The 72,089-nt window shown below is 41.6% G+C and overlaps 2 protein-coding genes across 2 annotated transcripts; both read right to left on the reverse strand.

Annotated features, from left to right (window-relative positions):
- Positions 1 to 22,983: 22,983 nt before the first annotated feature.
- LOC115458190 (olfactory receptor-like protein OLF1) lies at positions 22,984 to 23,904 on the reverse strand. Its single transcript, XM_030188051.1, has one exon. The coding sequence runs from the start codon at positions 23,902 to 23,904 to the stop codon at positions 22,984 to 22,986; it is 921 nt and encodes a 306-aa protein (XP_030043911.1).
- A 22,171-nt stretch (positions 23,905 to 46,075) lies between these two features.
- Positions 46,076 to 46,996, reverse strand: LOC115458191 (olfactory receptor 146-like). The gene has a single exon (XM_030188052.1). It carries the CDS (start codon positions 46,994 to 46,996, stop codon positions 46,076 to 46,078), a length of 921 nt encoding a protein of 306 aa, XP_030043912.1.
- Positions 46,997 to 72,089: the final 25,093 nt, after the last annotated feature.

Consider the following 72,089-nt stretch of genomic DNA (forward strand, 5'->3'; position numbering starts at 1 on the left):
GCTGCACTAGCGGTCCCCTGTGCGGCAATGCTGACGTAGGAACAGTGTTTGCATTGCTGCGCAGGGGACCGCTAGCATGGCTTGATAAAGGAGGCCCTTAAGCACTAAACTTAGGAACCTCTAAAAAAAAATGTTGCTTTAATTTTTGTGCCTGCTGTAGACACAGTTCTAATTTTATTTGTGTTTGACTCTGAGCCTCTGTCTTAATTCAAACAACTTAGTGCTGTTGTCCAACTAACCATATCTAAATCTAGGGGCCTCGTAAAGCTAAACAACAAAATTTAGAAACTCAATAGGCGAAGATATTTTTTTTAGGAAGTTTAGGCTAGTGAAGGTTAATCCCATAAAGAAACTCCTTTTTGTAGGTGTCAAGAATATACATATTTGGAGCCCATTGTATAAATAAAAATTAGCTCCTAATTTTCTTTATATAATTCTAGTGTAAAAGATTAAATAATGTGCCTATATTTTATATATACAATCAATTCAACCAGCTATAGAGGTAGTATAAATGTTTATACATATATTGTTAAAGACCAAAGGCTCTGTTTACTAAGCCGCGTTATAGGCGCGCTAGCATTTTTAATGTGCGTTAACCATGTACACGCATTAACAGTGTACGCGCCTACAATATCCTTATAGGCGCCTACACAGTTCAGGCGCTAATTGTAGGCACATTTAAAACGTTAACACGCCTTAGTACACAGGAACCCATATGTGCTTTGTCATACTTTATTAACTACTCATGTAAATGTGTGCCCTGTCAATGTTCTGTCAAAACTCATACCCTACTACTACTACTACTGCTTAACATGTCTAAAGCGCTACTAGGGTTACGCAGGGCTGTACAATTTAACATAGAAGGACAATCCCTGCTCAAAGAGCTTCCAATCTAAAGGACACGTGAACAGTCATACCCATGTCAATGCCCACCTGAAACGTTTGCACAATCGAAAATTGGTGGATACTTCTAGAATAGATCATAGCCAGAAAATAGTTATGCGGATGCCTCTATGCCTGATCTTCAAAGCCCTTAAAGGAAATAGGCCAGAATTTTTTTGTTTTTGTTTTGCCAAGCTTAATTTCTTTTATTGGTGTTCAGTACAGAAATACAAAAGAGCTCACAACATGGCAACAGACAGCAATGAGAAGCAAAACCAGAGCTCAGCCTAATAAGTAACAAGGTTAACGCTCAGTTATGAGAAGAGAGAAAGAAAAGAGGGAAGGGGGGGGGCTGGGGGATATACATCAGCGTTTGCACATGAGGTACACCAAATTTGCACATATCACTGCAGAGCACTAAAATGAGATGCAAATGGTAGCCATTTTTCTCTATGAGCAGCAAAGCGGGGAGGTTTCTTAGCCAGGTGCAACTCGTATTTATACATTTGAAGCAACAGAATTTTTAAAGAACAGCATCTCTCTCTAAACACTTCCAAGGTCACTAAGGTCCTTCTATAGATTATCCCAAACCAAACCTTCTCTCAAGGATATCAGGCAATGATGCTACCAGCGAGCCAGAGTTGCTCCCATACTCTAGAATGCACTTAACACAAAACCCTCTACTTCAGGAAGTAGGTGGAATCTTTGCTCTTCTCCCAATCCTTTAATGGAAGAAGGAATGAACTTATTGGTCGCATACACACAATGTATAACACCAGCTGCACATATCATAGCAGCACTTGCTGATCCACTTATTAAATTCATATACCATTGTGATTTCACTTGCAATTTTCATTGTTAGTCTCCTTATTTTCTAACCCGTTACTCTATCTTATCTATATGTTCTACTTTTGCTTATACCCTATGCAGTATATTAATATGGTTTATTGCATACTGTATTGACAATTTAAGTAGTATAAATTGCCATATTATGTACTGTTGTTTGAATGTTTTACTACTGTAATTGTCTGTTGCCTATATTCAACATATTCTTGCTATACACGTCCTTGGATGAATATTTTTCAAAAAGGCAGCGAATAAATCCTAATAATAATGTCTACGTACACACACACATGATTGTAATATCAACATTTAAATATATTATTGCTGCCTAAAGTCAGATTGTTATGAAATCCATCCCTTAGCTGTAAATTGTAGACACCTGGATCCAGATTTAGATAGGAAATCTTTAGATTAATCACTGCGTATCTAGCTTTCAGCAGAAACATTTTCTAAGGGCATTTTTTACATCCTTGTTTTTCAGGCTGTAAATTAGAGGGTTAAACATTGGAATTAAAGTATTATGCATTATAAAGATAACTTTATTTATATCCATTGATTGCATAGATGATGGTCTAAGATACACACACATTAAAATTAAATAGAACAGACATACAACTGTGAGGTGGGAGGAGCAAGTGGAAAAAGCTTTACGTCTCCCCTCTGTGGAGCGGATCCTCAGGATGTTGGAGATGATGTAGACGTAAGATGCAATGGTTGAAACAAAGCAGGGAAATGCTACAAGTACCCCTAAAATATAAACTACACATTGAATAGTTGAGGTGCTGGTGCAGGAAAGTTTTAGTATTGCTGAGAAATCACAGAAGAAATGATTAATCTCATTGGAGCCACAAAAAGAGAACTGAGGGATAAAAATAAGATAAGACGCAGGTATGAGAAACCCTAAGATCCATGTCCCTGTGCTCATCAGGATACAGACTTTCTGATTCATAATCAAATGGTAAGACAGCGGTTGGCATACTGCAGCATAGCGGTCATAGGCCATGACTGAAAGAATTAAAGTTTCTATGCAGACTACAGACAGAAAGAAATACATTTGTGTAAAACACTCATTCTTAGAAACATGATGAGTCTTTCTTAGAAGGATATCCAGCAGCTTAGGAAGAGTGACTGAGGTGCCACAGACATCAAGAAAGGACAAGTTACTGAGGAAAAAGTACATGGGGGTGTGCAGATGAGAGTCCAGGCACACAATGAGGATAATAGTGAGATTCCCCATTAGGACGATCAGGTAAATCAATAAAATCAGATAGAATAGAGGTACCTGTAGATCTGGAAATTCAGGGAAGCCCAAAATGATAAATTCTGTAACTGTGGTAAAATTGTCCTTTTCCATTGGATTCTGAGTTTAAAACACCAATAAACATTTATTAGAGATTCATCTTGTTTTATGAGCGAGGAGACCTGAATGAAAGTTATCAAGGTCTTTGGATTTTGAATGGGTTTTAATTTGCTCATTAATATCAAACATGCTTAATTTCTTACCTTTCTCTAAACAGGAGAGTTTGTATCATCTGAGATCCACATACAGAACTGAATATTTATTCTCACTCTAGGTGCATTTGAGAATTGATCCCAGAGGTTGAATATGTGTAATAAAGGAACAAATACCTAACTGTGCTGTGTGAGCTTTGTTACCTAATGACATTGTAAATGATGGTAGACAAAGACCAAATGGCCCATGCAATCTCTACACTTGAGATTCATGTAGTTACTACTACCACTACTACTACTTATCAATTCTATAGTGATACTAGACGTACACAGCGCTGCTAAACGGAACTTACAATCTAATCAGGACAGATAAACAGGACAAATAAGGGATAAGGGAATTACGGTGGGAATGATAAAACAGACATAGTACTGAAGAAGTAACTGGGGGTAAAGAGTTAAAATCAGCATAAAAAAGGTGGGCTTTTAGCCTAGATTTGAAGATGGCCAGAGATGGAGCTTGACATACCGGCTCAGGAAGTCTATTCCAGGCATATGGTGCAGCAAGATAAAAGGAATGAGGTCTGGAGTTGGCAGTGGAGGATAAGGGTACAGATAAGACAGATTTACTCAATGAACGGAGTTCCTGGGGAGAAATGTAGGGAGAGATAAGAGTGGAGAGGTACTGAGGAAATGCAGAGTGAATGCACTTGTAAGTCTGTAAGAAGAGTTTGAACTGTATGCGGTAACGGATAGGGAGTCAACAAAGTGATTTGAGGAGAAGGCTAATATGAACATAGCAACACTGGTGAAATATAAGTTGTGGAGCAGAATTTTGAACAGATTGAAGGGGAGAAAGATGACTGTGAGAAGTAAGTTGCAATAGTCTAAGAGAGGTGATACGAGTGTGGATAAGGGTTTTGGTAGTGTGCTTAGACAGGAAAGGACAAATTTTGGTTATATTATAGAGAAAGAAACAACAGATTTTAGCAGTCTGTTGGATATGTGCAGAGAAAGAGAGAGAGGAGTCAAAGATGACCCCAAGGTTATGAACTGATGAGACAGGGAGGATATCCACAGAGACAGAGAATGAGGAAAGAGAGATGGGTTTAGTGGGGGGGGGGGGGGGGGGGGAAGCTCAGTCTTGGTCATGTTTAGTTTCAGATGGTGGTGATACATCCAGGCAGCAATGTCAGATGGGCAGGCTGGTACTTGGGCCTGGATTAGTGTGGAGAGGTAGATCTTGGAGTCATCAGCATAAAGGTAATGCTGAAAAACTTAGGATGAGATCAAAGCACCAAGGGAAGAAGTACAGATGGAAAAAAAGAAGAGTTTATAATCAATATAAAGATAGAAATTCCCATTAGCAACCCAGCACCTACTCCCCTTTTCCAACTTATTTTTAATATGACCTTGATAGTGCCCTCCATATACGTTTGACTTATGCTCACAATTTGTGTTACAATGATTACATCTACTGTTCTGCTATGGATTTTTACAGCCTGCTTCACTGACACAGACTACTCAATAATTACTGTGGATTATTTTGGATTAGTATTAGGTAAATGAGACCTTTATTAGAGGTTCTAAAATCTACAATCATTAAAATATATACAATGAGGCGGAGTTAAGATGGCGACCTGAGTCGGAGTGCAGGCGAGAGCATTTGTGAGGACTGGAGCCTTCGTTTTGCAACTTAACTGTTTTACCTTAAGAAACTTAATGCCGCATTCTAAAAGAAAGGCCGTGGTGAAGGCCGTGCTGCTGCCGGCAAGAACCTCGTCGCCAATCCAACAGACGATTCTTCGCTATGCTTCCGACCCCCGGACTAACACCGGAGCGTTGAGTGCCACTGTTCAGGCTGCCGGAGGAGCGACAGCCTTGCTTGGGAATGAGATTTCACTCTCTCCGCCCGAATCCGCTACACCTCCCTGCCCTGCGTCTTCTCGAGATGAGATACAACGGCTAACAACACCGGAAGTCGGTAGCGGTTTAGCCTTGATTGGCAGCTCCTCACCTCAGAACACAGGCGATACAATCATGGAAGCAAACGTCGAAGCTCCCAGGGAGGTAACTTTGCAGTCTATTTGGACCATATTACAAAATTTAACGGCTACAGTCACAAAAGTATCACAGGAAACTACTACACTGGTAAACAAAGTAGACTCTCTAACCTTAGCCCTTGAAGATGTAAAGCAAGACATGTTGACTTGAGTAACACAAATTCAAGCTGAACATCAAACTTTAAAATCTACTACGGAGATGTTGATTAAAGACAAAATTATGACTGCTCGCAAAGTAGAACAATTTGAAAACTTCAATAGGAGACTGAATTTAAGAATGTAAAATTTTCCGTTGGCCAGAGGGATATCGGATCTTGACCTTTTCAAAAAATACCTGGTTGAAATACTTAAATATCCACAAGCTGCAATCCCACCGGTCAATAAATTGTACTATCTTCCTGTTTCAAAAATAACTGATAATAGAGTTTCTCAAGAAATTGATACTTTGAATATTTCAGAGCTTCTAGAAGATTCATTATCGGAGGTTAAGGATCGACGGACTTTGCTCATCTCTTTTGTCTTCGAACAGGATTTAAACTCTTTGATGAAAGTATACTTTAAAAATTCTTCAAAAACTTTTTGTGGACAAAAGATTTGGGTATTCCCAGATGTTGTAAAGACTACTCAAAAACGACGTAAAGCCTTTTTGGCTTTTAGAGAGGAGGTTAGGGCGATGGGAGCCTCATTTCTACTGGCATATCCCTGTAAATGTTGTGTGAAATACCAGGATAACAAATATGTTTTCCTTGACCCAAGCCATTTGAAATCATTTATAGAAGCTAAGAAAATTATTAAATAGACTGCATATTAAAGATGGAGTTTAAAATAGTCAGTTTAAGGTCAGGCCATTTGCTAAGTTTTGGTTTATGTTTTCTAATATACTCCTACTAAGTGTTCTTCGCCCTCCTGTAACGTATTGTGGTCTGAGAAGGCTTAAGAAAGCTAGGGTGCCCAGTTGGTGTCCTGGCATATCAGGGGGGCCAGTGTATTACGAATCCTGGCCCCTCCCACGACCAAATGGCTCGGATTAGGACGTTTTTGAGCTGGGCGTTTTTAGATTCCATTATCGCTAAAAAAAACAAATGCCCATTTTTTTGAAAATACGATTCGGCCCGCCCCTTCACGGACCCATTCTCGGAGATAAACGCCCATGGAGATAGGCGTTTGCGTTCGATTATGCCCCTCCACGTGATACCTAAAAATATGTGTATGAGAATATAAAACTTAGGTAGTGGGTGTGACCAGGCTGCTGGCATCGGCATTTAAAAACGAGATAGAGCAGCTTTTAAACTAGAAACTGGGGGAAGGCTGACAGTCGCTCAAAAGTGCATGGCTCGGGATAAGGTATCTTTCAAAGATATCACCAAAACAGGGAAGATAGGGTATCCCAATAGTGAGGTTGCAAAAGAGACCATAGTAGATCAGGTGTCCTTAAATAAAAATAAAAATCAGGCAAAAGATTGCAAATTAATACTGTTTACTAAGCATGATGTAAATAGGAACAACAAATATAGTTTGAAATGTCTATATGCAAATGCCAGAAGCCTAACAAATAAGATAGGAGAGTTAGAATATATTGCACTAAATGAAAAATTAGATACAAGTCCAGAGACGACCTCACCTTATCAGCTTGGAAGCTCTCCCTCCGCTCCTACAAATATGCTATCAAACATGCCAAAAGATCCTTCTTCCAGAAAAGAATTTGATCGGTCATGTTGGATGCACGGAAGCTTTATCGACAATTGAATTCCTTACTAGATACCACCCCTGTTACCTCTCCAAGCGCGGGCATGCCTTCGGCGATCAAGCTGGCCGAACATTTCAGGGACAAAATCCTTCTTCTTCGGAGCTCACTTCCTCAAAGCTACTCTACTGCTGCTGACTTCCTACAAGGCCTTGCACCCACACAAGGCCCCTGCCCAGCTGACCATATTGGTCCACCTTCGAGCCAGTCTCTAAGGCTCTTCGCAAATTTTCCCGAATGCACTGCAAACTGGATACCTGCCCCAACTACCTGCTGCAATCAGTGCCAGACCATTTTTGTTGCTGACTTTGCATCATACCTTAACTTCATGCTCCAGCATGGTCGCTTCCCCATTGAGCACAGCCATATACTCCTGACACCAATCCCGAAGGGCCCGAAGTGTGAGCCTAGTGTTATTAGCAACTATCGCCCTGTTGCTACAATCCCCTTGCTTGTGAAGACTATGGATAGCTTGGTGAATTCACAGCTATCTGATTTCCTGGACAAATTCTCGATTCTTCATGCCTCTCAATCTGGATTCCGGCTGCAACATAGAACCGAGACAGTTCTGGTTACCCTCTTGTCCAACTTTAGGAAAGAACTGTCTTTCGGAAAGAACATCTTGCTTCTTCAATTTGACATGTCAAGCGCATTCGACATGGTTGACCACAATCTCCTCCTTATGTTACTAGCGGAAAATGGTGTTGGAGGCCCTGTATTGGATTGGTTTCGGGAATTCCTGTCATACCGATCCTATTGGGTCAAAGTCCAGTCCTCTATCTCACCGTTTTGGAAGTCTCACTGTGGGGTCCCTCAAGGCTGTCCCCTTTCGCCTTCCTTGTTCAACATCATGATGTCCCCTCTCGCAACGGCCCTCCACAACAAAGGCCTGAATGCCTACATCTATGCTGACGATGTGACCATCTACATCCCCTTTCGCTCTTCCATAGCCAAAATCACAGCTAAGATTCAGACCAGCCTCGCCATCATGACCAACTGGGCTTGTACATTTTAAACTCAACCAGGAAAAAATGCAGTGCCTCATCCTCTCCTCCCAGTTTAACAAGTCCTCGTTTACTGCACAGAACATCTCCATTCCTGTCGCTGCCAGTTTGAGACTCCTTGGGATCATTCTGGACCCCCACCTGACCCTTGAGCTCCAAGTCTTGTCCGTCACGAGGCGCATGTTCCTTTCCATGAGGTCCCTTAAGTGTATTAAGCAATACCTTCCTTTCGACCTGTTCAGGACGCTAATCCACTCACTCGTCTTAAGCCACTTTGACTATTGCAATGGAATTTATACTGGTTGCAAGGAGCACGTCCTTAAAAAAGTTCAGACTGCACAGAACACAGCGACACGACTCTTATTTTGCAAATCGCGGTTTGAGGCAGCGAAGCCCCTCCGTGAAAAGCTCCACTGGCTCCCAATCAAGGAAAGAATTGAATTCAAAGTCTGTGTTCTCGTCCACAAAATTGTCTACGGGGAGGCACCAACCTATATGTTTAGCCTTATTGACCTCCCGCCCAGGAATTCCGTGAAGTCCTCCCACACCTATTTGACTCTCCACTTTCCTAACTGCAGGAACTTGAGATGCTTATATCTCTTTGCCTTGTCGTTCAGCTAATGCCCCCGTTTCTGGAATGCTCTACCATCACCGTTAAAGGAGACAGCCGAACACAGCCTATTCAAGAAATCTCTAAAGACTTACCTGTGTAATCGTTCTTACTCCGCTCCTGCTTGATCCCCTGCATTCCCTTATTCTTCTCCCCTGTTGACCCCCTCTCTTCCCCTCCTCTGCTCTTTACTTCATCTTGCATATGACTTATTGTATTGTACTCTTCCTTCAACATTGCAAGCCACATAGAGCCTGCCTTGGTGGAATTATGTGGGATATAAATGTTCATAATTTATTTATTTATTTATTTATTGCATTTTTATCTCACCTTATCCCACCTATTTGCAGACTCAAAGTGGCTTATATAGTGTTGTTAACATACTTATCAACACTATGTAAATAGGTATCTCTGAGACCTGGTAGAAGGAGGGATAACCAGTGGGACACTGTCATACCAGGGTACAAATTATATCATAGTAATAGGTTGGATCAAATTTGTGGAGGGGTAGCATTGTATGTTAAGGAGAGCCTTGAATCAAATAGATTGAAAATTCTGCAGGAAACAAATCACATCTTGAAATCCCTATGGATTGAAATTCCATGTGTAAGGGGGAAAAGGATAGTGAGAGGAGTGTACAGATGGATGTAGAAATGTTAAAGGAAATTAGGGATGCAAACAAACTGGAGAACACAATAATAAGAAGATACTTTATTCGATGTGGAAACTAAAACGTATAAGACCCTATTTTCCAAGGGATATATTCCGCAACTTGATGTAATCATTGGCATTAAGCCATATAGACTATTGCAATAGATTATATGCAGGTTGTAAAGTTCAGTTTCTGAAAAAAAACTCCTGACAGCCCAGAACACTGCTGCCAGATTGATATTCAATAAAATGAAATATTATAGCGTTACGTCTCTTCGTCGGATACTACACTGGCTCCCAATTATGGACCGTATTACCTTCAAAGTTTGTACTCTGGTACACAAAATAATCTATGGTGAAACCCCGGGTTATATGATTGATTTACTTGATCTTTCAGCGAGGAACAGAATCAGATTATCTCGTAATTATATGAATCTTCATTATCCCAGTTGCATTGGTCTTAAATACAAAACCACCTACGCGTCTAATTTCTCCTACTTAGGAACGCAGATGTGGAATGCATCACTGAACTATGTGAAAATGCTGCATGATCATCAAGACTTTAGGCACTGTTTAAAGACCTATCTGTTTTGTAAGGCCTACCCTACTGATGCTACTCAATAGACTCTACATTATATTGCCTAAAAGGACCATTTTATTCTTTATTATTTTGTACCTTATTTTACACATGTATCCCTCTCTTGCCTGACCCTATTTCTTATTGTCTTGTAAGCCACATTGAGCCTGCTTGTGTGTGGGAAAATGTGGGATACAAATGCTGCAAATAAATAAATAAATAAATAAATAATGTGTGATTTCAATTACCCGATATTGACTGAGTAAATGTAATATCGGGGCATGCTAGGTAGGTAAATTTCCTTGACAAAATCAAAGACTGCTTTATGGAGCAGCTGGTACAGGAGCCAACGAGAGAAGGAAAACTTCTAGACCTAGTCCTTAATGGAGCACATGATCTGGTACGGGAGATAATGTTGCTGGGGCCGCTTGGTAACAGTGATCATAATACGATCAGATTTGATATTATCAGATACGTTAGCATTTAACTTTCAAATAGGAGACCATCATTGTTTCCTTGTTATTGTATACTTGGAAATTAATAAAATATTTTGACAATAAAAAAAAGAAAAAAGAAATAAAATGAGAAGAATGGCGAAAAAAAAAAGAAATTTAGAGGAGAAGCTGCAAGGTTTAAAAATTTACATCAGGCATGGATGTAAATCAAAACACCATCCTGGAAGTCCAGGCCAAATATATTCCACGTATTAAAAAAGGAGGATGGAAGACCAAACGACAGCCAGCATGTTTAAAAAGTGAGGTGAAGGTAGCTATTAGAGCTAAAAAGAATATCCTTCACAAAATAGAAGAAGGAACCGACTGAAAATAATAAGAAACAACATAAGGAGTGTCAAGTCAAATGCAAAGTGCTGATAAGGAAGGCAAAGAGGGACTTCAAAAAAAAGATTGCGTTGGAGGCAAAAACACATACTAAACTTTTTTTTTAGGTATATTAAAAGCAGGGAGCTGGCAAAAGTATCGGTTGGATAGCTAGATGACCGAGGGGCAAAAGGGGTAATCAGGGAAGACAAATGCTCTGTGATTGGCTCAGAGACTTCCTGGTCTCTCAGCTGAGTGAAGCACGGCCAAAAAGGACATTTTTATTATTTGGGTGTGAATAATGGCCAAAATGGAAGGCTATTTTTGTGATGGACGCTTTCAACTGCACTCTCCAATATCAGCTGATTTAAAAACGGCCAAAATGGAAGGCTTTTCTGCAGCGGAGCAATTTTTTTGTTGTTAATTTTATACAGTGCTCTTTTTTGTTGAAAAAAAGGTGCCGGTACTCATTGTGGGCGGGGTCACCACACATGGCACCGCCCCTATTATAGCCACAGCTACATTAGCCACACCCCTTATAGCAGCCCTGGCGCATATAAACAGACATCATTGAAAATATTATACTAGTATAGGAGAAAAAATAATGTGATTTTTTTTCATTATAAATAATTTTTGTAAGCTGTTACAGCTCCAGTATACCCAGTGCAAAATAAGACAAATTCCAAACACTAAAATGAAAATAAAATGATTTTTTCTAACTTTGTTGCCTGGTGACTTTGTTTTTCTATCCATATTGGCCTCAGTCTCTGATTCTGCTGCTCTCTATCTGTTCTCTTAACTCCATTTCCAGGGCTTCCTTTCCATTTATTTCTTTACTTTCCTCCTTTCTTCTTCTTTTATTGCCCTGCATCCATAAGTAAAAGCTGGGTCCTCCTCCATGGAATTGACTGGAGGAGGTATAACATGGATCCAGCTATTGCCTATTTTCTCCATCCATGTGCAGTTTTTCTCCTCTTCCCTTTCCCTCATCTCCATCCATGTGCATCTTCTTTTTTCTTTCCTCCCCTCCATTCATGTCCAGCACTTCTCCTCTCTCCTTCCCTCCATCCATGTCCAACATTTCTCATCTCTCTCCCCTCCTCTGTATCCATATAAAGCAATAATTCTCTCTCCCCTCTCCTCCATCCAAGTCAGCATTTCTCCTCTCTCCTAGCCAACTCCTCCATCCATCCATGTCCAGCAATTCTCCTCTATCTCATGCTCTCCTCTCCATCCATTTCTAGCATTTCTCCTCTCTCCACTCTCATCCATGTCCAGCAATTCTCTCTTCCCTGTCCTCCCCTCCCCATCCAGCAATTCTCCTCTCTCCCCTCCATGTCCAGCAATTCTCTCTTCCCTGCCCTCCCCTCCATGTCCAGCAATTCTCTCTTCCCTGTCCTCCCCTCCCCGTCCAGTGATTCTCCTCTCTCCCTTCCATGTCCAGCAATTCTCTCTTCCCTGCCCTCCCCTCCATGTCCAGCAATTCCCTCATCCCTGTCCTCCCCTCCCCATCCAGCGATTCTCCTCTCCCCTCCATGTCCAGCAATTATCTCATCCCTGCCCTCCTATCAATGTCCAACAATTCTCTCTCCCTTGCCCTTCCCTCCCATCCCATGTCCAGCAATTCTCTCTCCCCTGCCCTTCCCTCCCATTATTTCCAGCGATTCGCCACCTCTCCCCTGCCCTCCCATCGATGTGCAGCGATTCTCCGTCCCTCCCCTGCCCTCACCTCTCCCTTATCCAGCGATTCTTCATCCCCCAGCATCCTCCTTCACTGCCTGCCAGCCAGCGTCGGACTCAGAGGCGAACGGTGCAGGCAGCAATTGGCTGGCAGCGTCGTAGCTTCCCTCTGCAAGTCCCGCCTACAACTTCCTGTTTACTCATAGGCAGGACTTGCAGAGGGAAGCTACAACGCTGCCAGCCAATCGCTGCCTGTACCGTTCGCTTCTGAGTCCGACTGGCTGGCAGGCAGTGAAGGAGGATGCTGGGGGACGAAGAATCGCTGGATATGGGAGAGGTGAGTGCAGGGGAGGGACGGAAAATCGCTGCACATCGATGGGAGGGCAGGGGAGAGGCGGAGAATCGCTGGAAATAATGGGAGGGGAGGACAGGAGGAGAAAAAGGTGCCGGTACGCTGTACTGTTGTGTACCGGCACAAAAAAAGCACTGATTTTATAGCAGTTTTTCAATCCAGCGTATCCCCAACGAGAGGTAAGACCTCTCGTTAGATTTTCCAGCTTTTTCCACCGTTAAGGCAATCGGAAAAGGTTAGTGCATCTCATTACAATAGGGTTTCTGCACAATTTGCTCATCTGCATTCCGTTTTCATTAGCTGCTACCATCGTAGGAAAAAAGTCTTTAGTGCATGCCAGGGTTTACTACTTGCTCAATAATGGCTCGTTAAGGGCTCGTTATGTTTAGTGCATCTGGCCCTGAGTCTTTACATACATATCTCTCTGTAAAAAGCTCTTCTGACAGTTTTATAAAATCTTTGTTCAAGCTGTAAGTTACAGGATTAAAAATAGGAAAGTGTTATGTAACGTGGAGGGGCATAATCCAACGGGGCACCCAAGTTTTCCTGAGGGCGTCCTCGCAGGATGTCCCCATGAAGGGGCGGGGAAACCCATATTATCAAAACAAGATGGGCGTCCATCTTTCGTTTCGATAATATGGTCGGGGACACCCAAATCTCAACATTTAGGTCAACCTTAGAGATGGTCGACCTTAGAGATGGTCGTCCCTGGTTTTCGGCCATAATGGAAACCGAGGACACGCATCTCAAAAATGACCAAATCTAACTCATTTGGTCATGGGAGGAGACAGCATTCATAGTGCACTGGTCCCCCTGACATGCCAGGACACCAACCGGGCACCCTAGGGGGCACTGCAGTGGACTAACTGATGCACTAACTGAACGGAAAAAGTCCTTCCCTTACCGATCACTTAGCGATTCGGAAAGGAACGGATATGCATGAAGGAAATCGCATGCAAATGAGCTGCTAGCTGTTAGCTCATGTGCACATGATTTCCTTCCTAAGAAGGGAAAGCCAGTGCAGAGCAGCCAAGCATTATGCGTGGTTGCTCTGCGCATACCAAAGATGGCTTCATAGACAAGCTGCGTGTATAATAGCCATCTACAAACTTAAATAAATTGCCACCTACAACCAGGTGAAAGCATCCAAGTGCTCATCAGGTATGTCTTTTTTTTTTAGTATGGGTAAAGGATGTCCAAGTGTTGGGTGCCTTCGTTATGCCTCCTTCCCTGTGACGGCAGTTGAGGACGTCCAAAATGTGGATGTTTCTGTGAGAAGGATGTCCATGCCTTTACTATGCCTCTGACACCTCCTTTATTTATTTATTTGGAATTTGGATCACAAGTAGCAGCAGAGGGATTTGAACCAGCCATACTGCTGTGATGGACCTGAGTATGATATTTGAGGCTAGCAAAAAAAGTTTTTAAAGTTGTTTTTTCAGGGTGGGAGGGGATTAGTCACCACTGGGGAAGTCAAGGGAGGTCATCCCTGATTCCCTCTGGTGGTCATCTGGTCAGTTCAGGCACCTTTTTGAGGCTTGGTTGTAAGAAAAAATGGACCAAGTAAAGTCGTCCAAGTGCTCATCAGGGACGCCCTTCTTTTTTCCATTATCGCTCGAGGACGTCCATCTGTTAGGCACGCCCCAGTCCCGCCTTCGCTATGCCTCTGACACACCCCCGGGAACCTTGGTCATCCCCGCGACAGGAAGCAGTTGGGGACGCCCAAAATCAGCTTTCGATTATGCCGATTTGGGCAACTCTGAGAGAAGGACGCCCATCTCACGATTTGTGTCGAAAGATGGGCGCCCTTCTCTTTCGAAAATAAGTGTGTTAGTAATAATATTTTTATCCATTGATTGGATGGATAATGGTATCATATACAAACAAAATACATGTAAATAGAACATACGTACAAACATGATGTGGGAGGAGCAAGTGGAGAAGGCTTTAAGTCTTCCCTCTGTGGAACAGATCCTCAGGATGTTGGCGATCATATAGATATATGTACCCCAATTTTTTAGGTGCCATATATAGAATCTCCTCCATCATATGACAGTTGAGATAAAGCAAAGAAAGCCTATATATACCCCCACAATATAAAGAACATATTGAATAGTCAAGGTGCTGGTACACAAAAAAATTAGCAGTCCTGAAATATCGTATGAAAAATGATTAATCTCATTAGAGCCACAAAAAGAGACCTGAGAGAGAATAACAAAAAATAAAGGTTTCAGAAACACTAATATCCATGTTCCGGTGATCATAAGGATATAAACTTTCTGATTTATAATCAAATGGCAAGACAGAGGATGACATACTGTAACATAGTGGTCATAAACTATGACTGAAAGTATTAAGAATCCCATGGCGACCAAAGAAAGATAGAAATATATTTGTGTAAAACAATAATTCTCAGAAATACGATAGTTATTTCTTAGAAGGATATCCAGCAGCCTGGAGAGAGTGACTGAGGGAAAAAGTAACATCAAAGAAAGACAAATTATTCAGGGGCCCATTTACAAAAGAGCAGGAGGGCTAATGTGCGGGTACCACACACCAAACTTGTACTACTACTGGGCTAGTGTATGTTTCTGCTGGTAATTCTGAATCCCATGGTAGAAAATAATTTTTCATTTTCTACTGGGGGTGGGGTGGGGGCATTCCTGGCAGAAATCAGCAGTTGGCACACGCGGCACGGTTACCACGTGGGTAGCGCTTGAGCCCTTACCACTAGGTCAATGGGTGGTGGTAAAGGCTCACCGTAAATAGGCACACACTCATTTTACTTCTGGTGCACATCAATTTCCAGGCCCATTAAAAAAAAATCTTTTTCCAGACGAGGTAAACAAATGACCCAGCGTGCATCCAAAATACACGTCCACGCTACCGCAGGACACTTTTTACCATGCCTTTGTAAAAGGCCCTCTGAGTAAAAGGTACATGGGAGTGTGCAGGTATGAGTCTAGGTACATAGTGATGATAATACTACTACTATTTCTATTTAGCATTTTTATAGCGCTACAAGACGTACGCAGCGCTGCACAAACATAGAAGAAAGACAGTCCCTGCTCAAAGAGCTTACAATCTAATAGACAAAAAATAAATAAAGTAAGCAAATCAAATCAATTAATGTGAATGGGAAGGAAGAGAGGAGGGTAGGTGGAGGCGAGTGGTTACAAGTGGTTACGAGTCAAAAGCAATGTTAAAGAGGTGGGCTTTCAGTCTAGATTTAAAGGTGGCCAAGGATGGGGCAAGACGTAGGGGCTCAGGAAGTTTATTCCAGGCGTAGGGTGCAGCGAGACAGAAGGCGCGAAGTCTGGAGTTGGCAGTAGTGGAGAAGGGAACAGAAGAAGGATTTATCCATGGAACGGAGTGCACGGGAAGGGGTGTAGGGAAGGACAAGTGTGGAGAGATACTGGGGAGCAGCAGAGTGAGTACATTTATAGGTTAGTAGAAGAAGTTTGAACAGGATGCGAAAACGGATAGGGAGCCAGTGAAGGGTCTTGAGGAGAGGGGTAGTATGAGTAAAGCGACCCTGGTGGAAGATGAGACGGGCAGCAGAGTGAGGTTCCCCATGAGAATGATCAGATAAATCAATAAAAGCAGAAAGATCAGGCAAATCAATGAAAGCAGAAAGAAGAGAGGTATCTGCAGCTCTGGAAATTCAGGAAACCCCACAGAAAAGACAGTAGAAAGTAGACCCTGCAACCAAAGAAGCCAGGACAAAAATCTTGAGTCTCGTGTAGATTTTATTGATCAGAAACTCGACACTGTTTCAGCCACAGTCCTGCTTCAGGAGTTTAAAAATAATATGTATCAAAAATTAAAACATGAAAATAATCACAAATAAAAAACTGAAATATAAACATATATATATATATATATATATATATAGTCATTCATCAGGAACATAAACAGATGTAAGACCATGTAAAATTCTATTGTTACATTGAAACTGTTAAAATGAAATGATCAAAAACCATAATATGATGATTAAAATGGTTAAAAAAACATGATATATGATTTAAAAACTACTGTAAAAAACAGATGGTTAATAATAGTGAAACTATAAGACCACCAAAAAGATAAAAACATAAAAGTTGTAGTATAAAGAAAACAACATTGATGTGAAATAATAAGCATACAAAAATATAGCAATAATGTAAGATAAATAGCAATATCAATAGTCATTTTATATCAATAGTAATATAAAATCTCCTATGTTGGAGAACCAAATTGCACTAATATTTGTACATATGTATTCACAAAAGTCTAAGGGCCCTGTTTACTAAGCCACGCTGTAGGCACGTTAACTTTTTAGTACACATTAAAATTAGCGCACGCTAATGCTATAGTAGAGGAGTGGAGAAGTAGCCTAGTGGTTAGTGCAGTGGACCTTGGTCCTGGGAAACTGAGTTCAATTCCCACTACAGCTCCTTGTGACTCTGGGCAAGTCACTTAACCCTCTGTTGCCCCTGGTACAAAATAAGTACCTGAATATACTATGTAAACCGCTTTGAATGTAGTTGCAAAACCCACAGAAAGGCGGTATATCAAGTCCCATTTCCCTTTTCCTTATGACATCACAATATCAGAAGTGAGCCAAGTATCGGGCAATCAAGCCATTGTGACATCACTGATGAGGTTGGCTCCTATTGGTGGAATGAGTGGAGGAGTAGCCTAGTGGTTAGTGCAGCGGACTCTGATTCTGGGGAACTGGGTTCGATTCCCACTGCAGCTCCTTGTGACTCTGGGCAAGTCACTTAACCCTCCATTGCCCCTGGTACAAATAAGTACCTGAATGTACTATGTAAACCACTTTGAATGTAGTTGCAAAAACCACAGAAAGGCAGTATATCAAGTCCACTTTCCCTTTCCCTATAGACAACCACAGGAATATATGGGTGTCTCTAGCATTAGTGCATGTTAACCTTTAGCTCACGCTAAAAAGTTAGAGCACCTACAGCATGGCTTATTAAAGAGGGCTCTAAATTTACAGTAAAGATTTCCCAAAATGAGTGCGAAGATATACTAACATTTGAACTGATCTGAAAGTCTTTCAACTTCAAATGTACTTTGAATATTAATGCTGCGCATCATGGTTGTGTAAGAATTTTAGTTTTTTAATGTTTTTTTTGTCTAATAGTTTTGCTGTGATTAGACATCTGGTATTTACAGTTTTAATCATTATATCATGTTTTTAAAATCATTTTAATCATATTATAGATTTTTATCATTTCATTATAACAGTTTCGATATAAACACATTTTGTTTCTATTCTGCTTTTAATGTGCAATAGAATTTTATATGCTCTTACATCTGTTTATGTTCCTGATCAATGACGTATGTATGTTTATGTTTCAGTTTTTATTCATGATTATTTTTATTTTTTAATTTTTGATACATGCTATTTTTAGAAACCTGAAGCAGGCGTGTGGTCAAAACACAGTACTTTATCGAATCTGTGATCAATATAATCTGCACAAGATTCAAATCTTTTGTCCTGTCTTCTTTGGGTGCATGGTCTACTTCCCAATGTCTATTCTGTTGTGTACTTTGTGTGGGATTTCAGTGTTCTTCTGCCTAGAGGAATTTTCATTGAACTTTTAATTCCGGAAACCCCAACATGATGAATTTTGATACTGTTGTAAAATTTGCCTTTTCCATTGGTTCTAAAATGCAAACACAAATAAGTAGTTGACATTCATCCAGTTTCATTAGTGTAGATATTTTGATTGAATGGAGGTTTAAAGGTTTTTGTGTTAACTACATGAAACTCGGTAAATCACTGCAGAAATTCTACCACCTCAAAATTATATTGCAATATATAATGTTTTTTTTTATTTTCTGAATTTTTCAACTTATGCATCCTATATCCTATTTTAATTTGGTATGAAACCTTGTAGACAATGAATTTATTTTAATTAATCTAATCATACTACTATAATTAGTGGTGTGCTTATTTTCTTACCTTTCCAATAACAAATGGTTATCAATTATCTATGATCTGATCATTCTCAGCAGAACCTATGCATTTATATGTTCCTCACGTTCATTTGGGAACTGATCCCAAAGGCTGAAAAATTGAAATGAAGAACAGGGAGCAAGACAGGAAAAAAAACAGTGCTTTGTATGATGTATAACCTATTTATATTGTAAATGATTGTAGATAAATTCCAAAATGGCTCTTCCCATTTATATCCCCTTCTAAAACACGTGTGAGATAGACATCCATTTGTGATATACTAACTTGGATGTTTGTATTCTGAGTTGGAAATCCTTTCTAAAATTCCCTTCCATATTAACAAGCCCCAAAGTCTTCATTTAGCTACTTTGAAAGTAAACACTTAATATTATAATTCATAGGGAGGGGCAATTTTGATATGATGTCCAAGTCTGACTTTGGACGTTTTGCAAAATCTGAATAGGAAAGAAGGTCGTTTTCAAAAAAGAAAAACATTTCGCAAAACACACAAAATCAAGCCATTGGGATGTAGGAGGAGCCAGCATTTTAAGTAGACTGGTCCCCAGACATCCCAGGAAAGCAATAGGGCACCAATAGGGGGCACTGCTGTGGACTTCATAAAACACTCCCAGGTGCACATCTCACCATTGCTCCCTTATCTTGTCTGGTAAGCTCTCCAAAACCCACCTAAAGCGTACTACCCCCAACTGTACACCACTACCATTGCCCTTACTGGTGAAAGGACACCTATATGTGGGCACAGTGGATTTGGTGAGTTTTGGAGGGCTCACCGTTTCTTCCACAAGTATAACAGGTAGGGGGAGGTATGGGCCTGGGTCCACTTTTCCACAGTGCACTGCATCCACCACTAGACTACTGGCATACTACTACTATTACTTAACATTTCTAGAGCGCTACTAGGGTTACGCAGCACTGTACAATCCAACAAAGAGAGACAGTCCCTGCTCAAAGAGCTTACAATCTAATAGACAAGTGAACGGTCGGTCCGATAGGGGCAGTCAAATTGGGCATAGAGGCTGGCGAGTAATGTTTTAAATCACATTTTGGGGAGGGGTTAGTGACCACTAGGGGAGTAAAGAGAGGCTATCCCTCATTCCCTCCAGTGGTCATCTGGTCATTTAGGGTACCTTTTATGTCTTATTTGTTATAAAAACAGGTCTAAATCAAAATGTCTTAGTTTTAGTCCTGGACAGTTTTGTTTTGTTCCATTATGGCAGCAAAACATCCAAGCATTAGGAACGCCCAGATCCTGCCCTTAGCATGCCCCTGACATGTCCCCTTGTGATTTGAATGCACTTCTGATGGACTTCATAGAAAAGCATCTAAAAATTGTTTTTGAAAATATTATTTTGGATGTTTTTGTGAGAAAAACATCCAAATGCAGATTTATGCCACTTTTTGGATGTTTTTCTTTTATGAAAATGACCTCCAGAATACTGGTCATATATTTTATTTCTTTGTATTTATGTATTTACATTTTTTTGTATTTCACAAATCCAAGTACAAGTTTTCACAGTAAAACATAATAAAACATGCAGGATATCATGAAAATAATACACTTGAAATTTGATAATTAACACTACAAAAAACAATCATAATACATAATGGAATCAAAAGTATGGCCAAAAGGTTGGTCTTCGCATTCAGTGGGAAACATGAATACGCTTGTACAACCCAAATGTCCACACCTAACAAATTTCACAATCTATGAGTAAGAACCAAAAAATTGCAATCGCACAGACACAAAAACGGTTCATTGAGCCTCTATGACTAGCTAAATGACAAGTAGGCCTGTACATAAGAACACAGTGTACAAAAAATGTGATACTTCCTTTCACAAGCATATAAGATTAAAAAGAATCACCTTTATCTTTATTAACCAGATTACAGGAAGCCAATGCAGCACATTCAAAGAAGGCAGAACAAATCCATATATGTTGTAAATAGTAAATGATTTAGCAGAATTGACATGAGCAACAACAAATCCTTTGGCGCTCTTAAATAGAGGTACATGACAATCATCTATCCATGTTCCTACCATGATTGCAGTGGTCCATCAGTATTATAGTTTCAGTCAAGAAAGAAAGATCTCCTGGGAATCTAATAGATCTTGTCTGCTCCTCCAATTGAAACTATAATAATGTATCAATGTATCACTCTCCTTTAGTAAGAACATGGGTAAAGGAGTCCCTAGCACTTTAGAGGGAGAATTGATCAAATAAGAGACTCAATTACAGGTCTAACATGTAGAATATATTTTCTCACCTGATCATGTTAATTTTGTAAAATAAAATCCCTGATATAGCTATAATTTGACTGTTTAAAGTCAGGTTAGAGTTCTTGAGGTTTTCAAGGCCTCAGCAAGGAAATGAACAGTGTGGTCTCCAGGTGACATCTTAACAATGAATAATGAAACTTGATATTCACCCACCTATAAGTCTTTGGTTTTCCACACACTAAAGGGCAACCTATTCAACATACCCTATTTGTAACCTTCTTTTGATGTCCACAGACAGATGTCCTAAGCACACATGATCAAACCAAACACCTACCACATTCTCACGCTGCAGAATTTTAGAAAGCACTTCCAACTCACATTATAGCTGTTCAAGTCATTATGTCAGAAATGGACATTCATATCTCATGTATTTTAGAACAGGCTCTATTAACATACAGCCTGTTATAAAGTGCATGAGAAAAGGATGCTCAAGATAAACCCAGTATGTAGTGGAGGAGTAGTCTAGTGGTTAAAGCACCAGTCTTGATAGTCAGAAGTCACTGGTTCAAGTCCTACTGCTGCTCCTTGTGATCTTGGCAAGCCACTTAATTCTCTATTGCCTCAGATGCAAAATTAGATTGTGAACCCCTCTAGTGACAGAGAAATGCCCAGTGTACCTCAATGTAGTTCACCTTGAACTACTACTGGAAAAAGGTGTGAGCAAAATCTAAATAAAATAAATAGTTTTTACAAACTGAAACACCCAAACTATGAACTGGGGAAAGCAAGAGACATGAATGTTAGTATGGCAATAGAGGAGTGTCCATATTATACAAAATGGCCAGTATGACAATAATTTGAAGGAGTTGGAGTGTGCTAAAAACTAGGGTAGAAAAACAGAGCTTGTCAGTTCATGACCCATTGTAGCTTTTTGTAAATTTTTTCTTTCTTTTTTTTTTATTTACATGCAAATGTGTCTACATACACGTGTACATGACTGTAACACCGACATTAAATGTTTCTTGACACCTACATCTAGGCAGCTCTTAAATGTAGACACCTAGTTCTATTGAATATCAAGTTAATATATTTGAATATAAAATCTCTGGGATTATTAGATACATACTGCGTTATATTTAGTCCATGGTGGTATGCAGAGTCTGAGCTACTCATAATCACTGGCAATATTCAGACTGGTGACCAGTTAACTTCAGCATATACTACTACTACTACTTATCATTTCTAAAGCGCTACTAGACGTATGCAGCGCTGTACACTTGAACATGAAGAGACAGTCCCTGCTCGGCAGAGTTTACAATCTAATTATGACAGACAAACGGGACAAACAAGAGATAAGGGGATATTAAAGTGAGGATAATAAAATATAAGTCATGACAGCCTTTTTGCTGTATTAACTTAATGTGGTTACTTAGCCAGTTAGCAGACTAAACATTGTTCCTGTCTAAGTAGATTTTCCACCCATGGTTTGTCCCTGTCCTATTCTTAAATTTATCCTGTTAGGGGATGGCCAGTTAGTAGTGATATTCAGTGTCACCAGCCAGTCAATTGCCTTTGAATATCATGTGCTAGGTCAATTGGCAGAGTTTAACCAGACAAGTGCCTTTCCTGATCAGTTAAGCTCTTTTGACTATCAGACAGATACCCCAGGTTTCTATATATGGTATGTGGAGGCACGTGTATAGATTTGTGCATGCACCTAATCTACGCACACATCTCAATTGTTTAACAAGCCACTTAGTCATTAGAATTGTCCGATAACAACCAATTATCAAAACTAATTAGCCATAATTAGAATTTACATGTATGCTTTGCTAAGCGTATGCTGTAAAGCAGCACATGTAAATTCCAATGCATGCAGCCAAAAAGGGGCACGGTCATGGGTGGAGTGTAGGAATGCTAAGCCTATCAATCAAATTTACGTTCATGGTTATAGAATGTGCACCTAAATCAATGCACATTTATCCAACCTAAGCATATCCTATAAACCACATCTGAATTTAGGTGCATCTTATAGAATATGCTAAGTCACTTCTATTGAATGTGCCTAGATTTTAGGCTCCATATATAGAATTGGGTCCATAGTGTTCAATGGAAAATGTTTCCAAGGGCATTTTTTACATCCTTGTTTTTCAAGCTGTAAATTACAGGGTTAAACATCGGAATCAGAGTATTATGCAATAAAGTAATAACTTTGTTTTGATTTATCAGTTGCATGGATGGTGGTCTAATGTATACACTTATTAAAGTCAAATAGTAAAGAATTACAACCGTGAGATGGGAAGAGCATGTGGAGAAAGCTTTATGTCTCCCCTCTGTGGAACGGATCCTCAAGATGTTAGAGATGATGTAGACATAAGAGGTGATTGTTGAGGTAAAACAGGGAACCCCCATTAACACCCCCAAAGTATAGACTACATATTGAATAGCTGAGGTGCTGGTGCAAGAAAGCTTTAGTAGTGCTGAGAAATCGCAAAAGAAATGATTAATCTCATTGGAACCACAAAAAGACAATTGAAGAAGAAAAATAAAATAAAATACAGGCATCAGAAGACCTATGATCCATGTGCCTACACTTAACAGGATGCAAACTTTCTGATTCATAATCAAATGGTAACACAGGGGTTGACATATGGCAACATAACGGTCATAGGCCATGACTGAAAGAATTAAAAACTCATTGGCGTTCAGAGACAGATAAAAATACAGCTGTACAAAACATCTGCTCATAGAAACATGATGGTTCTTCCTTAGCAAAATATCCAATAGCTTGGGGAGAGTGACTGACGTGCAAGAGATGTCAAGAAAGGACAAGTTGCTGAGGAAAAAGTACATGGGTGTGTGCAAGTGAGAGTCCAGGCACATAATAGTGATCATAGTGAGGTTCCCCAAAAGGACGATCAGGTAAATCAATAAAAATAGAAAGAAGAGAGGTATTTGCAGTTCTGGGAATTCAGGAAACCCCAAGATGATAAATTCTGTCACCGTGGTAAAATTTACCTTTTCCATTGGATTCTGTGATGCAAAGACAATCAAGTATTTATTACTTGTTCATCCATTTTCATGAGTGAGGAGGCTTCTTTGAAAGACATCCAGGTCTATGATGTTTTACGGTCTTTGAATTCCTCACTTTGGGTTAACTGCATGCAATTCAAGAAATTACTGATGAAATAACTATGCCCATCGTCTCTGAATTCTCATTAAATATATTTATTTTTGTATTTTTTGGAATTCTATAAGTTTTATATTCTATATTCATATTGTGTAAAGCATTACAGACCCTGAGTTTTTGTATTTATCGTATTGCATAACTAATACTAATAGTGCACTTCACTTTTATTAGCGTGTAGGCAGTATATATATAAAAAAATTAATTAACTAACAAATAAATGCATTTTCTTACCTTTAAAATAACAGAAGGCTTTCCATTATCTCTGATCTGATCACCCTCAGCTGTACCTGAATACTTATACTCTTTGTAGGTCCATCTGGGAATTGAACACAGAAGCTGAAAATGAAATGAAAGTGTAAATAACAAGGCTGAAAAACAAATGGAGTGGAGGAGTGGCCTAGTGGTTAGGGTGGTGGAGTCTGGTCCTAGGGAACTGAGTTTGATTCCCACTTCAGGCACAGGCAGCTCCTTGTGACTCTGGGCAAGTCACTTAACCCTCCATTGCCCCAAATAGATACTATTGGAGATTCTACGTGGAATGTTGCTATTCCACTAGCAACATTCCATGTAGAAGGCTGCGCAGGCTTCTGTTTCTGTGAGTCTGACGTCCTGCACGTATGTGCAGGACGTCAGACTTACAGAAGCAGAAGCCTGCGCGGCCAAATTGGTGATCTCCAAGGGCCGACTTCTAGTGGAATAGCAACATTCCATGTAGAATCTCAAATAGTAGCAACAGTGGAGGAGTGGCCTAGTGGTTAGGGTGGTGGACTTTGGTCCTGAGGAACTGAGGAACTGAATTTGATTCCCACTTCAGGCACAGGCAGCTCCTTGTGACTCTGGGCAAGTCACTTAACCCTCCATTGCCCCATGTAAGCCACATTGAGCCTGCTGTGAGTGGGAAAAGTGCAGGGTACAAATAAAAAAAATTGAAGGCAGTTCTATAACTGGGAGCTTTCAGCTGTTTGCACCTTGTATGCGTGAGTGAACAGAAAAGTGATACACTCAAAAGTGCACCATGAACTATTCTCTAAAGACCACTTAAGTACTTTGGGGGTCCTTTTAGTACAGTGCACTAAAATCTGGGCTCAGCTTGCTGCAAAGCAAAATTTTTCTATGTGCAAAGTCCAGATCTAAGGTGACATGTAGCAGTGGCATTTTGTGCATGTGGCAATTTTGCCATAAAGGAGTGGAGGAGTGGCCTAGTGTTTAAGGTGGTGGACTTTGGTCCTGGGGAACTGAGGAACTGAGTTCAATTCCCAGCACAGGCAGCTCCTTGTGACTCTGGGCAAGTCACTTAACCCTCCATTGCCTGCTGCATTGAGCCTGCCATGAGTGGGAAAGCGCAGGGTACAAATGTAACAAAAAAATAAAATAAATAAATATGCAGCACCAACATACTGTAAATGCAGATACACTTGTCACCTCCTATTTAGGAAGCAATAAGTGCTTCTGCATTAATAGCATGTTATTTGTTTAGCATATGGTAGATCCAGTGTATTGAACTCCCTGATTCTATAAAGGTCACCAAACATTGTGCAGAAATTCAGGTACAGCCCCTGTTTGAATGCACAATTTAATAATATAAAGAATCAATTACTGACAATAATTGGCTTTTTACAAGCAATTATTTGGCACTAATTAGATTTAATTTGTACTAATGTGCTTAATTTTAGGCTTGGGCATTTCATGGCAGATCAAGGCTGTGGTTTTAAGTTATGGATATAATTACGCAATATGGATACTCTATGCGCAAATTTAGGTGTGGGCATTTGCTCTCTGTTTTTATTGCTGCAAAAGGTGGTGCCTAAATTTACACATGACCCATCTGCTTAAGCATTAGTTCTATAACTCTCGCCGAACTTTAGGAGCGGCTGCTGACCTTCAAAACTTTCTTGATAAAGACTCTGACTAGTATGTGATATTTGGATCACTTCAATGTGCTGATGTTCCAATGGATATATACGTATTGTTGCTATATACAGTATCATATTTTCGTATGCTGGCTTAAACTCCTTTTTTTGTCTATACTGGGCGCATGTGCCCCACAAGCGATTTTTGTCTCTTTTCTATAAGGAACTTATGTTTCATTCTTGTTAAGATTATTATTTTCTTTTTGCTCCATTCATTGCTTTTATTTTTTGAGGTTTTTCCACCTAATAAATATCTAAAATCTCTCTTCATGCATGTACGTGTTACTTTGATCAGCTGGATGCAAATCTTTAATATTACCAATGACGAAGCTATGTATATTATCCCTTAACATTAAAGGGATCTCTAATCCCATTAAATGGAAAAAAAAACTCCTTCTTTATCTGAGAGAGAAAAATTCGGACATTTGCTTTCTTCAAGAAGCTCATTTAGATGCCCTGGAAGAACTCAAACTTCTAAACAATTGGTTTGATCAATGTTTTATAAGCCCTGCAAATGCTCGAAAAAATGGTGTTACTACTCTCATAAGAAAATCTTTGCCTTTTCAACTAATCTCCCATATCCATGATAATGAAGGCAGATGGTCTCGGCTACAAGGTTCTTTAGAAGACAAGCCTCTGACATTAATTAATGTCTATGCTCCGAATATAGATGATCCTCATTTCTTTCATAAAATCAACATATCCGGGTCAACTGCTCTTAATCATCACACTATAATTGGAGGAGACTTTAACTTCCCCATTGATCCTTATTTAGATCGTTCTTCAAATTGCAGGCCTGCCAAACTCAAAGCTTGTAACTCACTAACCAGCTTATAATCGAAAGTGATCGCCGGCCATCTTCCGACACAAATCGGGAGATGGCCGGCGATTTCTTAAAAGCGGTGAAATCGGTATAATCAAAAGCGGCATTTTTGACAGCATCGCCGCTTTCCCGTCGCTTCGCCGGCGAAAGTTCAAGGGGGTGTGTTGGTAGATTAGCAAAGGCGGGACATGGGCGGGCATGGGCGTGGCTACCAGATGGCCGGCTTTCGCCGATAATGGAAAAAAAAGCGGCGTTAAGCAGTATTTTGCTGGCTTTACTTGGTCCTTTTATTTTCATGACCAAGCCTCAAAAAGGTGCCCCAACTGACCAGATGACCACTGGAGGGAATGGGGGATGACCTCCCCATACTCCCCCAGTGGTCACCAATCCCCTTCCAAACTAAAAAAATAAAACTAAAAACCTTTTCTACCATCCTGTATGCCAGCCTCAAATGCCGTGCCCACCTGCATGACAGCAGAATGTGTTGTATCCTCCGACAGCCTTTCCCTGGTTGCAATGTGGCTCTCGGGTGAGTGTGACACCTTTTCTGTTAGGTGCCCTGCAGAGTCACATTTGCAATGCATTGTGGTGGGTGTAGGGTACTGGGCTCTACTCCCATGGTGCTTTTCCCCCCTGCTAACTGGGTCAGAGTGTGCCCTGTTTTGTTTCCTGTTGTAGTCCATGCGGTAGTGGCCATTTTTGTAAGCCAGTTTTAGTTTCCTTTCCTGTGTTACCCAAGTTAGAGAACATAGTTCTTACGTTGAGTGGTGCTGAAAGAGGGCATTATACACCATTGTGCCAGCTCTGACCTACTGCTAATCTTAGTACCAGGGGACTCTTTGCCAGTGGGGCACAACCTCTGATCTGCAGTTAACTGTGAGTAAACATGGTTATTTCAAGAAAGGACTTTTTCAGAGAGATTAGTCTTCAGGTGTGAACTGATGTGCCAAAGTTATACAGCAGCAATAAGTCCTAGAGGCTGTATTCAGGTCCCTGGAGCAATTTTAGTGGGTGCAGTACATTTGTGGGTAGTGGGTTTGGGGGGGGGGGGTTGGGGGGCTCAGCTCCCAAAGTAAGGGAGCTATGCACGTGGGAGCTTTACTGAAGTCCACCGCAGTGACCCCTAGGGTGGCTGGTTGGTGTCCTGGCATGTCAGGGGGGCCAGTGCACTAAAAATGCTGGCTCCTCTCACGGCCAAATGCCAGCCATCTTTTTCGATAATAGGGTTCCAGCCAGCTGTAGCGCCGCCGCCAACATAGATCGTCGGTGATCTATTTGGCCGGCGACGTTCGATTATGCCCCTCCACATGTCATAAGTACATAAGTATTGCCATACTGGGAAAGACCAAAGGTCCATCAAGCCCAGCATCTTGTTTCCAACAGTGGCCAATCCAGATCACAAATACCTGGCAAGATCCCCAAAAAGTACAAAACATTTTATACTGCTTATCCAGGAAATAGTGGATTTTCCCCAAGTCCATTTAATAACAGTCTATGGCCTTTTCCTTTAGGAAGCCGTCCAAACCTTTTTTAAACTTCGCTAAGCTAACAGCCTTTACCACATTCTCTACTCTCATCTTATCTTAAAGGTAAAAGAATAAAGCAAAGTATAACTGTTATAAAATCGCCAATAGGTGCTACTTTGACTTCTTCGCCTCAAATAGTTGAAGCTTTTGAAACATTCTATACGTCACTGTACTCTTCAGAATACATTGCTCATGATACTGAAATATCTAAATTTCTTACATCTTTAAATCTTCCTTGCCTCTCTGAACACCAGTCACGTCAGCTTAATCAACCCATTTACCATGATGAGATCGTCTCTACAATCAAAAAACTATCTTCTGCAAAAGCACCAGGTCCGGATGGTCTTCCAGTAGAATTTTATAAATCATTCTCCACTTCAATTTCAACTCACTTGCTGACCTACTATCAAACTTTATTGGACTCCTCATCTCCAGGATGCAAATATTGTAGTACTGCCAAAACCTAATAGAGACAGTACTCTTGTACAAAATTACAGGCCAATCTTGTTACTAAATACTGATTATAAAAATCTATGCAAAGTTATTATGCTGTAGAATGGAAAACATTATTCAATCACTTATACACAGAGATCAAGCTGGTTTTCTAAAGTTCAGATATGGTGCTGATAACACTAGATTACTTTCCAGCTTATAATCGAACGAGAAAAACGCCCAAGTTCCGACCTAAATCGGGAGATGGGCGTTTTTCTCACAAAAACAAATAAAGCGGTATAATGGAAAGCCGAACTTTGGACGCTTTCAACTGCACTCCGTCGCGGATGCGGACAAAGTTGACGGGGGCGTGTCGGAGGCGTGGTGAAGGCGGAACTGGGGCGTGGTTATCACCCGAACAGAGATGGGCGCCTTTCGCCGATAATGGATGCGTTTGTAGGTAGAATTTAGGGCACTTTTCCTGGACCCTGTTTTTTCACGAATAAGGCCCCAAAAAGTGCCCTAAATGACCAGATGACCCCCAGAGGGAGTCGGGGATGACCTCCCCTGACTCCCCCAGTGGTCACTAACCCCCTCCCACCACAAAAAAATGATGTTTCACAACTTTTTACTTTCACCCTCAAATGTCATACCCTCCTCCCAAGCAGCAGTATGCAGGTCCCTGGAGCAGTTGTTAGGGGGTGCAGTGGACATCAGGCAGGTGGACCCAGGCCCATCCCCCCCCTACCTGTTACAATTGTGCTGCTTAATGCTACTAGTCGTCCAACCCCCCCAAACCCACTGTACCCACATGTAGGTGCCCCCCTTCACCTCTTAGGGCTATAGTAATGGTGTAGACTTGTGGGCAGTGGGTTTTGAGGGGGATTTGGGGGGCTCAACACCCAAGGGAAGGGTGCTATGCACCTGGGAGCTCTTTTACCTTTTTTTTTTTTTTTTTGTAAAAGTGCCCCCTAGGGTGCCCGGTTGGTGTCCTGGCATGTGAGGGGGACCAGTACACTATGAATCCTGGCCCCTCCCACGAACAAATGCCTTGCATTTATTCGTTTTTGAGCTGGGCGATTTCATTTTCCATTATCGGTGAAAAGCAAAAACGCCCAGCTCACACCTTGGCGAATAAAACATGGGCGTCTATTGTTTTTTGAACATACGGTTCACTCCGCCCCTTCACGGACCCGTTCTCGGAGATAAACGCCCATGGAGATAGGCGTTTCTGTTCCATTATGCCCCTCTTTGTCATCTCATCCATTTTGCTCAGTCTAAAGACTGTCCTATACTATCTGTCTCCCTTGATGCTGAAAAAGCCTTTGACCGAGTGGAATGGAAGTATTTGTTTAATGTACTTAGACATTTTGGTTTTCCTGACAATTTCATACATATGTTGCATTTACTGTATTCACTACCATATGCTCGAATTGCAGCTAATGGTGAACTCTCTGCTCCATTCTTATTGTAAAGAGGAACCAGACAAGGTTGCCCTATATCTCCTATATTGTTTAATCTGGCTTTAGAACCCCTTTTGGCAGTCATTTGAAGCTCAAATGATATTACTGGAATCAGTGGCGTAGCCACAGGTGGGATTGGGTGGGCCAGGGCCCACCCATTTATGGCTCAGGCCCACCCAACAGTAGCACATGTTCAGTGGTAACTGGTGGGAATCCCAAGCTCCGCCAGCTGAAGATTTCCCCCTGATGGTAACAAAAATGCTACTCTCCACAACACCGGCACCTGCGCACGCTCAGTTTTCAGTGCATGCCTGCTGCCAAGGTGGAAAGAAGCATTTTCCCACCAGCTGAGATTTTTTTTGGAGGGGGGGAGAACATTTGGTGCCCACCCAATTCTTGCCTAGTCCCACCCAAAATCTGTTGTCTGGCTACGCCCCTGACTGGAATCCATATGGGTCAGGATGAGGTTAAGCTTTCAGCATATGCTGATGATATAATGCTATACCTCACTAATCCACAGGCATCTATGGAGGCACTTATTCAGCTAATTTCCCAATTTTCAAGGCTGCCAGGATATAAAATCAACTGGGATAAAACTGAGCTAATGCCTCTAAATGATGCCTGTACTCCTTTTATCATTTCTGGTTACCCCCTTAAATGGGTAGTCTCTTCTATCAAATATCTAGGTGTTTTCTTTGATAGGGACCTCCCAACTCTGATAAAATTATAGCTAAAGTTGAAAGTTCCCTCTCATCTTGGTCTCCACTCAATTTATCATGGTGGGGTAGGCTTGACACTATTAAGATGATGATAGTACCTAAAATTACATATATTTTAAGCATGATTCCTCTCATGTTTCCTAGCTCTTTTTATAAAAAGTTAGAAAAACTGCTCTCTAATCTTTTATGGGATCTTAGGACACCCAGAATTTCCTTAGGTAAACTAAAGCTTCCTAAATTGCAGGGTGGGGTAAGGTTTCCTGATCTCTTAACATACCATAAAGCCTTCATTATTCATCAGGGCTTCGAGTGGATCTCTCCTCTCACTACTACCTCTTTACCTAGGTGGTTAATTTGTGAACAATTTATTGTAGATCCGTTGGTACACTCTCATTTAATCAACATGCACCTTCCTAAAAGCATTGCCTTGAATCCCATCATTAACAGTACTCATAAATTAATATGCTCTTTTGATAGGCAGATGCTTGTATCCTGGGACAGCACCACATGTATACCTATATGGAATAATCCCAAATTTGTAATTAATAAAAAGCAAATCTTTTGGTCACAATGGCAATGCTTAGGTATATGGGATCTCAATGATTTAACTGATGTAAATGATCACACTTGGAAATCATTCTCAGTTAGGAAAGCTGAATTCTCTTTGTTAGATACTCACTTTTATCAATGGTTACAGCTTAATACAAAGTTGAAGAAGAGTAAATTACAAATACAAAAGCTGTCCCAAGCAATTTCCAAGCAATTTCAAGTCTCTGGACATGTTGCATCTCATATATACAAATTCATCTTAAATAACTTTCCTACTAAATGTGTGGGTTTACGCAAATGCTGGGAAGAGGATATTCAGCAATCTATCACTGACAAATCTTGGGAGCAAGTATGGAATTCTTTATTTAAATGCTCCAGATCCTCCTCAATAATACAATCTCTATATTTCTTCACTCATAGATCCTTATGGACACCTCTAAAGTCATATATGATTAACCCGTCTATTTCCAACTTATGTTGGTCTTGTCAATCCCAACAAGGTACTCTTAAGCGTATTAAATTTGATTGTACATGTATTCAAACATTTTGGAAGGACATATGGTCCGATCTAGTAGATATATTCCATCTTTCTGGTCCAATAGTATATGTGATACTTAAAGATCAATGTTTTAGACCCATTTTAAAGACCAATGAATGTTTGCTTGTTAATACCATGTTGACTCTAGCTTTGAAAGTAGTCTTTACACACTGGAAAGCTTTGCAAAAAGCTACTTATCAAGAATGGTGGAATTTAATGTTTCAAACCTATAAATATGAAACCTATTTTGCCCAAAAAAATCTCAATATGTTCTGTATAAAAAAAATGGGCTCCATTGATATCCTATTTTGATGATGTGAAGTGAGAGGTGTATATTGTACTTTTTCTTTCTTTCTTCATGTATATTATTGCTAGTCATTATCATCTGTGTCACATGCAGAATTTTATACTGCTTACATACTTTAAGGTGTCTTTTTTAACTCAATTTAAATATCATATTGTAGTACAACTGTTGTTACTAATGCTTCTCTTTATTACAAAATCAATAAAAATATTAAGACTAAAAAAACAAACAAAATAAAGAGAGGTATATGGCAGTCATCCATCCATGTTCTTATCATGATTGGGGTGGTCCATTAGTACTATAGCTTCAGTCAAGAGGGACAGATCTCCTGGAAATCTAATAGATCTTAACCTACCCCTCACAATTAAAATTATAATGGTATTGTATCACCTTCCTATAGTAAGAACATGGGTAGATGACTCCTAAACTCCCTTTAGAGGGAAAATTGATCAAATGAGAGACTCAATTACAGATCGAACAAGTAGAATATATTTTGTCGCCTGACCAATGTTAATTTGTAAAAAGACATCCAAGAGCATTTTTTAAATCCTTGTTCTTCGTGCTGTAAATTTATAGGGTTAAACATTAGAATTATAGTATTTGGCAATAAGGAATTACAAATTTGTATTGCTCTGGTATTGCAGCCTGCTCACTTTAATCACCACAAATGGCTCAGAAAATAAAATACTACAGATTCTTTTAGATTTGTATTGGGTAAATAAAACTCTTTATTTGCACTTTAACTGCAGAGTGTATAAGTCATTATTGTTCCAACTACACAATGATTAAGAAATTCACACACCTGAATTTATATGTTTTCGGTACCTAGATTATAGCTTTGCCCTTAATGAAACCAAGAGTAAGCAGCATATAGATGTCTGTTAGTAAACGACAATGCTGTAGCACTTTCTCAAAACAGTGGCAGTCACACATCCTATCACCTCTCAAACAACCCAACATCCATCCCATTAATGGACAGACTCCATACACTTGTCAAATTTAATGTTGGGTAAACAATGACCACAGTTTTATTAACAATACATAACAACAATTAACATATCCAACCTTATCAATTTCTCTCCCCCCCCAACCTGCCAGCAATCCGGTGCCAAACTAGCTGGCCCACTTTACTAATCATCAATTTCCCATTAACTCCCCCAGGCCTGACCCACAGTGCCACAAGGTCTGGCTCCATCCGTGGCAGTGCCGCACACGAGACTCAACGTACATAGACCTCTATTTTCTCCCCCCACTTATCACTACCTATTCCAGCAACTTCCTCATCAACCATTCCTGTTACCTCCCACCTAGCTGGAAATGCTCCACCCCAAAACCCCCATACCCCCACACCTTCACTAGGCATTGCCAGAACTGCCTATCTCAGTCTCCAAACCTTATCATGTCACCGCACCATACCAACACTACAGGGTGGGTTGGGAGGGAAACCTCGAACTAATGCACCATCTCCCTCTGCCAACCTTTTCCCACACAATCCTCTTCCCATCAACTACCTAAAAAGGACCTACCGAACCGTGCTAGTGATTCTAGGTGCAGCAATGTTGACAAAGTCCATTCAATTTGAATGATCTTTGTCAGCATTGATGCATGGGAATCACTAGCACGGTCTGGTAAATGAGTCCCTCAATTCTGTATCCCATCCAGACCCCACCCTCTAACAGCATCTTCCAATCCCTTCTTTCCCCTCCCCTCCCCTTCAAATCACTGAGTTTCTCTACCCTTTTCCTGTTTGCCTAAGACACTTTCCCCCCTTTTCTCTATCTCCTTCCCCCAAGTCCTTTCCTAACATCACCAACCAGATCCAGGCAGTTCCCCCACTGTTATCTGCCCCCCAGGGCCTGTTCGGCTATGGTGGTGGTGATGGGGCGGTTTCCGTAAAGTCCACCAGGAACAATCTGCTCATCCTCTTTCTAGAATGTAGATGTGTGTGAGTGCAGAGTAAGGCTGTTGAGCTTTGAAATCCTCCAAGCAGAATCTGTTCATCTTTCCTCTAGGCATTTCTCCAGTAATAGAAGTTACAGCTATGGTGCTTGATTATTCTGTCCTGATTTTAGAGATTAAACTAGGTTTTTATCAACTTCATTATTTCACAGAATAAGTGGAATGGGATGTTGTTGGATTCTTCTGTTTCTGTGACAATCAGCAGCCAGTGCAGTGTTGTATGGTGATTATTCTATGGCAAAAAAATTGTCATTATGTTCTCAGCTTTAAGTCTCATATGTTAAGTCTTTCCTCTCATTCTGAATTTATTGGGAAAAAAAATTCTAGAACCATGCCCTTAAAATCCAGCAATCTGCCATGACAAAGTGCACAAAAAAAGTTGCTTTTAACATGAAACAGCAGGATAACATTTTGCATCAGAATTCACTTGTATAAACATAAAGTTCTATATTTTTATTTTTTGTGCGAAGAGTAATATGTTATAGTAAATCAGTTTAAAACTTCTGAGCAGAAAATCTGTTCTGTCCTTTCAAAGAAAGTAACACATTGACACATTTTGAGCAAATCTAATGTGAGTAGAAGCCTAGTGTAGTGGACTTTAATCCTGGGGAACAGGGTATGATTCTCACTGCAGCTCCTTGTCACCTTGGGCAAGTCACTTAGGGGGTCTTTTACTAAAGGTTAGCTCAAGTTATCTGCAGCAGAGTCCGTAGCAATAGAATGAGACCTGCTGCAAATAACTCGAGCTAACCCCTTAGTCATCAGTTGCCCCAGGTACATACACTTAGATTCTGAGCCCACTAGGGATATAATGTGCAAAGTGCTGCATATGTCTAGCTGAAATTATATCCATGAACTCTTATGACTTCACATGTAATTCTCATTAAGGGGAACTTTTACGAAGCAGAGCCCAACTACTGGGTTAGCATGGGAGCCCTTACTGTCACCTCAATGGGTGGCAGTACATGTTCACCGCCCCCCCCCCCCCCCCACCACCACCAAAATGGTCATGCGGCAAGTGATTTATTTATTTATTTATTTATTTATTTGTTACATTTGTACCCCACATTTTCCCACCTATTTGCAGGCTCAATGTGGCTTACATAGTGCCGTGAGGCGATAGCCACCTACGGTGAAGAAACAAATATAGACTGAAGTTATTGACAATGAAATAGATATAAACAGACACATCAAGGGAACATAAAGAGGGAAGTTATATAACGAATATAAAGTTCAATACAAGTTTGGATTTCTTTGAATTGTTGGATTTAGGTAATTAAGTTGGGTCAGTAGGATATGCTCTTCCGAACAGGTAAGTCTTTAGTAATTTCCGGACGTTGAGGTGGTCGTACGTAGTCCTCAGGGGTTTTGTGAGTACATTGTTGCATGGTCATTTCTTGAAAAAAACAAATATCTGCTTTTTACCTGCTGTGGTGAAAGGGGGCCTCAGCGTGCATCAAAAACATGCCCCAATGCCAGTGCAGGCCCCCTTTTGCCGCAGCTTTGTAAAAGGACCTCTAAATTAGTCCTCTTAATTTCTAATCACTGTTACTCTCTTTCCTAAGTGTTCCACATTTGCTTAACCTCTATGTTGTTGAATAAAATGTTTTATTGCATATTATATTAACAATTTAAATAGCATAATATACCATTATTTGAACTATTATTTGAATATTTTACTGCTATAATTACCTGTTGCCTATATTCAACCTATTCTTGCTGTATAATGCCTTGGGTGAATATTTTTCAAAAAGGAAGTAAATAAATCCTAATTATTAAAATATACAGTGGGGGAAATAAGTATTTGATCCCTTGCTGATTTTGTAAGTTTGCCCACTGACAAAGACATGAGCAGCCCATAATTGAAGGGTAGGTTATTGGTAACAGTGAGAGATAGCACATCACAAATTAAATCCGGAAAATCACATTGTGGAAAGTATATGAATTTATTTGCATTCTGCAGAGGGAAATAAGTATTTAATCCCTCTGGCAAACAAGACCTAATACTTGGTGGCAAAACCCTTGTTGGCAAGCACAGCGGTCAGACGTCTTCTGTAGTTGATGATGAGGTTTGCACACATGTCAGGAGGAATTTTGGTCCACTCCTCTTTGCAGATCATCTCTAAATCATTAAGAGTTCTGGGCTGTCGCTTGGCAACTCGCAGCTTCAGCTCCCTCCATAAGTTTTCAATGGGATTAAGGTCTGGTGACTGGCTAGGCCACTCCATGACCCTAATGTGCTTCTTCCTGAGCCACTCCTTTGTTGCCTTGGCTGTATGTTTTGGGTCATTGTCGTGCTGGAAGACCCAGCCACGACCCATTTTTAAGGCCCTGGCGGAGGGAAGGAGGTTGTCACTCAGAATTGTACGGTACATGGCCCCATCCATTCTCCCATTGATGCGGTGAAGTAGTCCTGTGCCCTTAGCAGAGAAACACCCCCAAAACATAACATTTCCACCTCCATGCTTGACAGTGGGGACGGTGTTCTTTGGGTCATAGGCAGCATTTCTCTTCCTCCAAACACGGCGAGTTGAGTTCATGCCAAAGAGCTCAATTTTTGTCTCATCTGACCACAGCACCTTCTCCCAATCACTCTCGGCATCATCCAGGTGTTCACTGGCAAACTTCAGACGGGCCGTCACATGTGCCTTCCGGAGCAGGGGGACCTTGCGGGCACTGCAGGATTGCAATCCGTTATGTCGTAATGTGTTACCAATGGTTTTCGTGGTGACAGTGGTCCCAGCTGCCTTGAGATCATTGACAAGTTCCCCCCTTGTAGTTGTAGGCTGATTTCTAACCTTCCTCATGATCAAGGATACCCCACGAGGTGAGATTTTGCGTGGAGCCCCAGATCTTTGTCGATTGACAGTCATTTTGTACTTCTTCCATTTTCTTACTATGGCACCAACAGTTGTCTCCTTCTCGCCCAGCGTCTTACTGATGGTTTTGTAGCCCATTCCAGCCTTGTGCAGGTGTATGATCTTGTCCCTGACATCCTTAGACAGCTCCTTGCTCTTGGCCATTTTGTAGAGGTTAGAGTCTGACTGATTCACTGAGTCTGTGGACAGGTGTCTTTCATACAGGTGACCATTGCCGACAGCTGTCTGTCATGCAGGTAACGAGTTGATTTGGAGCATCTACCTGGTCTGTAGGGGCCAGATCTCTTACTGGTTGGTGGGGGATCAAATACTTATTTCCCTCTGCAGAATGCAAATAAATTCATATACTTTCCACAATGTGATTTTCCGGATTTAATTTGTGATGTGCTATCTCTCACTGTTACCAATAACCTACCCTTCAATTATGGGCTGCTCATGTCTTTGTCAGTGGGCAAACTTACAAAATCAGCAAGGGATCAAATACTTATTTCCCCCACTGTACATATACACACACATGATTGTAATTTCACCATTTAAATGCATCATTGCTGCCTATTATGCAGCTTCTTATGGAATCAACCCCTTAACTCTTAAATTTAGATACCTGATCAAGATTTAGATAGGAAACCTTTTGAATCAGTGGGTATCTAGGTTTCACCAGAAATATTTTCTAATTGCATTTTTTACATCCTTGTTTTTCAGGCTGTAAATAAGTGGGTTAAACATAGGAATTAAAGTATTTTGCAATATAGAAATAACTTTGTTTATATCCATTGATTGCACGGATGGTGGTCTAATATACAAACATATCAAGGTCAAATAGAACAGACATACAACTGTGAGGTGGGAGGAGCAAGTGGAAAAGGCTTTACGCCTCCCCTCTGTGGAACGGATCCTCAGGATGTTGGAGATGATGTAGACATACGATGTGAGGGTTGAGATAAAGCAGGGAAACCCTACAAGTGACCCGAAAATATAAACTACACTTTGAATAGTTGAGGTGCTGGTGCAAGAAAGTTTTAGCAATGCTGAGAAATCACAGATGAAATGATTAATCTCATTGGAGCCACAAAAAGAGAACTGAGGAATAAAAAAAAGATAAGACGCAGGTAACAGAAACCCTGTTGTCCATGCCCCTGTGCTCATCAGGATACAGACTTTCTGATTCATAATCAAATGGTAACACAGCGGTTGGCATACTGCAGCATAGCGATCATAGGCCATGACTGAAAGAATTAAAGTTTCTGTGCTGGCTAGAGATAGAAAGAAATACATTTGTGTAAAACACTCATTCTTAGAAACATGATGAGTCTTTCTTAGAAGGATATCTAGCAGCTTGGGAAGAGATACTGAGGTGTAAGAGATATCAAGAAATGACAAGTTACCGAGGAAAAAATACATGGGTGTATGCAGGTGAGCGTCCAGGCACACAATGGCGATAATAATGAGGTTCCCCATTAGGATGATCAGGTAAATCAATAAAAATAGAAAGAAGAGAGGTATCTGCAGCTCTGGAATTTCAGGAAACCCCAAAATGATAAATCCTGTCACTGTGGTAAAATTTTCCTTTTCCATTGGATTCTGAGTTTAAAACACCAATAAACATTATTAGACTTTCATGCAGTTTCACGTGTGAGTAGAATTGTTTTGAAAGTCATCAAGGTCTTTGGATTTTCATTGGGTTTTAATTTAATTTTCTCATTACTAACAATCTGCGTAATTTCTTACCTTTCATTAAACAGGAAAGTTTACATCATCTGAGATCTGGTAACCCACATGAACACCAGAATATTTATTCTCACTGCAAGACCATTTGGGACTTGATCCCAGAGGTTGAATATGTGTAATGAAGGAGCAAATACCTAACTGCGCTTTGTGTACTTTGTTACCTAGTGATATTGCAAATGATGGTAGACAATGACCAAATGGCCCATCCTATCTGTACACATTGAGATTCATGTAGTTTTGTGCAATGAGTGGATGGAAGTTTCCATTAAAAACACAGCACCTACTCCCCTTCCCCATCTTTTTTTCATTTTGCTATTGCCCTCTATATACTTCTGTATTATGCTTACAATTTGAGTTACAATGATCACGTCTACTGTTCTTGAAAATAAGTCACTTCTAACCTTTACAATAACTTTGCTGCTTTCAACAACCACTACTTAACAGTGGCGTCGACACGGGTGGGCCTGGGTGGGCCGAGGCCCACCCACTTATGGCTCAGGCCCACCCAACAGTAGCACATGTTTAGAGGTAACTGCTGGGGATCCCAAGTTCCGCCAGCTGAAGACTTCCCCCTGATGGTAATGCAAATGCTACTCTGTACGATACTGGAGCCTGCACATGCTCAATTTTCAGTGCATGCCTGTTGCAGACTGCCAAGGTGGAAAGAAGAGTTTTCCCACCTGCTGAGATTTTTTTTTGGTGGTGAAGGAGGGGGAGAATACTCGGTGCCCACCCACTTCTTGCTTAGGCCCACCTAAAATCTGTTGTCTAGCTACGCCCCTGCTACTTAAGATAAAAGTTTGAAAAGAGGATAATTCTGTAAATCTTTTTTGGGTTTCAATGGGGTATTTAAAGAACAGATTTAAGATATTAACCGCCTCATAATCGAAAGTTAAAGAAGCCCATATTTTGACCCAAATCGGGAGATGGGCGTCCGTTTCCCGTGGGCGCCCAAATCGGTATAATCGAAACCCGATTTTGGGCGTCCTCAACTGCAGTCCGTCACGGAGATGAACAAAGATTTCGGGGGGGGGGGGGGGGGGTGTCAGAGGCGTGGCAAAGGCGGGTGATTGGCCGAGGAGAGATGGATGTCTTTAGCTGATAATCGAAACAAGAAGGGCGGTTTTGACGAGAATTTGGTCCGCTTTATTTGGACCCTTTTTTTCAGGTCCAAGTCCCAAAAAAGTGCCCCAACTGACCAGATGACCACCGGAGGGAATCGGGGATGACCTCCCCTGACTCCCCCAGTGGTCACTAACCCCCTCCCACCAAAAAAAACCCCACTTTACAAACTTTTTTGCCAGCCTGTATGCCAGCCTCAAGTGCCGTACCCACCTCCATGACAGCAGAATTTGTTCTATCCTCTGACAGCCTTTCCCTGGTTCTGATGTGGGTCTCGGGTGAATGTGACACCTTTTCTGTTAAGGGCACTGCAGAGTCACATCAGCAATGCATTGTGGTGGGTGTAGGGTATTGGGCTCCGTGATTCCACTAGCTTGTGTTAAATGCTCACGATGTTGGTAGTTGGTAGGTTCTACTCCCATGGTGCTTTTCCCTCTGCTTACTGGGTCAGAGTGTGCCCTGTTTTGTTTCCGGTAGTCCCTGAGGTAGTGGCCATTTGTGTAAGACACTTTTAGATCCCTTTCATGTGTTAGCCACATTACAGCACTTAGTTCTTACCTTGAATGTTGCTGAAAGAGGGCATTGTACACCATTCTGCCAGCTCGGACCTACTGCTCATCTCAGTACCAGCGAGACTCGTTGCCAGTAGGGCACAACCTCTGATCTGCAGTTAACTGTGAGTAAAGGTGCTTATTCAAATAAAGGACGTTTTCAGCGAGATTAGTCATCAGGTGTGAACTGCTGTGCCAAGGTTATACACCTGCAACAAGTCCTGTCCCTGGAGCACTTTTAGTGGGTACTGCACTGCACTTCAGACAGGCAGACCCAGGCCCCCCCACCCTTAACATTTGTGGTGGTAAATGGGAGGCCTCTAAAACCCACTGTACCCACAACTAGTTGCCCCCTTCACCCCTAAGAGCTATGATAGCGTTGTACATTTGTCCCTCCCACGACCAAATGGCTTGGATTGGGACGTTTCTGAGCTAGGCGTTTTTAGTTTCCATTATCGCAAAAAAAAAAACGCCCATCTCAGAAGGGACCAAATCCATGGCATTTGGTCCATCCAAACCGTATTTTCGAAAAGAAAGATGGACGCCCATCTTTTTCGATAATACGGTCTGTCCCGCCTCTTCACATACCCGTTTTCGGACATAGACGCCCAAGGAGTTGGGCGTTCACGTTCGATTATGCCCCTCCACATGGACTCTATGAAGTTAGGTCATGCCAAAAATTATGTGTGTTATGAGCTGACTTGTAGTTGTACAGTAGGCATGCTCAGGAGGAAGTGCTTGGCTGGAGCATGAGTCACACTTTAAACGTATACTTTATGAATTTAAGGGCTCTTTTACCCAGCAGCAGCAAACACTATTGTGTGCTTACTGCTACTTAAAATCTGCTCATGCACCATGTGCTGACTTTAGCTTCAGTGCATGTTTTATTCGACAATAAATGGACTGCCACCACTCCCAACATCTTGTTCTGAGCAGCATGCTGGAACTTCTCTCACATGCTGGAGAAGTCCCAGCCTGCTGCTCAGAGCTGGAAACAAGGAGTGGGAAGCAGCAGCAGTCTATTTACTTGGCTGGTAGGGCTCAGCATCCCCACCAGCAAAGTAAAAGAGAATTCAGCAGGAGGCCCAAGCCCACATTTTGGGAGCCAGTTGTTAAAGTAGCCATGGAGGGCCCTACTTTAACAACTGGCTCCCAAAATTCTTAAAAACTTAACAACTGGATCTTGCGAGCCTGTGAGAGCCTGCTCCAGCACACCACTGGTTATAAAATACACTGGCGGCTTGACCCCTAAGGCATTCTGTAATTAGATGCCAAGATGAAATGCTGTATATTTTGTATTTGGATGTTCACGTGAGCTATAGCTGGTATAAATGTCTATGCTTCTAAGGTAGGCATGCGTAAGGTGTCATATTGATATTCTATCAAGAAAAGTAGGCACAGATGTTCAAAAAGGTGCTTTTATAGAGCCGAACTCTACATGTTTCTTACAGAATTACTCTCCATGTTTCTGCTTTGTGCAGTAGAGAGAGCAGAGATACTGAGCATACAGAAAACATTTTCCACATAAGCTTTGCACATACCAGACACTATTTGTTTCAACCTAATGCTCTGTAATTGCAGAAAATGACATTTTAGAAAAAAGAACACAAAACCTTTCTTTGGGACCCTGTTACTAAGCAGTGGTAAAAAAGTGGCCTGTGCTAGCCCCAGCATGGGTATTTCCTGTGCAAAATGGCAACTTTTTAATGGGATATTTTTTTTCTATTTTTATAATAATGGCCACATGCTAATTTTCTCCTGAGCACATGGCCATAAGCATGTGAACACTTACTGACACCCAGTGGCGATCCTAGCCGGCATGACACCCGGGGCGGATCGCCGATGCGCCCCCCCCCCCCGGGTGTAGCGCCCCCCCTCCCGGCAAAATGACACCCCCCCCGGGTGCACGCCGCTGGGGGGGTGCCACGGCACGCGCCTGTCAGCTGAGTTCGCTAACTTCGCTAACTTTGCTGCAGCTCCCTCTGCCCCGGCCGGAACAGGAAGTAACCTGTTCCGGGGCAGAGGGAGCTGCTGCGAAGTTAGCGAAGTCAGCGAACTCAGCTGACAGGCGCGCACCGCAGCACCCCCCCAGCAGCGTGCACCCAGGGCGGACCGCCCCCCCCCTTGGTACGCCACTGCTGACACCTATTTCAGTGGTGGTAAGAGCTCACACGCTAATTCTGTGCTAATAAGTTAGCACATGGCAATGCCCATACGTTAACTGATTAGCAAAGCCGTGTCCACATTCCATCCCAAACTTGCCCCCAGATCGAAAAAGTAACACATGACAAAATTACCTTGGGATGCTTGAGCGCTCTGCATGGTAGTTTATTTTAACCTGCGGTAAGCACACATTAATGCTTACTGGAACTTATAGCTGTTGACTCTTTTGAAATTTGGCAGCCAGTAGTCAAGTTTTTATTTCTTCTTCTTTTTTTTAAATTATTTATATCTCACCAATCCAAATAAAATTTCCACAGTTCGGAAGACAGTAAAATATGTCAAATAATATCGACAGATTCAAATATTAATGCCTAACAAATTCCATAGTCCATGAGTAACAATCCAAAAAGTACAGTAGAGCAAACAGTTTATGGAGCTTCTACGATGGGTTGTACATAAAATGACACAGGATTGCAAATCAATCAGTATCAATAGTATATTTAAAAAATATGGCACTTCCACTCACAAACATCGAAAAAAAAATCAGTTTCATCTTGATTCAATAGAAATCAAACAAAATAAAACATGGAAAAGAAAATAAGATGATACCTTTTTTATTGGACATAACTTAATACATTTCTTGATTAGCTTTCGAAGGTTGCCCTTCTTCGTCAGATCGGAAATAAGCAAATGTGCTAGCTGACAGTGTATATAAGTGATAACATTCAAGCATTACTATGACAGTCTGACAGGGTGGGAGGATGGGGGTGGGTAGGAAGTATGCATGGGGACATCAAAGCATATCATTGATATTCTAACAGGGTGGGTGTGGATAGGTGAGGGGAGGGTGATCAACAGAGACATACAGCTTTATGGTTTATAGTGGGCTAGGAACCCCAGATCCTTGTTAAGTCCTTTCTGTTGGGTGTTAAAATATTCAATCATTCTGACTTCAAAGGTCTTACGTTCTTGTATGGTTTTAAAGTTACCTTTGAGGATTCTCACTGTGAAGTCACTGGTGCAGTGTCCTGGTCCTGTAAAATGTTGCCCAACAGGCGTGGGAACCCTGCTGGCACCAGTATTGTTTATATGATGTCTATGTAAATTGAATCTTGTCTTAAGCATCTGGCCTGTTTCTCCAATATAGCATCCTTCATTACATTTTTTACACTGAATGATATATACCACATTGGAAGATGAGCAAGTGAAAGATCCCTTTATGTTGAATATCTTTCCTTTGTGGATGACTTTGGGGTCCTGTGAAATATTTTGGCATAGTTTGCAACTGGGGAGTAGTCAATTTTGAATCTGATTGTAGGATGGTATGTATTGAATGCAGAATAAAATTGTTTCAGAGTTTCTTCACCCTCCGTCCAAATCATAAAAATGTCATCGATGTACCGGTAGTATTTTAGAGGTTTGGTCTGGTGTGTATTCAGAAATGTCTCTTCCAGCTCGGCCATAAAAAGGTTGGCATATTGGAGTGCTGTCCTGGTGCCCATCACAGTGCCCATTATTTGCAGATAGATATCATTGTTAAAGTGGAAGTAGTTGTGAGTTAAAATGAATTTGATTAATTTTGTAATAGTTTCTGGTGAGTATTGATGGTCCAGTGTGGATTTTTTTAGGAGTCTTTCACATGCAGCTATGCCATCCGCATGTGGAATGTTGCTGTATAGTGATTCTATATCCATCGTGACCAGAAGGGTGTTAGGTGGTAGTTGCTTGAGGAAAATCATAAGAGATCTACAACCTATACTCCAGGAGGATGAATTACTGAAAGAGATATTCCCATCCCCACCAGTACTGGCCTTCCGACAGCCACCCAATTTAAAACACAAGCTAATCAGAAGTAAACTTCCTTCACAGACTGAAAAGGAACAGAAGTGCACACTTCCCTGTAATTTATCCAGTTGCAAACTATGCCAAAATATTTCACAGGACCCCAAAGTCATCCACAAAGGAAAGATATTCAACATAAAGGGATCTTTCACTTGCTCATCTTCCAATGTGGTATATATCATTCAGTGTAAAAAATGTAATGAAGGATGCTATATTGGAGAAACAGGCCAGATGCTTAAGACAAGATTCAATTTACATAGACATCATATAAACAATACTGGTGCCAGCAGGGTTCCCACGCCTGTTGGGCAACATTTTACAGGACCAGGACACTGCACCAGTGACTTCACAGTGAGAATCCTCAAAGGTAACTTTAAAACCATACAAGAACGTAAGACCTTTGAAGTCAGAATGATTGAATATTTTAACACCCAACAGAAAGGACTTAACAAGGATCTGGGGTTCCTAGCCCACTATAAACCATAAAGCTGTATGTCTCTGTTGATCACCCTCCCCTCACCTATCCACACCCACCCTGTTAGAATATCAATGATATGCTTTGATGTCCCCATGCATACTTCCTACCCACCCCCATCCTCCCACCCTGTCAGACTGTCATAGTAATGCTTGAATGTTATCACTTATATACACTGTCAGCTAGCACATTTGCTTATTTCTGATCTGACGAAGAAGGGCAACCTTCGAAAGCTAATCAAGAAATGTATTACGTTATGTCCAATAAAAAAGGTATCATCTTATTTTCTTTTCCATGTTTTATTTTGTTTGATTTCTATTGATAACCTTAAGAGTGGACTAACACGGCTACCACACTCCTCATCTTGATTCAACAAAGCCAACGCAGCACATTCAAAGGTGGCAGAATAAACCATATCTGTTAGAAACAGTAAGCATTTTAGTAGAAAAACATTTATATAATTGGCAAAGCAACAATAGATACTTTTGAGCCCCTAAATAAACAGTGTTACATTAACCAATGAGCTGATACCAACATTCACTCTGAGATACATGACAGTCATCCACCCAATGTTCCTACCATGACTGGAGTGTTTCACCAATATTATAGATTCAATCGAGAGGAGCAGGTCAATAAGGTCCGTCTATAGAGTATCTCAAGCCACACATTCCTTCAGTGTTGCTCCCACACTCCCAAGGAGATGTGTTACCACAAGCGCACATTCTCGGGAGTTGCTCCCACACTCATGAACGCACTTCCTCAAAGGCATCATTTAACACAAGACTCTCTATTTCAGGAAGCAGGCAAAAACTTGGTTCATCTTCCTTTCCTTTAATGGAAGAAGCAATGAACTTGCTGGTCACACACACACACTGACTAACACAAGCTGCACATATCCACTCCTACTCTAGCTGAGATTATATTCATATTCAACCCCTCAAATCTTCAACTTAGGCACCTAGATCTTTTGAATTAGACTCACAGATTTAGATAGGAAACCTTTAGTATCACTGCGTATGTAGCTTTTAGCAGAAACATTTTCTAAGGGCGGTTTTTACATCCTTGTTTTTCAGGCTGTAAATTAGAGGGTTACACATTGGAATTAAAATATTATACAACATAGAAATAACTTTGTTTATATCCATTGATTGCGTGGATGATGGTCTCAAATACAAACACATCAGAGTCAAATAGAACAGACCTACAACTGTGAGGTGGGAGGAGCAAGTGGAAAAGGCTTTATGTCTCCCCTCTGTGGAACGGATCCTCAGGATGTTGGAGATGATATATACATAAGATGTGAGGGTTGAGATAAAGCAGGGAAAGCCCACAAATGCCCCCATAATATAAATTATGTATTGAATAGTTCTGGTGCTGGTGCAAGAAAGCTTTAGCAATGCTGAGAAATCACAGAAGAAATGATTAATCTCATTGGAGCCACAAAAAGAGAACTGAGGAATAAAAAAAAGATAAGATACAGGTAGCAGAAACCCCAATATCCATGTTACTGTGCTCATCAGGATACAGACTTTCGGATTCATAATTAAATAGTAAGATAGGGGTTGGCATACTGCAGCATAGCGGTCATAGGCCATGACTGAAAGAATTAAATTTTCTGTGCAGACTATAGACAGAAAGAAATACATTTGTGTAAAACACCCATTCGTAGAAACATGATGAGTCTTTCTTAGAAGGATATCCAGCAGCTTGGGGAGAGAGACTGAAGTGCAAGAGATATCAAGAAATGACAAGTTACCGAGGAAAAAATACATGGGTGTATGCAGGTGAGAGTCCAGGCACACAATGGCGATAATAATGAGGTTCCCCATTAGGATGATCAGGTAAATCAATAAAAATAGAAAGAAGAGAGGTATTTGCAGCTCAGGAAATTCTGGAAACCCCAAAATGAAAAATCCTGTCACTGTGGTACAATTTTCCTTTTCCATTGGATTCTGAATTTAAAACGTAAATAAGCATTTATTAGAGATTCATCCAGTTTCATGAATGAGAAGACTTGTTTAAAAGTCGATGTTTGGATTTTGATTGGGTTTTAAATTTGTCATCACTAATAATGTGCTTAATGTTTTACCTTTCAATAGACAGGGAAGTTTGCATCATCTAAGACCTGGTAACACACATAAGACCTGAATATTTATTCTCACTGTAGGTACATTTGAGAATTGATCCCAGAGGTTGAATATGTGAAATGAAGGAGCAAACATTTAATTGTGTGTTATGTGCTTTGATACCTAGTGATATTGAGGAGCATTTTCTATATGACTTCTAAATCTAATTTTGGACATTTTGCTGAAACGTCGAAAAATCATGCAGCTAACATGGCCATTTTTGAACCTGAAAAACATCTATCTGTTTTTAAAATGGTCATTTCTTAGATGTTTTTAGATGTTTTTTGCTCAGTGCATGTTTCTTTTGTGACCACTTTTGAAAAAAAAAAAAAATTGTCCAAGGGAAAATCATACAAAAACAAGCCATTGGATTGTATGAACTGTAAACATTCTGTCATGCCCATCACCTTGTCTTTGGCGGCTCCCTCCTGCAGTGCGGGTCTCCCCTCATCATCTTTGGCGGCTCCCTCCTGCAGCGCAGGTCTCCCCGCGTCGTCTTCAGCGACTCCCTCTGCTCCGCTGATAATTGGCCACCCCTGCGATTGGGTTCCTGGTATCCTCCCTCTCTCTGCCTTTCCAGCCTATGGGCTGTCTTTATTTCTCCTGTGCTGTGCTCTCATTGGCGACTGGACTGCATCTCTTGTTATTCTCCTGCCCTGTGGCAGCTCTCCCTCTCTGCTGGTTCTTGCTGACATCAGACAACAGCACTGTTTCTGCTGGGCTTTCCCTCTGCCTCATTGCTTTGGCTTCTACTCTGGTAGCTCTTTTCCTAGCTTTGCTTTTGCATTTTCTCTGCTTACCAGTTCTCTGCTTGTCTCTGGACTTCTCTTTGCTTGCTGCCTGCCCGTTTAACCCTAGCTTGTACCTCGACTACTATTTGTCTGCTGCCTGCCAGTTTGACCCTAGCTAGTACCTGGATTACTCTTTGCCTGCCTGTCTGACCTCATCTTGGCACCCCTTTTCTCCAGCCTCTGCTCTCCTAAGTCCTGCTGGCCGCCCACACTTAGGGGCTCAACCTCTGGGCAACAGCAGCCACTGCAGGTGAAGCCTCAGGGTTGCCCGACCGCCAAGTCAGAACCCGGGTCCTCTACTACTCATGGATCCATCAACATTCTACTTGGTACAAGAACTCACTAGTCTGACAGTAAGATGAAGCCATGAGTTCGTCGGACAAGCCTGATTTGTCTGACCTGGCTCAGGTCCTACAACAGCAACAGGCCCAGCTGAATCATCTGTCCAGAATCCTTCAGGACGTTTGTTCTCAACTGACCACACTTCAGCCCCAATGGCAGGCCCTGCTGCACAGGCTGGACCTGTTTTACCCACACCAGGATTACGGCTCCTGGAACCTCCTTGGTTTGATGGCACCCCCTCAGCATATCGAAGGTTCCTCAATCAATGCCTTATGCTATTCAAGATGCAACCTGTAGCCTTTTCTTCGGATAGGCTCAAAATTACCTATATAATCTCCTTGCTTTCCGGACCAGCCCTGGCTTGGGCCTCACCTCTCTGGGAGCAGCGTGACCCGCTTCTCATTTACCTCTCGGAGTTCCTCTGCCACTTCAGGTTGTTTTTTTAATGTTCCTGGGCACCCCTCCTTGGCAGCTGGAGAACTCCTATGAATCCAACAGGGCAGTTGCTCCGTGGGCTCTTATGCTGTGCGCTTCCGAACCCTAGCCTCCGAGGTAAGATGGAACCAGGAGGCTCTTACGGCCATATTCTGGCAAGGATTAACTGACCGGATCAAGGACGAGTTGGCTGGCAGGGAACTTCCAACTACCCTGGATGCCCTGATAACCCTCTGCGTCCATATTGATGTACAGTTTCAAGAAAGAACGCAGGAATGTTCTGCTCAGCGCAGGTCACAAAGGCCACCTCCTCGGATGTCACAACCTTCCTCTCCCTAGGGAACCGCTAGTTCCGCCTCAGGAACCTCTGAAGAACTGATGGTCATTGGGCATCATCACCTCTCGGAGAAAGAAAGGGCTCACCGCCGGGATAACCAACTATGTTTCTATTGTGGGCAGGCTGGCCACTTTTTCAGACAGTGCCCAAATAAACCGGGTCACTCAAGGGGGTGCCTCTGGGTCAATACTCTCCTCTTCCTGATAACCTTATTTTCGTCCCTGTCTCCTTGCGCTGAAATGAACTTCTTATTAGCACCATTGCTTTAATAGATTCAGGGGCAGGAGGAAATTTTATTGATGCCAGCCCCTTGTTCCAACTGGGAGCCTCGTCGATTGCTTGCAAATCCACGCAACAAGTGACCTCCATCCAAGGACAAACTCTTCCCCATTCCATTACCCACATTTCTCTGCTGTTGCAGATGCAGGTCAGGATATTGCATCAAGAAGAAATCCGGCTCCTTGTGCTCCCCCGAGTCATCCATCCTGTTATTCTGGACCTACCTTGGTTACAACAGCACACACCAAGCATCAACTGGACCACTAACAACATCAGCAGATGGGGCTCCAAATGTTTTTCTACCTGTCTCACTACCGTGGTTCCCCCCATGAGGACTATCACTCTCCAGTGACCTTGTCCCCCTGTGATGCTTCTCTTCCAATGAAATACAAGGACTTCCAAGAAGTTTTCAATGCTCAAGAAGCTGACACCCTACCCCCTCATCATACTGTAACCCCTAAGGGGTTAAAAATAAAAAAAAAAATTAAAAAGTACCTTGTAGGTGCGGGGCTGAGCAGCGATTTCGGCGGGGGCGGCTATTATATTCTTTTTCTTCCTGTTTGTACTCAATGGTCTCTATGCCACATCAGTACAACTAAGCTCTCAGATGTTCTGTAACGACTATCTGTACAGTAACAGGGAAGACACAGAAGAAGTGACTACAAGTGCTGCAGGTACAAGAAGAGGAGCTTTACGGTTGTACCTTTGAACCTAGACACCAGAGAACTCTGCCATTACTAACTCAGTTGAGTCAGTAATGGCATTCTTGACCACCTTAATTCTGCAGTCTTGGCTTGAGGTTCAAAAACCAGCAGGATCCAAGGGAAGAGAAAGAGATCTATCTTTTCTGAGACAGGAGACAGTCCTTGTACTCAGTAACCCTATGGTTTTCAGTAACTAGAAATCTTTCTTTGGCAGGCAAAAGGGAAGTTAGACAAATTGGCATGCATGGGCTGTATTTTGGGATCCTTTTACTAAGCAGCAGTAAGTGGTAGTGTATGCTTACTGCAGTTTAAAAAGACTTACCACGTGGGACATGCTCAGGTGTTCATGATAAGTCTTTATCTGCATGTGCAAACCATGTGCTAAAAATATTTTAAAATTTTCCAAGGAGGGGGCGTGTCTGCACTAATCAGTTAGCACAGCTACATTATTGCGAGCTAACTGATTAGTGCAGGATTAGTGCCTGAGGCCTTACTGCCTACAACATAGTTGCCAGTAAGTGCTCATATGCTAATTTTATCAAATAGTCGCATGCTAATGGCAACATTAGTGCATGGCCATTAATCAGTGGCGTAGCCACAGGTGGGCCAGGGCCCACCCACTTAGGGCTCAGGCCCACCCAACAGTAGCACACATTTAGTGGTAGCTGGTGGGGATCCAAAGCTCCGTCAGCTGAAGACTTCCGCCTCATGGTAACAAAAATGCTACTCTCAACGATACCAGAAACTGCGCGTGCTCAGTTTTCAGTGCATGCCTTCTGCAGACTGCCAAGGTGGAAAGAAGCGTTTTCCTGCCAGCTTAGATATTTGTTTTGGTGGTGGTGGTGTGAAGAACACTTGGTGCCCACCCACTTCTTGCCTAGGCCCACCCAAAATCTGTTGTCTGGCTACGCCCCTGCCATTAATAAGGAAAATAGAAAATCAGCCATTTCCAGCTGCAGTAAAAATGGCCGTAGTGCACAGGAAAAACCTGCTTAAGGGCCTACTATGGGCACTTTCTACTGCTGCTTGGTAAAAAGGACCCCATTGTCATTTGTGCTGATATGTTGTGACTAAATTTCTTTTAGGAAACACAAGTTTTACAATTTTCAGGAATTATTAGTACATGTAACAAATCTGATCAATGACTGATTTGTTGCCAGAAAAATATCTTCTGTATGCCAGCTTTTATTATGTGCTGAGTGTTATTTATCTACAATAAAGCAGATTTATATTCTGTCTGTGTCAGAGCTTGCATTAGTCTACTCATTTTCCTGAATCCAAAGGACTCTTGGTAACATACCTCTAGGTATTACTGTTTGCTAATTGGTCCTGTGGAGGAATTACACCACACCTTTGTGTTAATACACCATTCTCCTAGAGGACTTCAAAACTGGTATTTTGGAGAGTTGGGTAATGTCATTGCATGAACTGTGTGCTTCTTTCATTTTTTCTTTAATCTGTAACCTACTTTGTTCACTTATGGAAAAATTAAAATTGAATAAAAAATTCAAGTAAAAAAACCTAAAACAATGGACTAAATTGTGGGGAAAGGTGGTTAGAACCCCAAATATCATAGTTATCACATCATCAGGCTAAACAAAAGCTTTGGGTTATATGAAGGATGGAACCATGGTAGGAACATGAGGATAGAGAGGCTGGGTCTCTTTTGAAAACAGCATCACTTTACAGGGTGTATTTGGCTGTGGCCCCTAAGACCTCTGGACTTCTATATCTGGCCTGGACTGTCTCCACCTCCCCATGGCTCCAACATCCTCCCTAAACTGTCTTCTGGAATGCTGCCTGCAAAACAAGAGAGAGATCCAAGTGCAGACCAGGGGCATCGCTGCTATGGGGCCACGGGGGCCAGGGCCCCCGTAGATTTGGCCCTGGACCTCCCTACCATCGACCCCCCACCCGCTCGCCGTCACCTACCTGGGCTGGCAGGGACCCCATCCCCCGCCAGCCGAAGTCTTCTTCCTTCCTTTCAGGTTTCTAAGTCTGACGTCCTGCACGTACAACGTCAGACTCAGAAACCTGAAATGAAGGACGAAGACTTCGGCTGGCGGGGGATGGGGTCCCCACCAGCTCAGGTAGGCGACGGCGAGCAGCGGCGGCAGTGGTGGGGGGCGATGATGGCGATGGTGGGGGGGTGGCGCCGGGGGGGGTGGCTAAAATGTGCCCCCTCACCTCGGCTCTGGCCCCCCCTACCGCTGAAGGTCAGATACGCCCCTGGTGCAGACTGCTTCTTTCCCCCAATCCTACACTTACACTCTCCCTTCTACAACCTGTATGCCAATAGAACAAGCCTTTCTGCAACTTTTCCTGGCAACTGATACTTCCCGCTTCTTGAGATCCTCCCACGAGCTCCCCCCTAGGTACTCTTTACCTGCCATAAGTGAGTAATGCCTTTTTCAGCTTTGTCCCCCTCTATGGGCTTCTGGAATCTCCAGGACACCACTGTCTAGCTCAGCCTCCCTGTCGGTCTGGAATTCCCCTGACTTACCTCTTCTCTCCCTGAAGAACTCCATTGGGATTTTGACCTCCTCCTTAGATAACTGATGCCTTGGTGGGTTCCCTGGTCCTCTGTAGTATTGACTGTAGCCAGTCTGCAGTACATAGGCACTTCAAGCTCTACTCCAGGTAACAATTTATGATAAGCCCTTAAGCAGAACATTTTACTTCTAAAAAATTGCTCGGAAACAGATGCTTTGTTGAAGGTACATACTCAGAGTCTTGTCTACTCGGCCCTCTCTAACTCAGGGTGACTTCATCAACTGATCCCCCTCACACACACAAACACACACACACACATGCTCTTTTTAGGGCAGGATCCTCAATGCAATCAACTGATCTTTATTTCAGCATTTAGGCTAGCTTGGCTGGGGAAAATGTCCTTGGTTCGCTGGCTCTGGGGTATGATGTCATTTGTTTATGTATATTTTATTTATTATAAATCAGTTATACCCCACATTAAGGAGCCCTTTTACCAAGCTGCGGTAAAAAAGGCCATGGTGCGCAGCAGAAACAACCACCGCCACTATGCAGGGCCCTTTTATCGCAGGTTGGTAAAAGGGCTCCTTAATGTGTTAGGAGGAGAAGCTGCATTTTTAAATACTTTGATTAGCAAGAATTTGTGCAGCAGCTGGTATGTTAGGATGCTTCAATCTTGGTATTTTTGGTTGCTGTTCACTTTGGACAAGAGTTTTGCTTAGTTAATATGTTTTTCTATTTTTTAGAGAGTGATTCAGTGCTGCTAAAGACTAACCACTGCTAGGTGTATGTGACCATAGGGACCCTAATAGGTATAACATAGTAACATAGTAAATGACGGCAGATAAAGACCTGTACGGTCCATCCAGCCTGCCCAACAAGATAAACTCATTTTACACGGTATGTGATACTTTATATGTATACCTGAGTTTGATTTGTCCTTGCATTTCTCAGGGCATAGGTATGTGCCCCTTTTAAAGCTGTCCATTTTTTATTATTAAAAATAATCTGCTTGTTTGAAAGTTGTTTTTTTTAGATTGATAATTATGTTTTTGAGTTGAACTAATACAAGTATGTTATATTTATTAGCTGAATATTAAAATGATATAAATGTTTTTAATAATAGCTCATTTGTGATATCAATGTGAGAGAGATTTTTTTAAATGATTTGTAATAGTTATTTATTATTTTATGTGTATATATCAGTGCAAAGTAAATACCCTGATGCAGCCTCTTGGAAGGCGAAACGTTGCCACATTGGATTGTTTTTAATAAAGTTTTATGGTTTCTGATTGTTGACTAAGATCCACTCTGTTCTTTGATTGATGAAAGAGTAAATAGCAAGACCTGAAGAAAATTGTGTGTTCTGTACTTTGTTATGACAAAATAAAAACCAAAATGTATTATCCTGTCTACTCAGTTGAGATTCACATAGCTTATGTAGATATGGATAAAACAAAACAAAACATATTCTCTTTCTTGTATCTCTTTTATCTGATCTCTCAACCCTTTTCTTGACATTCTCCTCTATATTACTTCCAATTATACCCAAAATATCTTGCAATGATTGTGTCTACCGTCTTGTAAGTATGTCATTTTAGTCTTTGCCATCCTTAGTTTTGCTTCTTTCAGCACCAAAACGTAAAACAAAACCAGTGCTGTAAATACATGAACCCTTAAAAGTGCATTTTTATAAAACGGGCTTTTATAAAATTAGGTCGCTCCAAAAGCAAGCCAGCATGTAATTGTACAGTAACCCCCTAATTGTATTAACTTGTGCACTCAATCTAACACTTAGCATGCAATGTTGCATGTGAAAGTTATAGAATATATGGGTGTAACTTTATGTAAGATTTCACTGCTAACTGGTGTTAACTACAAATTCTTGGCATTAGTTTGTTTGAATTGGCTCTACTTGGCTCAAATGAGCAGTTACAAATGTAACCATCTTAAATCAGGAAATTGAGCAAACAAAAATCCAGGCATGCAATTGCAAAGGGTTGCAGACCTGTGCAGGGCATCTGTGGGTCAGGGCCCTGTCTAGCCCTAAAGCACAGTGCCTATAACCGACAGCAGTTAGATACCAGCAACTAACTATTGCATTTAATTGACATAAATTAGAATTTGCGTGTGTAACTGGCGGCACCCTATTCTATAAGGCTCAGTGCCTAGCTCTCTCAGCATGTATCTGAAAAGGGAGCATGGCCAAAGGCATATTACAGGCATTGCATGTTGAATTACAGAATTGTCCTGAAGTGCACCTGCTTTTAGCAGGCATAAATATGGTGCCCAATAATTAGGTGCCAAATCCATGCTGAACGCTATTTTATAAAGGGAATGTGAATGCAAGAGGATCTTCACTTGCATAAAGCCGGCCATCTTTTTCTTCGCTAATACGGTTGGGCCCGGCCAAATGTCACAGCTCGCCGGGTTTGAGATGGCCGGCGTCGGTTTTTGGCCATAATGGAAAATAATGCCGGCCATCTCAAACCCGGCGAAATTCAAGGCATTTGGTCGTGGGAGGAGCCAGCATTTGTAGTGCACTGGCCCCCCTTACATGCCAGGACACCAACCGGGCACCCTAGGGGGCACTTCTAAAAATTAAAAATAAAAATAAAAATAGCTCTCAGGTGCGTAGCTCCCTTCCCTTGGTTGTTTAGCCCAACAAAACCCACTCCCCACAACTCTACACCACTACCATAGCCCTAAGGGGTGAAGGGGGGCACCTACATGTGGGTACAGTGAGTTTTGGGTGGGTTTTGGAGGGCTCCCATTTACCACCACAAGTGTAACTGGTAGGGGGGATGGGCCTGGGTCCACTTGTCTGACGTGCACTGCACCCACTGAAAACTGCTCCAGGGACTTGCATACTGCTGTCATGGAGCTGGGTATGACATTTGAAGCTGGCATAGAGGCTGGCAAAAAAGTTTTTTTTGGGTGGGAGGGGGTTGGTGACCACTGGGGGAGTAAGAGGAGGTGATTCCCGATTCCCTCCGGTGGTCATTTGGTCAGTTGAGGCTCCTTTGTGATGCTTGGTCGTGAAAAAAAAGGGACCAAGTAAAGCCGGCGAAATGCTTGTCAAGCCTGGCTTTTTTTTCCATTATCGGGCGAAGCTGGCCATCTCGTGAGCACGCCCCCATCACGCCCCCGTCCTGCCTTCACTACCCTACCGACACGCCCCCTTGATGTTTTGCCGGCTCCACAATGGAAAGCAGTTGAACCCGGCCAAAATCGGCTTTCGATTATACCAATTTGGCCGGGTTCAGGAGATCGCCGGCCATCTCCCGATTTGTGACGGAAGATGGCCGGCGATCACTTTCGGAAATGAGCTGGATAGAAGCATAATTGGAAGAATTCCTATTCTAATTCCTATTAATGATTTTCATAGGCTTTCATTTAAGGATCCTTTTACAAAGCACCGGTAAAAAGTGGGTGCATCTTTTTGGTGTGAATTGGGCCACTTTTTACCATGGCTGGGAAAAAGGCAATTTTTTAACAGGCCAGGAAATGGGCATGCACAAAAATTAAAACTAGTTCACGCCTATTTACGGTCTGAGCATTTACCGCCAGCCAATGACCTAGCAGTAAGGGCTCATGTGCTACCTGTACAGTAACCATGCAGCATGTGCCAATGTGGCCACACTGCCGATTATCACCAGGAATGCCCCCGTGGTAGAAAATATAAAAATATTTTCTACCATGGGATTTGGCACGCACCAAACTCATTGAAGGGCGACAAAGATGATACAGGGGATGGGACGGCTTCCCTATCAGGATAGGCTGAAGAGGCTGGGGCTCTTCAGCTTTGAGAAAAGGTGGCTGAGGGGTGATATGATAGAGGTCTATAAGATAATGAGTGGAGTGGAGTGGAATGGAACGGATCGATGTGGAGCGTCTGTTTAAGCTTTCCAAAAATACTAGGACAAGGGGGCATGCGATGAAGCTGCAGTGTGGTAAATTTAAAATGAATCGGAGGAAATTTTTCTTCACTCAACGCGTAGTTAAACTCTGGAATTCGCTGCCGAAAAAGGTGGTTAAGGCGCTTAACTTAGTGGACTTCAAAAAAGGGTTGGACGGCTTCTTGGAGGAAAAAGCCATAGAATGTTATTGAATGGATGAGGGAATACAGTATTTCTAGGATGGGCAGGACAGATTGCTTGTTCTTTTGGCCACTGTCGGTGACAGGGTGCTGGGCTCGATGGACCCTTGGTCTGTCCCAGCATGGTGATGCTTATGTACTTAATTACTGCTGGTCACACGTGCTATCCCGATGATAGTGCCAATTTGGCGCATGCTACCCACGCATTATTAGCCTCATGGCTTTATAAAAGGGCACCTTAGTTATCTAATGGGCCCTTTTACTAAAGCTGAGAGCAAACTAACCAAATTAGCATGCACTAAATCCTAAAATGCTCACTTTTTACCTATGGAATCCTTAGCATTTGGCACTTGCTAATTCCATTAGTGTGCATAAAAGTTTAATAATAGGACCAATTTAGTTCTAGAATCCTAGCACAAATGACACTTCAGATGATAAATCTGAGAACAGTTGTTTTGCATTTTATTTTATTTCTTTTAATTTTATTTCTTTTTAAAGATTTTTAAAAATATTTTACTGATTCAAATGCAATTTCTCCAGAGCAGATCACAATAAAATATGAATATTTAAAACAACAGTATACACAGTGGATTGAAAAGTAAGGTAACACACAGGTAGTTTTTTAAAATTCTTTTGGAAACCTAATCTTGTACAAGCTAAAAGTTCATACAGAAGAAATGCCGCAGTTACGATACATCAACCCAAAAAGTGTGATTACACAAAGAATTAAATGAATATCTTTGCCTAGCGGAGGATCTTTTTACTAAAGTGTGCTGAAAAATGGCCCACATTAGTGTAGGCGCGTGTTTTGGATGCGAACAGAATCATTTTTTGGTGCACCTGTAAAAAAATGCCTTTTTTGGAGGAGCCTAAAATGAACATGCAGCAAAATTAAAATTGGCCAGCCATTGACTTAATGGTAATGTTTCATGTGTTAACTAGGCAGTAATGGTCAACGCATGTCCAAATGCTGATTACTGCCCGTGTGCCAGAAAATAAAAATATTTTCTGCGGTGGGTATCGGATGAGCATCAAAAATGAAATTACCGCCCGGGCCATGTGGTAGCTGGGTGGTAACTCAGAACTGATGTGTGTTGGGCATGCGTAGGCACTTACACAGCTTAGTAAACTGGCCCCTGAATGACAAACAGTCCTGTGCCACAAAAATGTGATGGCACAAATCTATCTAAAGTATCACTAATGCATATACGCAACATGTATCACATCCCTCACAGTCATCTAAAAATTAAACCATTCTAGTGGGAAGTTATCAACATGGAATACATGTTATTTCACCACTAACTCACACTATTTTAGCACAGTTCCCATTTAATCAATGACACCTAGGGGCCCTTTTAATAAGACCTGCCCAAAAGTGGACACATGTTTTGATCCTGCATTGGTCCATTTCCTGAGCATGCCTCAACAATAATTATACAAAGCAGGGTATAATATAATGGAGACAATGACAGTGAGAGAATTGATCCAAGAGTCTGCTGAAATATAGTGCTATTTATAAATATAGATATTATGGAAGTTCTCAGAGTGTAAACTCACCCAAGCGAGACCACACCAAAGTGTTTTATGTCTCTAAGGGCGGACAAGCTTCTCGATCATAGAACTTCTCCTTAAATCTTTTTTTTTATTTTTATACATGCAAATGCACACCCGTGCTATTATTTAAGATCATTTCTAATAAATAAATATGCACCTTCCTCAAAACTAAAACAACTAGTGGGTCAATGCTATCACATACTCCAATAACATCATGCACACAAAAATCGTTTATGTGAGTGTGCTATAATGAAGCTCACTTAATAGCTTATATACTTTCTTATTCACTATATATCGATAATAATTTAAAGCACTTAGCGTTATGTTGGTCAGGAATGTCTCTCATCAGCTGAGTAAAGTTCAAGTCCGTGTGTGTTTGTTGACTCTATATTTCAGTTAAGTCCACTGCTCTCCATTTACCAGCTCGATTCAATCCATATCCACGTGTGATCATCAATACTATTGCACGATGGAATCAGCTGCTCTCAGGTATTTGTAAGCTTCGCTATCAATCGTTTCCTATAAGTGCTTAAAGTGGCAGTACAGCTGTATCGCTCTTACTAAATGTTTCGTTCAAACTGAAATCTTGAAGAGTCCAGTACACGATTACATCAGCTGCACTCCAGTGTTAGTAGACTCGCTGTTGGACAACTCCTGTTAAAGCTAAAGATGATAATTCAGCTTTACCGCTCTTGCTGAATATAACTTTCCCAGTGAAATAATGAGTCCGACTCTGCAGGGTTTCGAGAAAACTTCTTCAGGGACTCTAAATATGATAAATTTCCACTTACAAAATTTCCGCTGTCAAAGGAAAGATAAGTGCCCCCCTACTGTGCCAGAAAATGGACATGCGGCAAAATGAAAACCAGGGCACACCCATTTTTGGCCATGAGACCTTAACGCCACCCTCTGACTTAATGGTAAGGTCTCTTGAACTAAGCAAGGTAGTAAGCGTAGGGTTTACCATATGGTTCAGAAAAAGGAGGACACATTGATCTAGTCCCGGTTTTGCTTCCTTTGAAAGCAATGGAAAGCAATTCAGGATCTCATGGCATAAAATGAGACCCTGTGCTAAAAAAGGCATAACTTTAGGTTTAAAAAAAAAAAAAAAAACCCTTATTTTACAATTTGCTTTTAATATCATCAGTCAATTGATCATAGTGCTCATGATCAAAGCAAATGCCTTTCACTTGTTTGCTTGGTAAACTCTACACATTTATTTTCAAATATTCTTGGGATCCTTTAAAATATAAAACCTGATATTCATATGACATATCACATTTAGTTGCTCCATTCAGGTGTCTAAATTAAGCATTGGGGGGGGGGGGGGATTCATGCAGCATTAGGTCCTCCCCATAAGTAAGGGAATTAATGTGCATTAAAGCTCTAACATCCATACAAAGGCACTAAATCTGCTTGATGAATTCCTCCGTGAGGCATCTATGAACAACTGATCTAGACCTCCCCTGACTCCCCCAGTGGTCACTAACCCCCTCCCACCACAACAAATGATGTTTCACAACTTTTTACTTTCACCCTCAAATGTCATACCCTCCTCCCAAGCAGCAGTATGCAGGTCCCTGGAGCAGTTGTTAGGGGGTGCAGTGGACGTCAGGCAGGTGGACCCAGGCCCATCCCCCCCCCTACCTGTTACAATTGTGCTGCTTAATGCTACTAGTCGTCCAACCCCCCCAAACCCACTGTACCCACATGTAGGTGCCCCCCTTCACCTCTTAGGGCTATAGTAATGATGTAGACTTGTGGGCAGTGGGTTTTGAGGGGGATTTGGGGGGCTCAACACCCAAGGGAAGGGTGCTATGCACCTGGGAGCTCTTTTACCTTTTATTTGGTTTTTGTAAAAGTGCCCCCTAGGGTGCCCGGTTGGTGTCCTGCCATGTGAGGGGGACCAGTGCACTATGAATCCTGGCCCCTCCCACGAACAAATGCCTTGGATTTATTCGTTTTTGAGCTGGGCGATTTCATTTTCCATTATCGCTGAAAAGCAAAAACGCCCAGCTCACACCTTGACGAATAAAACATGGGCGTCTTTTTCTTTTAAAAAATACGATCCGCCCCGCCCCTTCACGGACCCGTTCTCGGAGATAAACGCCCATGGAGATAGGCGTTTCTGTTCCATTATGCCCCTCAAAGGCACCTACCTCTAATTTTAGTTATATTTTGCTGAAATGCCTTGAGTTAGGCCAGTTGAACTTCTAAATAAATTAACCCTTCTGTGGGCCTTGATTAACATTCCTAAAATAGAGGCTGTATAAATTTAAGTACCAAAAGTTATAAACTCAGTAGAGATTAGCCCCCTCCCCCCCTTTTACTAAGATGCGCTCACATTTTTATCGCGTGCTAAACATTAGAGATGCCAATGCATTTCTAAGGGCGTCTCTAACTTTTAGCGCGGGCTAAAAGGGGACCTAGGTTTGTAAGGAAGAATTAAGCACTGAAGGGTTTAGAAATTCAAGCTCACATAATTAGAAAACCTTTGCAAATTTTAAAATACACAGCTTTTGGTAGAAAAATTTTCTAAGGGCATTTTTGACATCTTTGTTTTTCAGGCTATAAATCAGAGGGTTAAACATCGGAATTAAAGTGTTATGCAGTATAGTAATAACTTTGTTTATATCCATTGATTGCATGGATGGCGGTCTCAAATACAAAGACATTAAAGTTAAATAGAACAGAATTACAACTGTGAGATGGGAGGAGCAGGTGGAGAAGGCTTTACGTCTCCCTTCTGTGGAACTGATCTTCAAGATGCTGGAGATAATGTAGACATAAGATGTGACAGTTGAAGTAAAGCAGGGGACCCCTATAAGCACCCCCAAAACATAAACTACGCATTGAATAGTTGAAGTGCTGCTACAAGAAAGCTTTAACAATGCTGACAAATCACAGAAGAAATGATTAACCTCATTGGAGCGACAAAAGGAAACATGTGGGAAAAAAACAAGATAAGAAACAGGTATCAGAAACCCTAAGATCCATGTCCCTGTGCTCATCAGGATGCAAACTTTCTGATTCATAATCAAATGGTAAGACAGAGGTTGACATACTGCAACATAACGGTCATAGGCCATGACCGAAAGTATTAAGGTTTCCATGGAAGCCAATGATAAATAAAAGTACATCTGGGTAAAGCACCCATTCACTGACATACGATGGCTTTTTTGTAGGAAGATATGCATCAGCTTGGGGAAAGTGACCGAGGTATAGGAGATATCAAGGAAGGACAAATTACTGAGGAAAAAGTACATAGGTGTGTGGAGGCGTGAGTCCAGGCACACAATGATGATAATAGTGAAGTTTCCCATCAGAGTGATCAGATAAATCAATAAAAGCAGGAAGAAGAGAGGTATCTGCAGCTCTTGAAGTTCAGGAAACCCCAAAATTATAAATTCTGTCAGTAGCGTAAAATTTACCTTTTCCATCTGTTCAGTTTATATGCGTGAGGAGGTTGTCACATCTTCTGCCCACTGAAATATACATAACATGGCCATATAATTGACATGGTTGAGGGACATACAAGTTTTTAGAGTTTTACTGTATTTATTTTTTTTTATTTCTTACATGAAACTCAGAAAATCCAGGCTTCGTTCCTTTTCTTTGCGGCACCTTATGCCTGAAATGGACTTTCTGAGGCTGTACGCCTAGCTCCATCTCTACCTGTTTTCAAATCTATGCTGAAAACCCACCTTTTCACCACTGCTTTTGGCTCCTAACCACTACTCAATTCCTCTCTCCTTGTTCCTTCTCACCCAGTAATTTCCTCGCCCTTAATTGTCTTGTCTGTCTGTGTTATTTTTAGATTGTAAGCTCTATTGAGCAGGGACTGTCTCTCTATGTCAGCTGCGTGCATCTGGTAGCGCTATACAAATGTTAATAATAAAATCACTGATAGAAATAATTTTGCCCATTTTTCTTGTCCTCTACTGCAACATTTGTTTTTCATTTTCTATTTATGAAATGTTTGTATTCTATGCTCACACATGTATAAAGCTCTAAAGACACTCTGATTTTATCTTAATTAATCAAATCGCACTACTAATAATAATGGTCTGCTTATTTTCTTACCTTTCATACCACAGAAGGTTTTTTCATGATCTCTGTCCTCCCACAGCAATACCTGAGCAATTATACTCTCTGTAGGTCCACGTGGGAATTGATGCATGCTACTGGAAATATGACATGAAAGAGTAAATAGCAAGAGCTGAAGAAAGTTGCATTTTGTGTGCTTTGTTACGACAAAAAGAAAACGTATCCAGTCTACTCAGTTGACATTCACATAGTTTGGGTAGATTAGGATTAAACAAATCATATATGCATCTCAAAACCTATTCTCCTTCTTTGTTTAGATTTTGCTCACACCTTTTTCAGTAGGTGCTCAAGGTGAGTTACATTCAGGTACACTGAGTATTTATTTCTCTGTCCTGGAGGGTTCACAATCTAGTTTGAACCTGAGGCAATGGTGGGTTAAGTAACTTGCCCAAGACCACAAGGAGCAGCAGCAGGATTTGAACCAGCCACCTCAGGATGTCAAGACCGATGCTGTAACCACTAGGTCATGTTATATTCGTATATTTTTGTTATCTTTATGCTTCGTCCTTCCTCTTCATCAGCACAAAATCCTGGAATGTCCTGCCATGAAAGCTTAAGGAGCTTGTCGACCATCAGCAGTTCAAGAAGTCCTTAAAGACCTTCTTATTCGCCAAGGCTTATTCCCCTGGCTACTCCTCTGTTTAACCTCAACCATTTGTTGGCTCTTCACTCCTGTCCTTTGCCCGTATCATCCCGTGTACCTTCCCCTCCTGTCACATTCTGTTTCTGTGCCATCTCTGTGTTGAATTGTATACTCTTGACTTAATGTAAGCCGCATTGCGCCTGCTTATGTGGGAAAATGTGGGGTACAAATATACCAAATAAATAAAATAAATAATAAATCTGATCTCTAAGCCCTTTTCTTGCCATTGTCGTGTATATCAGTTCCATTCCGATTCTATATATGGCACATAAAATTAATGTGCGGTAAGCAATCGTGCCTAAGTGTATTCTAAATACCATGCATAAATTTATGCGCAATATTTAGAATATGCTTAGGTATAGTTAATGCAACTAAATCTTTGTGCATCTATTTATGCCAGCAGTAAAAAGCTGGTGTAAATCCCTGGGCATAGATGTATGTGCACTGGCCCTTATTTTAAAACTATGCACGTTATTTTTGGAACGCCCATAAACACGCCCATAACCACACCCCCTTTTGCCTGTGCATGTTAAAATTTAGGCACAGTATATTATAGAATACTAGTAAAAAAGGTCCGTTTCTGACACAAATGAAATGGGCGCTAGTAAGGTTTTCCTTGGCTCCCCTGCAGCCACCCATGTCCAGCGACCCTCCTCTCCCCCTGCGCCCACTGCAGCCACCCATGACCAGGGAACCTCCTCTCTCCTCTGCCCCCCTCCTGCCACCCATGTCCAGTGACCCTCCTCTCTCCCCTGCCCCCCCCTGCAGCCACCCATGTCCAGTGACCCTCCTCTCTCCCCTGCCCCCCCTCCAGCCACCCATGCCGACCCTCCTCTGGACATGGATCAGCTGTGAGACATGTTTTTTTCCCCGGGTTCTGAAGTTGACATCATAATGGCTACGGTGATGTCAGCCTGATCTACGGAGTCTAGCAGACCAACTCGGAATGAGCCACAGTCCCAGGCAGCAAGTCAGAACGTTAGAGGTGAGAATTACTACTACTACTACTTAGCATTTCTATAGCGCTGCCAGGGTTACGCAGCGCTGTACAAGTTTAAACATGGGGAAGGACCGTCCCTGCTCAAAAGAGCTTATAATCTAAAGGTTACAAATTATGTAGTCAGTGTAGGTATCATGAGTGGGGAAGGCGGTTATGCGCCAAAAGCAAGGGAGAAGAGATGGGCTATGAGTAAGGACTTGAAGATGGGCAGGGAGGGTGCATGACGTATGGGCTCGGGAAGGCTGTTCCAGGCATATGGTGATACGAGGCAGAAGGAGCGGAGTCTGGAGTTAGCGGTGGTGGAGAAGGGTACAGATAGGAGTGATTTGTCCTGAGAGCGGAGGTTACGGGTGGGAACATACGGGGAGAGGAGGGTAGAGAGGTAATGGGGGGGCTGCAGATTGAGTGCATTTGAAGGTTAAAAGGTGAAGCTTGAACTGTATACGGTAGCGGATCGGGAGCCAGTGAAGTGACTTGAGGAGAGGGGTGATATGAGAGTATCGGTTCACGCGGTAGATAAGACGTGCAGCAGAATTTTGGACAGATTGAAGAGGGGATAGATGGTTATATAGGAATTATTATATAGGATGCTTAGTAATCTATGGGCGTAAATTCAAATTTTTGCCAATTAGTGCTCATTATTGCTTGTTAAGAGATGTTAACACTGATTGGCTTGTTAAGTCAATTAAGTTACATGCATAGTTACAAAATACACATGGATTTGTGTGCATCAATGTGTGCTATATAGAATCTGGGAGAAAATGTGTTGCAATGATTGTGTCTACCCTCTTGTAAGTATATCATTTCTGTCCTTGCCTTCGTTAGTTTTGCTTCTTCTAGCACAAAACCTTAAGACAAAACCAGTGCTGTGAATAAATGTACCCATAAAAGTGCACTTTTATTAATGGTTTTCTATTTTTTTTCTAATAAAATTAGGTCACACCTAAACCTATGTGCAGAGCAAGTCACATGTACTTGTATACTTTCTCCCTAACTGTATTAACTTGCGTGCACAATTTAACGGTTATTAATGCAATTAATGCAATGTTGCACGTGAAAGTTATAGAATAGTGTCAAATATGTGTGTAACTTAATATACAATTTCACTGCTAATTGGTGTTAATAATTGGCTTAAAGTTGTTTTAATTGTCTCTACTTGGCTCCAATGAGCAGTTACAAATGTAACCGTCTTTAGTCAAGATTCCGGAAATTGCTAAGACAAAAATCCATAGCATGCAACTGCAAAGGGGTGTGGACCTGGGTGGGGCATATAAGCACATAAGCACCACCACACTGGGAAAAGACCAAAGGTCCATCAAGCCCAGCACTCTGTCTCCGACAGTGGCCAATCCGATCAATTGATTTTTCCTTCAGGAATCTATCCATACCCCCTTTAAATTCAGCAAGGCCAGCTGCCTTCACTACCTTCTCCAGCAATGAGTTCCAGAGTCTAACTACGCGCTGAGTAAAGAAAAACTTTCTCCGATTTGTTTTAAACCTACCACATTCTAATTTCATCTTGTGTCCCCTGGTTTTATTATTGTTAGAAAGTGTAAACAAATGCTTCACATCAGTCCGCTCTACCCCACTCATTATTTTGTACACTTCTATCATATCGTCCCTCAGCCGCCTTTTCTCCAGGCTAAAGAGTCCTAGCCATCTTAACCTCTCCTCATAGGGTAGTTGTCCCATCCATTTTGTCATTTTTGTCACCCTTCTCTGCACCTTCTCCAATTCCTTTATATCTTTTTTGAGATGCGGCGACCAGAACTGAACACAATACTCCAGGTGCGGTCACACCATGGAGCGATATGGGTGAGTCAGGGCCCTGTCTAGCCCTAATGCAGAGAACCTATAACTGACTGCAGTTAGGTACAAGCAACTAATTATTGCAGTTAAATGACATCAATTAAAATTTACGTGTGCAACTGGCTGCACCCTATTCTATAAGGCTTAGCACCTAACTCTCTTAGCATGTAGCTGAAAAAGGGGTATGGCCAGAGGCATTTCAAAAAGTTGCAGAATTACAGAATTTGCCTGAAGTGCACCAAAGTTGGGTGTCAGCATTTACATCTACTTTTAGCAGGCATAAGTACAGTGCCCAAAAGTTAGGTGCCAGATCAACGCTGAATGGTATTCTATAAAGGGAGTGTAAATTCATGGGGTTGTTCACTTAGTTGAGCATCTGCAAGGCATAGATGGGGCTCCTACTTACCACACAACTAAAAGAAGTCTAGATTTTGCTACTTCCTGTGTAAGTGATGCTGCTTCATCTGCACCTTGTCCATTTTACAACCCTGCCTATGTATATTAAAGTGGTGAAGCTGCAATTTGATTTGGTTTCATTGTTGAAGTGGAAATATACAGTGGGAGATTAAATGAAAATAACTTCCATAATTCTATATGTAAAGTCTTGGTTGGCATTAGCATTTCATGGCTCCAAGCTGGAGTAAAATCTGACGGGGATATTTTCCCCAATAGATGTGTATTCCCTTTGTGAAATGGGGAATATATGTACAGATCAGGGGTGGTACAGAGGACAGTGTTGGGGAGGAGCTGAGGGGTATTTAGTTGTCTGTAATATTCAGTACCAGAACCCACATAGCTAAATGTCTAAATTTAGATAGCTCAAAAGCTCTCATAAATTCACCTGCTTAGCTATGCATGCCCTGGTACTGAATATCGGCCGGTATGCACATAAAAAAAATATTGTTTCCTTACTACTACTACTACTACTACTACTACTATTTAGCATTTCTATAGCGCTACAAGGCATACGCAGCACTGCACAAAGATAGAAGAAAGACAGTCCCTGCTCAAAGAGCTTACAATCTAATAGACAAAAAATAAATAAAGTAAGCAAATCAAATCAATTAATGTGAACGGGAAGGAAGAGAAGAGGGTAGGTGGAGGCGAGTGGTTACGAGTCAAAAGCAATGTTGAAGGGGTGGGCTTTCAGTCTAGATTTAAAGGTGGCCAAGGATGGGACAAGACGTAGGGGCTCAGGAAGTTTATTCCAGGCGTAGGGTGCAGCGAGACAGAAGGCACGAAGTCTGGAGTTGGCAGTAGTGGAGAAGGGAACAGATAAGAAGGATTTCCTTCTGAAATGTCCTCCCATTCCCTGAAACAACCTTCCCTCTCCCTTCCCAACCTACAACAGGAAGACCCCTCTCCACAGTTGCAGTAAGCCCTCTCAGGCCTACATTAGCTCCCTGGCGGTCCGGTGGAGGTGATGGGGTCAAGTGTAAGACCCACTTACTCTTGTCCTTGTGGCAGCCACCAGAAAATGTCTACCACAACCTGGCATGCTTCTGCCAACATTGTTCCCATTGGAAAACCATGGACCTAAGGTAGAATTGAGGGGCTACCGAGACTGAGGAAGGGAGGGGGGTCTTCTGACTGTGAGCTGGGGAGGGGGTGGGGGATGGAGGGATTTCAGTGCATAAGTAGCTCCTATGGGCATAGAACTTATGCCTCATAGAATCAGGTATAATTCCCATACCCAAAGTTAAACACATATAGCCATTATTTTGTAATACCATACCTTGTAATGCCCCTGACCCACCCATGCCCCTTTCATGGGTACACACCCTTTTCTGAAGCACAACAGAACAGTGAAGTGTGATTGTAAGAGAAGCATGCACAGTAGAGATTTATGCATAGGGTCTTATTCTATAAAGGTTATGCTCCTAAATGTATGATTGTAAATTTAGGAGCTTAAATTTAGAAGCATAAATTATGCTCATACATTTAGGAATGTAAATTTAAGAGCATATCCCCAGATTCTGTATAGCACACCTAGAGGCCTGTGCCAGAATCGGCAAAGATTAAATAACAATGTGTAAAACTTAATTAGCTTAATAAGCTAATGAGCACTGATAACAGCACTTAACAAGCAACAATGAGCTCTAATAGGCACTGATTAGAATTTAGGCATTTTGTGGGCAAAATTTAAATGCCTATTTCAGCGCTGAGTTTTTAGGCTCCATATATAGAATCTCTCCCACAACCTTTATAAAATAAGGCCCATAACTACTAATTAGGATCAACTAAGTGCACATTGACAGCAACAATCAAGACAATTAAGTTTCACACAGATCTTGAATCCACTTTCTTATTCCACATTTGGGTACCTAAAAAGAATCCAGATTTAAGGGCATAGGGGGAGATTCTATATATGATGCCTAAAACATCCATGCAGAAAACATTGATGACTATCAGGGGCATTTTCGAAAGAGAAGGGCGCCCATCCTCCGACACAAATCGGAAGATGGGCGTCCTTCTCTCAGGGTCACCCAAATTGGCATAATCGAAAGCCGACTTTGGGTACCCTCAACTGCAGTCCATTGCAGGGATGACCAAAGTTCATGGGGCTGTGTCGGAGGCGTATCGAAGGCAGAACTGGGGTGTGCTTAAGAGATGGGCGTCCTCGGCAAATAATGGAAAAAAGAAGGGTGTCCCTGAAGACCATTTGGTCAACTTTACTTGGTCCATTTTTTTTCACGACCAAGCCTCACAAAGGTGCCTGAAATGACCAGATGACCACCGGAGGGAACTGAGGTTGATCTCCCCTTACTCTCCCAGTGGTCTCCAACCCCCTCCCACCCTAAAAATAACATTTAAAAAATTTTTTGACAGCCTCTATGCCAGCTTCAAATGTTATACCCAGCTCCCTGACAGCAGTATGCAGGTCCCTGGAGCAGTTTTAGTGGGTGCAGTGCACTTCAGGCAGGCAGACCCAGGCCCATCCCCACTACGTGTTACACTTGTGCTGGTAAATGCGAGCCCTTCAAAACCATCTGAAACCCACTGTACCCACATGTAGGTACCCCCCTTCACCCCTTAGGGCTATGGTAGTGGTGTACAGTTCTGGGGAGTGGGGTTTGGGGGGCTCAGCACCGAAAGTAACAGAGCTATGCACCTGGGAGCAATTTGTGAAGTCCACTGCAGTGCCCCTGAGGGTGCCCGGTTGGTGTTCTGGCATGTCAGGGGGACCAGTGCACTATGAATGCTGGCTCCTCCTATGACCAAATGGCTTGGATTTGGTAGTTTTTGAGATGGGCGTCCTCGGTTTCCATTATCGCCGAAAACCGGGGACGACCATCTCTAAGGTCGACCTAAATGTTGAGATTTGGGCGTCCCCGACCGTATTATCAAAACGAAAGATGGACGCCCATCTTGTTTCGATAATAGCGGCTTCCCCGCCATTCACGGGGCCGTCCTATGGGGACGCCCTCAGGAAAACTTGGGCCCCGTTCGATTATGCTCCTCCACAGGTATTCTATAAGAAGCTCCTAGATTTAAGCACAATATAAAGAATACGCTTAGTTGATATCAGAGTGCCTAAAACTACATGCATCCATTTATACCAGTGAAAACATGGCGTAAATCCTGGTATGTAGATTTATGCACATGTGGCCATATCCTATCACTATGCATGTAAATTCCAGAGTGACCATGAAACACCCATTAAACTTATTTAACTATACAAGAGTCAAGAGAGACATTATAATTTTGTATTCTTTATTTTTATTAGTATTTATGGACATCCCAACATATTAGCATGGACAAAACAGCTCAGACTAAATAACCCCTGTAACAAAATAGCCTTTCACTTTTCTATTCCAGGTTTGTTCCATGATTGTTTGCGAATTGCCTTTCAGCAAAATATTACCAGAGTTTTGGGAATGCATTAATTTTAGAAATTTAGATATTCATTTATTAAAATCTTGAAATACAAATACTACAGTGCATTCAAGGACTCAGTTAAATTTGCAAGTAAAATATCTGTTAATTAAAAAAAAGGTTCTTCATTGACCGATTATGCTGGTTATAGTCAGGTGGGTATGGTGCAAGATTTCATTAGCAGGGTTAATTCTCCACAGGCAAAACCTCATGCCACATTCTTGAAGTGTTGGTCTTAGAAATACCTAAATGTATTCTTTGACTGTCCACTTCACTGCTGAGCTATACTGGTCAGTAGGATCATAAGAAGTACATCTTTAGAACTTTTTTTATCTTGTTTTATAACAGTGATATGTATTGTAAGTAATTCAGACAGGATGCGTTACTTTCCACAGTTAAAAATATGTTTCACTCATGGATCTTAATTTTATTATTCTTATATTAAACGTTTAATATATATTTTAATTCTTTTTCTATGCCCACTTTCAGCTCTCTATGCATTATTCAAACTTCACATGTATTGGGGTGATCTTTGCGTGAGGATGTGTTTTCATTTTTCCATGCTGTAATCATAGTTTGTATGTATCAGTGTTATATCTCCATGGGATGCTGAGATCAAATCTTATGCTATTTGCACTGAAATCATGCTTTGTCGGTATCAGTGGAACTCTCCAGGGGGCTTTGAATAAGATTCACTCATCAACTGTCTGTGCTCTAATTATGCTTTGTGTATGATCAGTAAAGTATACAGAAGTTAACCCAGCCCCCCAAAACTAATAAGTACTAATATTTAACTTCCTTTCAACATTTGACTCACTGTTTTCAAGCTATAATGAAGGCATTCAGATTTCAAAATCCAATCACGTTCTACAATATTGAGTAGGAACACAAGATAATTATAAAAAGTAATCCTTTTTTCCTATTAAATAACCCCTCGTGTTCAGGTCAGGTCTGAGCAAAATAATGTAGCACTTGGGAGTGAATATACAGCCCAGCAGTCCAGTACTGGAAGCCAGGATGGCAAATATCTCCACAGCCACCATGTATTTGCCTTTGGTGCTCAGGTGTGATGGGATGAAGGACACCCAAACACTGCAGAACACCAGCATGCTGAAAGTGATAAACTGAGCCTCATTAAAACTATCTGGAACCTTCCTTACTAGGAAAGCCACAATGAAACTTAGAAGAGCCAAAAAACCTATGTACCCGATCACACTATAAAATGCAATAGTGGACCCATCATTGCACTGTAGAATCATCTTCCCAGTTATAGACTGTGTGTCATATTCAGGGAATGGAGGACATATGAGCAGCCATACGGTGCATATGACAATTTCACCAGAGATGCAGAGAAGGACTAGATAGCTGGAGACCCTTGTCCCAACCCACTTTCTTAACTTGCTGCTGGGTTTGTTGGCTCTGAAGGCAATGACAACTGTGACAGTTTTTGCCAGCACAGAAGAAACAGCAATGGTAAATATCATCCCAAAAACAGATTGCCTGAGAAGACAGGTCAATGTTCCAGGCTGACCGATGAATACCAAGGTGCAGAGGAAAGATAACATGAGGGAGATGAGGAGGATGTAGCTGAGATTCCTGTTATTGGCTTTCACCACAGCTGTGTTCCGATATTTAATAAAGATTCCCAGCACTAGGGCAGTGATAATGAATAAGAAAATAGACATAGAAGACAAAGCTGCACCCAAGGGATCATCATAGGACAGGAAATCAATGACTCTTGGTAGACACTCATCCTTCTTCTCACTGGGCCACCGATCTTCTGGACACTTCATGCAGTTCTCAGCATCTGTGGAACATAAGATTTCTTAAGGATTCATTTGTAAACATTTTAAGACGAATGAAACAATAACTGACAGGCTACATGTACCATTCCCTTAATTTTATAAAATATTTCATACAAATGTTTGAATGCAAATTTGCTTCAGTTGTTACAGAATAAGGGAATTTGTGCACATAAATTAATAATTAGTTGACAATTGACATTAATAGGAAGAGGGGAAATGTCAGACCATGGACAGGGATAGGTGGGAGAGAGAGAGTGTGTGAAGTGAGAGAGATTAAATTTGGTGGGGGCAAGGTATCATAAGGTCATTGGCACCATCTCATCGCTCGCCTGAAGTGGGAGTTTGACTTGGGTCATGACTGTGTTCACCACCACTGTGCTCCGCTACAGAAAGATGGACATCCATCTTGTTTTGAAAATACGGGTTTCCCCACCCCTGGATGGGAACGTTTTGCGAGGACATCCTCATCAAAACTTGGATGTCCCTTTCGATTATGCTTAAATTTAATACTGAAGAGTAGGCTGTGTAGTCTGTAGCTAGTTTGTAATGTGTTATTATGTTTGTTATTGATTTTAAGCTTTGTTTATTTTATTGTGACTGTTTAACTTCTAAATCGCCTAAGTAATAGGCAATATGTAAATT

The sequence above is a fragment of the Microcaecilia unicolor genome, chromosome 14, assembly GCF_901765095.1.
Source record: "Microcaecilia unicolor chromosome 14, aMicUni1.1, whole genome shotgun sequence".
NCBI lineage: Eukaryota > Metazoa > Chordata > Amphibia > Gymnophiona > Siphonopidae > Microcaecilia > Microcaecilia unicolor.

Excerpts from the sequence above, each read along its gene's own strand:
- LOC115458191 (XM_030188052.1), bottom strand. The coding sequence starts at position 46,996 with ATGGAAAAGGAAAATTGTACCACAGTGACAGGATTTTTCATTTTGGGG.
- LOC115458190 (XM_030188051.1), bottom strand. The coding sequence starts at position 23,904 with ATGGAAAAGGTAAATTTTACCACGGTGACAGAATTTATCATCTTGGGG.